This window comes from Anas acuta, chromosome 2 (assembly GCF_963932015.1).
Source record: "Anas acuta chromosome 2, bAnaAcu1.1, whole genome shotgun sequence".
In the NCBI taxonomy this organism is placed as follows: Eukaryota; Metazoa; Chordata; class Aves; order Anseriformes; family Anatidae; genus Anas; species Anas acuta.
In genome coordinates this window covers 80,621,569-80,693,657 of record NC_088980.1, presented here as the reverse complement: position 1 = coordinate 80,693,657, position 72,089 = coordinate 80,621,569, and the positions used below count along the sequence as shown (strand labels likewise).

General features: G+C 39.3%; 1 long non-coding RNA gene across 1 annotated transcript; it reads right to left on the bottom strand.

The window, feature by feature from the left end:
- Positions 1–39,769: 39,769 nt before the first annotated feature.
- On the bottom strand, positions 39,770–56,115 carry LOC137850673 (uncharacterized). The gene is made up of 3 exons (XR_011092734.1): positions 55,645–56,115; positions 50,037–50,128; positions 39,770–41,810 (listed from the first exon to the last, which is right to left on the bottom strand). It is a non-coding gene; the product is annotated as an uncharacterized lncRNA (long non-coding RNA).
- Between the last annotated feature and the right edge of the window lie 15,974 nt (positions 56,116–72,089).

Sequence of the window (72,089 nt, the reverse complement as noted above, 5' to 3'; positions counted from 1 at the left end):
GGAACTGCATGTACAAAGTAAAGTTTGCACACCCCAATCAATTGGCTTGCAGCAGAAAATAGAAACTGCTATTCATAATGGCTGAGCCTATAGCTCTGAGCAAAGACTACTAGTGTGTGAATATTACTAATGACATTAAGTGTCTTTATCGTATCTTGTAAAGTGTTATCAATCAAACTACAGGTGTTAAGCAGGTAAAGGCTGTAGCTTGAGGCAATAGATAAGAACTTTTCCCTTGGATCTTAAGCACTGTTCCCTACCAGAGCTTTCCTTAGAGAAAGTGTCAGAGTCTCAAAAGGAAAAAAAAAGAAGAAAAAAAAAAAAGGAAAGAATTTTTTTTAGGGCTTGGGGCAGAAGAATGAGGGGATTTTGTAGATAGTTTTAGGGCAAGCATTATAAACCTCTCAGAATGACTTTCAATGCCAATCTCCTTCCCAATCACAACCAGATGTTGCTTGTATTTACATAAGAATCTGCTTTTTTAAAAAAAAATAAAAAAATAAAAAAATAAAAAAATTCTGGTGTTAATAACAAGTATGTCTTGTGAACTTGTGAAATATATGGAAAGACAGTCAAGAATATGTGAGCCATGGGAGCTTGTCATACACGAGAGGCATCCAGAATAATATGTGCAGCAACATTACACTGAGATGTCTTAGCTGAACTAGGACCTAACGCACATCACTTGGCTTGCTCTGGTCCCGTGCATAACACAACACAGCTAGTGTTATGAATATTTAATACACAGAAGGTAAAGAAATCAATTGCAATGCTATAACTGAAAGCCACTACAAAATTCTACTATTATTGCTGTGGTGTAAATTACATATGTCATTGATTCCTCTATCCTCTTTTATAAGTAAGGTGACTTGGTGGGTTGGGGCCTCAGCCTTTAATCTGCTTTTGGATCCTGCTTGACTTTCAGAGTGAAAATTAATCTGGTAGCCTTATTCTAAGCTTCCATTTAGGTGTGTTATTAAGCCACCAGCCTGCTCAGAGCTCCTGCGAAAGTGGGGTCTGCAGAACAGTGCTGATGTACCTCCACAGAGTGGCACAATGAAACCCTTAGAGCTGGGCCCACTTTCTCTCTTAAAAATGTGTGTGTTTCTTTCTGCAAGACCAGAAACAGCTGCACACATACCAAGGAAAAAGATCATACCAATGCCCAGCTGTAGTTTAAACCACAAGTTTGAATTTTTGAAAGATGAAAATTTGTAATTCGTAGTAAACATCATTGTTATTGTTATTATTGTTAACCACAATTTTTTAAGTAGCTTTCTTTATACATTCTCCTTACTCCAAGAAAGAAAAGAAAAGAAATTACCAAAAGGAAAAGCCTAAGAGGCATAGGTCTAAAGCAGCCTAAAACAGGTGGAAAAGTAAAAGCCCTTTTCACTTCCATAGTCAGTCAAAGGCTTCAACTCATTTTTAAGATGGGCACAAGTTTTGATAGTTGTGTTACTGGCTGGGAAGAAGGGCAGAGATGTATGAAAGGAACTTGCTTAAGGCTTGTACCAGAAAGCAAAGACCGGAAAATTGGCTCCATATCTCCAGTTCTCAGTCCTTGCTACCAAACCTAAATTCTGAAACCATGGAAAATGCAAGTCAAAGCCAGTTGTGAAATTTGCTCTGCCAGAAAAAGGCTCTGCAAAATTTTCTACTTATAAACTGATATCAGAACTACCTACATCCTAAAACAAACCATTGCAGATGAAACAAATTAAACTTCCTCACACACAGGTACATCTTTAAATGAGTTGATTTTGTCAGCGTTTGAGCTAGCACCTGAGCATCCTGATGGTTCAGTTAAGATATTTTTAATATCTTTTATCACAGTGAAACTCTACTGTAGCCTCTCAGCTGTCATGAAGACTCACACACTATGTATATACAAATCCAATAGCATAACCCTATTCATAAAGACAATGACCCTGTAAAGGTGAGAATTGCTTTGTGCCCAAACTGGTGGTGTGTCAAAATTCATACCCTTACTCTGAGCCTTTTAGATGCTGGAGACAACAGCCTTGGAATTGTGAGCTCAGGTTATAGCTACCTCTGTGGTCCAGATATGGATGAGCTAGCTGTCTAGATGCCTAGCCACAGCATTAACAAATATGTAAGTTAAATTACCCCACTTACTACTCTAATCTAATAGTAGGAGATCAGCCCCTGATCAGCCCCAATCCCACTTACTAAGAACGACTAATTTGAGTAATTGAAGTGATCTTACTTAACATTTGCCTTAAATGATCTGGCAGTCTGATTCAGATAAGGTTTCAAACAGTCTCTGTCCTTTTGATCTCAAATTAGCTTCAAAATTAACACAGGCTTGGCTCAGATGCAGTCCAAAATCCCTTAAGTATATCCTTCACTGTAACCACGTTCAAGCCCTCTTCCTGATTCCACCAACTTAACTAAATCTCATCTCAACCTCATGCATCTCTATTGCAAAGAGGTGCTAGGGATGGTCTGAACAGTAGGGTAATGCTGGAGAGTTGAGCTGAGCAGCAACACAGCACTTTCAGAAACTCCTGTTGCTAAAAAGTACGGGCAGGGAGGAAGGAGGGAGATCTCTCTGCCTCTTTCTTTTAAGTGCTGTGATTTGATGGAATCTTTCTTATCTCTCTGATATATAAAAAAAACTGCCTGTGAGCAATAAGATCAAGAGACAACATATCCTTTCAGCACAATTGACACTAAATTAATTTATATAAGACACGGTTAAAAAAAAATATTTCTACAAATGAAGCTCAAAGCGAGTCAATGCCTTTAAGGAGTTTTCCTTCTGCCTTATGTTGACTTCACAGCACTGCTTCAGAGAGAAGAGCTGCTAACATTAGAAGGCACACTACACATGACATACCATTTCTTTTATCATAAAAAGCCTTCTTTAGCTGTAAGTACTTGCTTTTAACAACTATTCCTTTGTGCTTCCATTTACCAGGTCCAGTAAAGTTACCTCAGAACAACTCTAAAGACGGTATTTTCAATGGTGACTTAGAACCCTAACTACCAGATGTGGAGGTTTATCTCACTGGTTTTCTAAATAGCATTCCCCCTAAGTATGCAGACAGATGCGTGGTAGGATATTTCAAGTTACTTCTACAACTCATACCAAAAAAAAAACAAAAAACAAAAAACAAAAAACAGAAAACCACACACACCTTTCTCAGGCACCTTATTTACAACCTGATGTAACAGTATACCTTTGAAAATTGCTTTCTAAAGATATTTTGGCTCACATTTCTCTGCTCATGCTTAGGTGTTTCAGTGTTAATTCCCAGTTTTAAAAGCAAGGGAGCTAAGCTCAGGCTTTTCAAAGCACATAGGTGCAAATAGCTGTTGAAGTGCACCCAGGCACCTGAGGCCTATTGAAAGTAGCATCTATAATTTGCAGCTCTCTCTTTATCATTTACCCTTTACTTCTGTTGAAAGCAAAGATTCAAAAATCTTGTTGTATGTAGTGAAGTAACTTCAGAAGGTGAGACTGAGGTGCTTAACTCCCTTAGAAATGCTCTACTTCGTTAACCTCAGGTCTACAGAAGTGTTTGTATGTTACCTAAAACCACAAAGCCTGATTCTGATTAGGCTGTGTGTACCACTACTGGGTTATTATTCTAAGATAGCATCATGGAAAAACTTCAGTTATAACTTAATTGATTTAAACACTGTCATTACTTTTGAAGGGAAGCATTTTATCCAAGCAAAGGATCACCCCAAATGGCTATATTTGTACTGCAGAATACACAGGGCTCTAGGGTTCAGCTAAGGTCTGCAGTCAAAGTTATTGTATTAACACTTGGGTTACACTGCTGCCTACAGGCCCACATTTAAAGTTAGGGTGTAATGCTAGCTTGTGTTTAAACAAGGCTCCCATCCCAAACCTTATAAAATAAGCAAGATAAGAAAGGTATGGGAGAAGGTGCCTAGCTGAACCCATTTCAACTTTCACGGTTATGTTTGTAATTAAATGTATCTCTTCCACTGCTGTGAAGCCACTACAGAAGGGGCTGTTTTCTCAGTAGAACTGCATGTGGATAAGCAAGTTAAAAGGAAGAAAAGGATGAAGGTTGGGCCTGTGCTCGGGGTACTATGGAAGAAGGCACAGAAATACTACAAATGGTAGCCCTGCACATAAAAGGTATCTGTTGAACTTTGCTAAGGTGTTTGTAGCAACCTGTGACTTCCACTTTTGAAAAAGTGCAAATTTTCTAAAGCAAACACATACATATTTTGAAATTCTCACAAATGTAGGTTGTACACAGAAGATATGAACTTTCTTTTCCTAATTTGTGGTCTACAGATCCCTTACAAATAGCCCAAAGACACCAAGGTCTTCTCATGTTGTAGCTCACTATATTAAGAAAAAAACAGCATGGCACATGCCACACATATCAGCCAAATAAAAATATAATTATTGGGAATGCTGGGATAGAGAGCGGATAGTTTTCCACTTCAGTTCATATTCACAGGTGTTTGTTTTTTTTTTTTTGGTAACTGCCTCTAATTGCCACAAACATATTTTGGATTTTAAAATATTTTTCGAGTACTGGAAGAAGAGATTTCAGCTTAATATCTGTAGAGGAGCAAGGCACTTCTATAGGCACTCCTTCTCCTCCTTACGCGAATGATTTTGACAATCCAGGATACCAATGACGTCAGCTAAAGCTAATGGCAGCTAAAATGTTGTTCCTTGGTATGCAACAGACCTTTTTTTTTTTTGTTTCCCAGAAAGGAGACCCCCTGATTTGAGCTATTAGCAAACTGCCATCATATAAGATCATATAAATTAATAGAAATGTTAGCATTTAGTTTTCAACATCCTCCGCACCCTGGAGGCTAGATAAGGTATTAGTCATCTCTAATTAACGTCGTCTAATGCTAGGCAGTTTCCAGTGACTGCCACTATACAATTGCTTATGTAATGATTGGTCAATTTGTTGCAATATATCATCAGGATTACTGAATTATTGGTCATAATTACAATTGCAGAGTCAATAGCAGTGTCACAGCAAGGGTAAGTAAACACCACAAAATTATGAGGGATGGGGATACCTTTCTAACAGCTATAGCATGTTAGTAGCACAGAGACCACCCACAGTAACAGCTAAGCATGATGATAAATTCCTACTTTGAGAAGGTGGAAATGGGTATTTTCTCCTTAATGAACTGTAGTCAACTTGGTGACATCCCCTTAAAGCACCTCGCAGGTTTCCACCCACCAGCTGTGGAGCATGTGTTTTGCTTGGTTTAAGCTAGTTAAAAACCATCCACCTTGTCAGATTCGATATTACAGACACCGTTGGGAAACCATTCACACTTCATTCACTCCAATTCCTGGTTTCTGAATTGGTCTGATCAGGAGCCCACCTTCCACAGCCTGTCAGAAGGATGCATATGCTTCATTCTCCAAAGCACAGATCCTCAAACAGTGACTAGACATTTGACTTCAGGTATCGTTGACAGGTTGTGTGACATCTTGGAGAATACACACCTCGCATATTCCTGAGAACAGCACCACAAGGTCCTCTATGGAAGAAGAGTTTGATAGAAGTGACTACTGCTCTGCATTATACTTTTCAAAGAACAGAGTGTTTTCTCATAATAGTAATGGGAAAAAAAAAAAAAAGTCTCTATATCAAGTTTAATACTTTCAAGGAATCAAAACAAAAACTGTTTCAGATAAGATATTTCAGGTTTCACTCTAAGTTCAAGGTGTTGGGAAACGGCCAGAGAGTTCAGTGAGTGGAAACATGACCAGCAAAGTCCAGCATATACTGAAAGAACCAAAGTCTAATCAGGGGAGTTGCTGAGGTTTTTATATTATCTAGCTAATGCCCAACCACAGCCTCATAGGTTGAAAACGTGACTTCATCTCTTTAAACCAAGAAACAAATCATTAAAATTCAGTCAGCACAACTAAAGTTACTCTCATTTAACAAAACAAGAGATAAATATATATATATACATATATATCCACATCAGAGACATTTATAGAAACTGCACACTTGACTACCTATCTTCCTCCATTGGTTTCAAATGAAACAGGCACGGAGGCTTTCTTTGACACAGCCTAACCCTGTTCAACCAGCTGTGGGTTTCAATCAAGTCACTCTTTTAGAGGAATTTGAAGTCAAACATTTCTAATTATTGTTATTATTATCATTTCAGAGCTGCCACAAAAGCCAAAAATCTGGGTAGGCCTCAGCAGTCATGGTGCTGAAGCCAGCTGGGCCTGATGCAGCAGCCACCCAGAGCCAACAGAGTCACGGGCCTGCCGGCCTGCAGTCTGCTCTGACAGACCTTGCTCAGGCTGCCTTGGTGGGAAAGAAAAAGTGTGCTCACACCTCAGCTAGAGTGAAAGTGACAGGTAATTTCTGAGGAACAGAACTGTGGCTGTAGCCCCGCACCCTTTCTTGGAAATCTGGCACAGCCATTTCTGGGAGAGACGGTCTTGATCTGAGCTGGCTGGGTGACAGTGGAATAAGTTGATTTCAATACTTTGTAGGTATTCCAGTTTTGTCTATGGTCTTGAAATGAAAACAAAAGCTTTTCAGCTGGAAGGGTGTTGAAACATCTATTTTTGGGTTAGATGGATCAAGTTTTCAGTCAGGCTTTCAGATCAGACATGACCAGAGACCTCATCCTGGGGTACTGAAAACCCCCATTCATCAACACCAGCCTCTCTGCAAAATGTTTTGGCGGCCAAGGAGCGGCATATTTCAGTTAAAATATATTTAATCAAACATGTTCTGACCAATTCCAATCTTGAGATTATGTCACCAGTTTGTGGAAAGATCAGTATTAAAGAAACCTCATAAAAATAGAGGACTGGAAAAGAAGTAGAGGAGCTACCAGTCAGTCAAAAGACATTTTTCAGCAAAATTAAATATAGGTGCAGGCATATTCTGTTTCATCACATACTGTTCCTTCTAGAGGCGAAGCACTTAAAGTCATTTCTCTATTTTGGAATAAGACTGTAAGACAAACATTTTATCTTCATCTTGGGAAAAGAAAGTTACATTCATGTCCATCAAGACAAAAGCAGTGCAAAACAGAAAATATTAGAATTTAAATAGTGTTTCTTCTTCAGCTGTGTGCAAACTAATTTTTATTTTATTTTTTTTTTTTCCCTACAGGTTGTAACTGAGTATCAGTGCCTTGATGGAAAAGTTCCTAGTAATCTGGAAAACACAAACCCATGTATACACACACATATATAGTATGTAGGACCTGTACATATGTAGGTAGGACCTATACATATGTATGTTTGTGTGTACACACACACAGACACACCCCACATCTGGAGTTCCATTCCCACCTCCTTAATAACCACGGTTACAGTAATCAATTTTCCTAGAAGGAAGAGGACAGGGCTAATCTCAGCAGTCTCTAATCACCACTATTTGTACAAGGTAATTTTACATTTCATTTGCACTAGAGATGACAATCAAGTTAGAACTTTTCCTCATAAGAATTTTTCCAGAAGAAAGAATGTTTTAAACGTTGAAAGATTTTCCCAAAGAAAGGTTCAGGGAATAAATGGGAACTTATTTATCTTTTTCAATATCTTTTCAAGTTGGAAAATAGGGAAAAAATTAGGAATGTGTCTCCTCACACTATTGTGTTATCATGCTACAATGAGGTCTGTATTGAATTCTTTCTCATAAAAGAAAAAATGAAAAAAAAAATCAGAGAGAGCATAGTGTTTAAAAGCCAATCCCCTATTCAGCGGAAACATTACTGTTTTCCATTTTAAGAATCTTACCTCCTTCTTAGAGGAAGGTGAATTGAAATGTGATGCACATTTTCCACTGAATTTGAAACAATATTTTTAAAACACCCTTCTTTCCATGAGATTTTATAATTTGTTCCTTTATTTATTTTGAAACAAATTTCAGCCTATTCTACTTTGCATTTTGGATTCTCTCAAAATTGAAATTCAAAACTTCAAAGCAAGCCATCTCCACAGCCATTACTTTTGCATGATTTTGATCAAAGCCATGGAAATTCCTGGTTCCACCCCGGAATAATGAACCAGTCCAGGTTTCATTTGAAATCCAGCTCTGAGGAGTTGACTTACCTATCTGGTTTGCAAGAATCCCGCTGTCTTCACCTGACCCGAGAGCATCTCCTCAGAACAAAGCTCTCCTCCAACTGGGGGATGTCCATGCAACATAGTCCCCATCCCCACTATGTGGGGGGGCACCAAGGTTTTGCTGTCAGTGTGTAGTTTACCAATCTCCTCCAAGTTCAGAAAGCTCCTTCTTTCCGTGTCTTGAAGATCAAGGATTTTTAGCAATTCACTCACTAGCTGTGTTTGCCTGAAGAGACCCTCCCACTGCTCTTTTATCCTCTGAAGGCAGGCCAATTTTCAGCTACAGCCTGATGGTTGCCTGGGTTAACCTCTGCCTTGTTTCATGAGGCTTAGAAGCCCCAATACACCATTCCAATAGCGTGTCTGATCACACTCCCCTGGCAAATAAACAGAAAATTAGAATTAGCTTCTTTAGGAAAGTGCCAGCATGAAGCTGCTGTCATCTTCTGGGGGGAATACGCAGCAGGCAGGCATGCAGGTAACCCTTCTTTTATATTTAGAGATCGATTGCAATGGGGACACAGAAAAGACAGCTCTGCAAAAGCACTGTAACAGCACTATTTCAATATGTCTGCGAGGCAAGGCCATGGCATTGTGTAAATGCAATGTTTACTCCTACAGGGACTTTGAGATGATCATCTCAATAGCACTTTTTAGCCCTTAGATACTGTGTGTATGACACTAGGGTGGCTATTCAAGCTGAAGGCCACCCCTAGTTTTCTCCACATACTTCATATTCAGGTATTCTAGATTTGAATCTCCATTTTTCAGTTCAAGGCCTTTTGTCCTGTAGGTCATCCTATTATCTGTAAGAATTTTTCCATCACACTGGAAGCCTTTTCCTCTTCTCTCGTTAACAGTGACCGCATGTTGAAGCCCTATCTAATGGCACAGGCAACAAGACATGACTTACTTCAACTTATTTTTCACTGTCTGTACTTTAGTAAGGGGGGTGGGAGGTATCTGTAAGCAGGTCCAGGTTCAAATGCAAACTTCACTGCAAAGGAAAAGTCAGGTCTCGTGGTTGGTTTAGACTGCAGTCAACATTTAAATTATCCCTGGTGGGAGTGGTATCAACGCAGAGCAGCCCTCCAGGCAGCTCTAGCTGACTCTGGGGATCTAATCCATCCTCTAGACATCCAGAATTCCTGGGGCACTTTAACCTTCCTTAACCTGGATGTTGCCAAAATGAGTGGAATTTTAAAAATACATTTTTTACTTCATTGTTTTAAGTGCTTTCTTTCTTTTTCTTTCATTTTATTATTATTATTTTTTTTTTTAAATTGAAAAACTATAGAGCTCAGTATTCATCGTGAAATTCCATCTCCTTAGGACTCCATTCTCTCCTACGCATTTCACTGATTTCCCCCAAATCCTAAACATACATTTAACCATCTCCTGCTAAGGTCAATGGGATTTACTTGAATCCTCATTCCCCATGAAACACAGAGAAACCCAGCTCCCCTGTGCTTATAGCACCTAAGCTTCTCAGATTCATTCCACAGCGTGGCCTGGGAGAGAAATTGTTTCAAGGTGTGCACAGCAACTGCTGGTGTCAGTGAAGTAAAACCACCAAGGAGCTGCTGCCAAGGGAAAGAAAAAAAAAAAAATAAAAATCCCTGGGGCAAAAAGGAACACACAGGATGAGAAAAGGGAGCGGGCTGGAGGTGCAGGGTGCCCCTCAGATGCAGCCCTCCTTTCAAAATCACAGAGCTCACCACGGGCACAGGGTTTGGCTGAGTTCTGTACCTGCCTGCACGTATCTGTCTGAGACCTCACAAAGGTCTTTTAAAAACAGCAGCTCTTACGTTACTTCCTGCGTTTAATTACCCAATGGTGTGTCAAGTGAGGGCATCCAAAACTGCTCACTGTTTAGAAATGAGGGAGCCAGTGCAGAAGCACCAGAAAATGTCCTCCTGAAGACACCTGCATGGCTGGGAGAGGGAGGGGAAAGAGGCAAAGGTGTGTCACATTCACAACTTGAAACACACCGAAATGTTTTCTCACCCACATTGATTTGTTGATATCCATTTACGGTGCAAGAAATTGGATTTACAGACCTGGAGGCAACAATGTTAAAATCTATACAACCACTCCATGGAGCCAAATCTTCTTGGAATGCACTGCAACAGATTCGAAAATGAGGGAAGCAAGGCACAGGAGGGAAAGCGTGAAATGGAGGGAAAGAGCTAAGGGAAAGGCCTGCAGCCTGTTAGTCCTTCCCTTGATCCTGAGTCTTAAATTTTCTATTGTACATGCTGTCTGCCCAGAACAGTTTTTTCCGATTGACACGGCAAGTATACAAGTACACAGCTCTCACAAAGCAGCATGATACATTAATATGAATCAAGTCCGAATCCAACTGTTAGAGCTTTAAAAAATAAAGCAATAAAATGACTAGATAAGCAAACTTATTTTTCTTCACTTGTTTTGGGGTCACATATATATGAAACTTTCTCTCCTGTAACATCTGTCATGGTCTGCAGCAGAAGCATCCTCCACACAACCTCAGTGATAAAACAGTTTTGTCCTTTCTAACAACGCCACAGCTTTGAGTGGGTGCCTAAAACAGGTGTTTTGTCTCTTAATTCACCTTTTTTTTCTTTTTTTTTTCCCCCCCCCACTATGCTTTGAAAACACATTACACCTTCCGAAGTCTGGAACTGATTATCAGAATAGGATATTCCTTAACAGAAGCTTTTACAATTCCTTTCAGGATACAGCAGACAACAAATGACAATCCCTTATCCATTTTATTTCACAGATTTTTTCAAACTATTTTAATGGAGGTTTTGCCCCAGAAAAACGGTTGGATCCAAACCTCAATTTTATACAACAAAGCTCACCAAAAGACAGAACAAATGTCATTAAGGCAGTGGTTGGTTTACACACTAAGCATATTTTCCAACTAAGTTCTGTTTGATCTAATAATGCGGTGCTTTGTTTCAAAGCAAGTTCTACTACTACTCCTCAAAAAACATTCCCCTATGTCACAGTGAGAGCATATTTCTCAAATATTAATTCACAGCATTTATTTTGAGGACATGTTTATAGAGGCTGTAAGGAAGTTCAGATAAAGTTGATGCATTGTGGCAGTACGTGAAATGAATTGTTTTAATAGGGAAGAAGTTTAAGATAATCTCTCAGATCTGTTTCCTTTACTGGTTAAAACCCTTTTGGTCGTGTCTGTGAAAGTAATGCTGGCCACTTTTGTTTATTTCTCTTTAATTGAAAGTTTTTAACCCTGAAAGTGAAGCTGAAAATAAAGATGCTAGTTTGAGGGGCATCATGCTCCCCCAGTGTGTGGCCTTGTTTCCAGTTGCAGATGTCTTAGTATGTAAGTGAAGAGATTATTTTTGCCTTTCTCCCCTGAGTTTGTGGTCCATTTGTCGTAACTACCATCTGCAGAAAGGAGCTTGGCTTTGCTGAGTGCCAATTCTAGGTATACTAGGGAGCTGCACAAAAAGGGGATGTAAATACAGCTAGCTGTAAAATTTGAAAAGTTGGTAGAAACAGGACAGACTCTGACAAGCAAAGGGGAAATCCTCAGATGTGTCTTACTGTAGGACAGGAAACTGGACATGAAGAAGTTACACAACTCAAATGCAATACTACCTTCTTGAACCGTAGTATAACAATTAGGATTTTGCTGGTGAAGTCCAAGTGGAGGTCTGAAATCCAGAGGCTCCTCTCAACAATTTCTGTGATCCTGTGGCCTTACTCAGTTAAGAAAATATTTCTCATTCCTGGCAGATTACCAAAGTTATCTTTCTCCTCTGATACTGTTTTTTTTTTCCTTTTTATTTTTTTTCCTTTTTTTATTTTTTATTATTATGTTTTTTTTTTTCCCCACCAACAAAGAGGGCTAGACAATCAGACATACACTTACTTAAGGAATTTCTCATATATTTGAAGAAAAAAAAAGAGGGGGGAGTGCTAAACAGACAAAACCAAGTCACTATTGTTCCTTTCTCCAACAGACTAGAAAACAGGGACTTTTTCCAGCAGTCTTGGGTATGTTTGTCTAGATCTCACCTCTCTCCAGTCCAGGGCAGAGAACCAAAGACCCTGTGTCCCATGCAAATGTTCTGTGAAGCAGGACTGAGGACTCTGAGCAGAAGCTTGAGTAATGCAGCCTCATTGCATCTGGAGTCTGAGTAGTGCTTTGCTTTGCTGGGCAGCTATACCAGCAGGCCTGGAGCTCATCCAAATACTTCTAGGTCAGCCTTGAAGTGGACACCTAACTAATATGCCCTACCTTCAGCTCTACAGAAAGGCACTGGCAACAGGTGCCCATCTGTCCTTGGCATCTGTCCTCTGTCATCACTCAGCAGGTACACCAGGTCACCCTCTGATTAGTGAGAGATTCATGTGTTGTCCAAGGCCACTTAGACCACGTGGGGGCCAGTGACGAAGCACCTACCTTTCCCCAGAGACTGTTTCCTATCTCAGACATAGGAAAGTATTACTTGTTCAGCTACAGGTAAACAAATCTGACCCAATGGCTTTCTGCTAATTTTTCTGTACCAGGCAGCCGCTGCCAGACCAGCCACAATCAACACCCAATCAACCACAAAGCCTACAACTCATGATGCAGTTGAGCATAACAAAAGCATTTCAACACTGGATTAGTTATATCCATCTGGCTCTCAAGGAACCTTTGCAGACTTCAATAGTCTCTTAAAGGTTTAGGGTAACACTTAACAAGCAAGCAAGCAAGCAAGCAAACAAACAACAACAAAAAACAAACAACAACAAAACACCCATGACTCCATTTCCCATTATCTGCAAGAAGACTTGCCTAAAACACAGGATCAAGCCACGCTGACTGCAAGGGAGCATGCTCATTTCTGCATTGCCTGGTAATCAGGTGATTTTTACTGAGGTGCTCAACGTGCCTAACACTGGCCACTCACCAATGAAAATGTTAGCTAGTAGCTTCTTTTTGTACTGCCTCTGAAAATGTTGTACATTTGAAAATTTGGTGAGGGGTAGAACTGGCCTGCCTGATACATTTCTGAATGTTGAAATGTAATTCATAGTTACTGCTGAGATATAATCCAAATAATTTTTCTCAAGACCACAGTCATGGCCAGTTCTGCAATTGAATTAATTTTAATGTAAGTGAAAAATATCTTGGTATTAAGATATGACACAGAACCAGATGTACTTCTTTGCCAAACAAAAGGACAGCTTATGTCCCCAAATATGAGACTGACTTTTCTGATTTTTTTTTTTTATTTATTTTCCCCAGAAAGCACTATAAACAGAAAGCGGGGCAGGCAGATTTTCCATCCAAGTGGACACTTTTTGCGAAGGTTTAACTTCCTTGTTTAAATTACCTCAGTGGCTGAGTGGCAGGAGGGTGGAGCACCTTAATAATTTGCTTTTCTCTTTTACCACTGAATTAAATATTTAAAATATCTGAGGGTGTTGGGAGAGCGGTCGCTCTTATTGCATTCCTTTGCAGGCGGCGTTGCTTTTGCAAGACACCTGTCTGCATGAAACTCTGTAAACGCTTCTTAACAGGTCCCCAGGTAGCAGAAAGAACACAGCTGCTAAAGAGCGTTAATGGCAAGACAGCTGCTTGGCTGACAGAATTGGAACTGGCGCGATGCATGTGCTGGGACTGTAAACAGGAATGAATTTTCCTAAAAGCTTTATAAGTAAAAATGTTTATTTTTGGAATATTAGCAAAATAAAAGGAGTTACAATGTTCCTTTAATTTTAAGTCAAAACATAACGACATGCAGCTTTTAAGAAGGTTTATTTTATAGAAAAATCTTAAATTGAAACAAGGTGGCTTAGAAACAACTTCAGAAATACCAGGGATTTCTTCTATATGTATATATAAAACACACTTGGGCATTTTTTTGCCCTTAATGCATAGTAAAATTGGTCATGAAATCCTTCTTTCCATAAACCACACATCAGGTATTGGGGAACACTTCTCTGGCTGCCAAATCTGCCATTGATGGAAAATGCTTTGTGTGTGGTGCAAAGAGATATTACAAAGTGGGTGCAACAGGTTATTGTTCACATACTAAGATGGTGAAATAGAGGTCTTCTGTTTCAAGGACAGGCACTGAAATGAACACTCTTGCTTCCTAGACTTCGCTCAGCCACATCCTTCTCCTCTGAGCCAGAGAAACTCATTCAATGCCAAAAAAGTGCCCTATTTTGGTGGACACAACCTAGGCACAGACTCACCACTGCAATTATGAACCCATCTGGACAGCCAGCATTAGATTGTTTGCAAACAACTGACATCCCTGTGGACTCTCGTGGACCTCTTGCTCAGGTCAGTGTTGCCTTCTGGGCTTTAGCTTTCACATGTGTAAGATGGAGATAGCACTATTTACAAAGTTTACATCGCCAGCTGCTGCAGTGATTTAGGAATGTTTAGAAAGTCTTCAATCTCCTTTGAAGGAAGACAGAGCATAATTTGTGTTGGTAAAGAGCCCTATTTGCTTTGGAAAGTTCATTTCAGGACAGCAGAACTTAAACCCCTAGCAAGTGCTACGAGGGGAGTAGCAACACAGCACTCTAATCTTTACGATGTGAGCAGTACGCACCTTGTCCTCTTGAAATGCCATCACTTCTTTGTTAGGATCAACAAAGACCTTTAAAAACCTACAGAGACTTCATCATATTTCTTAAACTCACTAAAAGGCATTTTCCAACATCCCTACTACACAGCCACAAAACTGTTGGTGTGCTGCATGAAGGGATGGAGACAGGGGGTCTGTTACCTCTACATAGCTGTTTACAGCTTCTCATCTGGGGCTCAGTTTAGAGTTATTAATTGCCTTTTTCACAGCTGGCACCAGAAGCCTCACATGTTGACTCAAAGCATGATGTGATAATTAGGCAGGGTGAGGAATCTTTATAGGTTTTGCTCTTTGGTACTATTTTGTCTTTGATCTTCTCTGCTCTCCTTTCCAGGAGCATTATAGCACGCCAGCAGGAGCTGGGGGTGGGCCTTTCATCAACCTGGGGGGAAAACTTCCTCCCGTGCCCCACAGCAATCTGCTCTCAGTCCTAAACTTCCCATTTAGTTAACTTCTATGTGCTAGCTGGAGCGCCTGTGAGGTGCCTGTAGTCAGAAGAGTACATATGGTGCACCTTCCACCAAAGCACAGATCAAATCAACACATTAAAAGAGAAGCAGGAACAGAGTTCAATAACAAAGTGCACAGGCTTTTACTAATGCCTTCTCTACATTAACTTGGTTGAAAACTTGTATTTTGCTTTGCAGGTTAGGAAGGGTGAAGGCACATTGACCATAAAACGTTCTGCAAAAACCAATGGACCTTTCTCACTTGGGCTTCAAAGCTCCCCTTACTGCAAACTTATAAAGACATTTAACTTACTTGTTTTGCTGTTATTTGTTGGATATTCACAAACAGAAGGTGTGGAAATAATTATAATTATTAAGGAATAAGTCCTAGAGCATTTATAGTTTTCTGAATAAATCGTTTTCCCAAATGCTCATTCTTGGGCTATTATCTCTTATCATTTTTTACATATCTGGCCTATTTGTTGCACCCTACCCCTCTCCAGATCTGGGCTGACATGTAACACAGAGGCAGCAGGCAGGTCTGAATTTCACAAATTGTCACCCTGCCACTCTGCAAGGCTTTTAGAAACACAGCATAGCAAAAAGAAGAAAAGTATCTGCCCTCAGAGGCGTAACTGGTGAGAGTTTGGCAATTCGCACAGAATAAATGAATGAGAGAAGAGTTTGTGTACCTATTTGCTTTTTCTCCCCTGCAAGGGAAACAGAGATTGATGTTAATTAGGAAACAGAGCACACGGTACAATTACCTGTTACGTTGGGATGTGTGCTGAACTACGTCCTAGAGCTGCTTTGAAAATGTCACTAGAAATTGACATGGCAAAGATGCCTGTGAGACAGGTATGTAACTACAGACACGACAACGAAGTTGCTACCAAAGCATGTATACATTAAGAAAACAACAACTGTATGATATGCTACACATAACGAGTAACTTTCCAAGATGATATCCTCACAATCTCATCTGGTCCTTCCAAACTGGTGAAAGTGCAAGTGTATCAGCCTGTTAAAAGGTTTAGCATGTTGCCGTGACTGTTTAAACTGTGCTAATATAGAGGTATTGCACATCTTCTGGGCAAATGAACAGAAATTTCCTTAGGAGACTTCATGTGGGTGCTCAGGAACTGAAGTGGGAACAGGAGCAGCTATCTGGCTGTTACATCTTATCTGATGGCTAACATGTTGCTGCTCTTACCCCAGAGGTAGTTCAAAGGAGTAATCCCCTCTAAGGATATTAGACCTCCCTTTCACACACACAGCAGGCTGAGCTGTGGCATTTTTTGCCCTCTCATACCTCTCTGCCTTCCCCTACTTCCAACTTCTGTGCTGTGCTCCTGGCAGCACCTGGCCAAGGCTGACATTAAGGAGCAAGGACACAAACCAGCAGCTCACAGGTTGCTGTTAAACAGCCATAGCAATGCACTACAGAGGTGGAAAAGGACAAAGAAAAAGAAAAAACACCCTCTATTTTTTATTATTTTTATTATTTTTTTTTTTCTGGACTGGACCAAAGAGGTGGCCCAATTCTGAGAAAGGAAGAAGGCAACACAGTCCTCTGCCACGTAAGCACTGGACTGTAACAAGTCAATCCTTGTTTTTTCATGGCTTAAGCTTCAGTAAGAATTTTTAAAATCTGCATTCCTAAGGTTGCTTCTTACAGAGTCTCTTCCACATAGACTGGAAGCAGCCATGGGAGTGAGACAAGCAATAAACTGAGCTATATATGACCTACCTCTGCTCTGCGATGACCACTTACATCATCGATTCCTGATTCATTCCTGATGAAGTTAAAGATGCTATTCTAAAGCACGCCTCAGACCTAACTGAAATACCAGGCACAGCTTCCTGGCTCACCATGGTAAGCTTTCTTTATGGCATCTCCAAGTTAGTTCTACTCCACAAGTACCATCAGTCATTGGACTGATTTTTGTGCCTTCAGCAGGTGGAGGTTAAACCATTCCTTTTGTTACTAAGGCTTTTTTCTTTACACTTAAGTTTTCCAGGAGGGGTCTGTTTGGGCTTCAGTCAGACTTATGTTATGAGCACCCAGATGGAACCAGACCTACAAATAAAAGGCTCATCTCTTCCACGTCCAAATTTAAGCACCTAATGATCACTGAACTTCGAGTGCTATACATATGAAAGACATAAGACAATATATTGGTGGGAAAATGGCACACCCAGAAGCTCCATTGGAGCTGAATCTCTTTGAGTTTATACTAAATTGGAATGATACAGCAAGTTGTTTATTTTGAGTCTGAGATCCCAGATGTTAGGAAAAAATATAAACAGAGCATCTTCTTGTTTCTGACAACAGTGGGTTCTGAAGCTGTTGACAGGTTTTTACAGTCTTTAGTTAATCCAGACAGAAAGAAGAAAAAGTGAAATCCCATTACAAAAATTTGAAGCCTGCTATATTCCAGGGAAAAAATGAAATGTGATAGATAGCAGCTCCTCAACAGAGACTACAAACAGAAATAATAATAAAATTGGATATTTGCAAATGAACTTAGGCTGCAGAACTTTGCAGTCTTTGTGAAGGGAAAAATGTTGAATGAGAGACACACACACAAGAGAGGCAAAGAGCTCCAAGGCAGACCACTGGAGCACAAACAGACCTTGACAAAATACTCAGGATCACCCAAATGAAGAAACCCACTGGATTTACCTGAGAAAATCCAAAAGATGATCCAAAATGACAAAATACTGGTGGCAATGAGACAGTTTAATTTGGAACCCAGCAACAGATGACCCATATAACTCATGGCATTATGACAGCTAATGCTTACCACGATAATGCCCAACGAGTCTGGACAGATACAGTACTTCAAGTGACATTACTTCCTTAAAATGCATTTGGGTTGATTTCAAAACACAAAAGTTACATCAGAATACATGAAGGCTTAAATTGCCAAGGTCTACAATAGGCATTAGGTCAACAGACGCAGCATTTTCTGACTATGGGAAAACCAGTGGAAGAATACGATTAGAGGCTACAAAGATGGTGAAAGGCCTGGAGGGGAAGATGTACAAGGAACGGCTGAGGGCACTGGGCCTGTTCAGCCTGGAGAAGAGGAGGCTGAGGGGAGACCTCATCGCAGTCTACAACTTCCTCGTAAGGGGGTGTCAAGAGGCAGGAGACCTTTTCTCCATTAACACCAGTGACAGGACCCGCAGGAACGGGGTTAAGCTGAGGCAGGGGAAATTTAGGCTTGACATCAGGAGGGGGTTCTTCACAGAGAGAGTGGTTGCACACTGGAACAGGCTCCCCAGGGAAGTGGTCACTGCACCGAGCCTGTCTGAATTTAAGAAGAGATTGGACTGTGCACTTAGTCACATGGTCTGAACTTTTGGGTAGACTTGTGTGGTGTCAAGAGTTGGACTTGATGATCCTTAAGGGTCCCTTCCAACTCTGGATATTCTATGATTCTATGATTCTATGATAGAGCCTCACGGTAATGGGAAAAAGAAAAAACGTGCTATATCTAGACTGACAATAACAAGAAAAACTTCGTGTAAGGGGAGAAAGCATCTATGGCAAAAAGGACAACACAGAAAAGGGTACTTCAGTTGAGATCCAACCCCAAAAGACAAAAAAGGAACACAAAGATAATCCAGAATAACAAACTATATATTGAGAAAATTGTGGCTTATTGATCTGGTGGAGCAGGAACAGTGTAAAAAGATGGAGCAATGGAAGAATTAAAGATGGCTCAGAACTCCCTATATATCAGAAAGCATAACATTTGAATCACCCAAGAAAGTTGCTTTTTTCAGTTTCTGAGAGCAAAATCCAGTCAAAACTGACAACTGATGCCTTGAAACATTAACAGCTCCAGCAGTGAGAGAAGACAGCTGTAATTCTTAGCTGTTGATAGAAAAGGGTTGAAATCTTTACTGACAGGAGTCTGTATTAGCTTGTTTAACTATCGTCTCTTCTCTGTTTGTGCCAAAAAGGACCTGGCAAACATTTTGAAAAAAGTGCAGTAATATTTATTTTTTTCCCATCTACCAAATATATGATCTGCAAAACAAATTTAACTGAGGCTCATGCTGCAGGCATACATATTTCAGCCTTCAAGGAAAGTCTAGGACAGAACACTAAATTTGATAAAGTCAATCTGATTTTAAAAGCTCTGTCGAAGCAGAATACAGACCGTGAAATCTTTTCTTGCTAGAACAACTGCTTGGGATGTGACCCCACTGAGAGAGCATAACAATCTATAGTTTGTTTTACAGCTACTTGGTTGCTATTTCTCCACTGAGAGAAAAAAAAGAAAAGAAAAGAAAAAAATCCTGAGAACAGTGAACAGTGTCTTAAACCCTTAAGCTACACAGAGACTTAAGGGCTGAGCTGGGACTCTGAAGCTCTTATCAGCATTAGGCACAGCCAGTTGGGATGCAGTAAAATGTAGTTCTTTTATGTATGCACTAGGTGATCCCTGAATGCCATGCTGCTCCCTCTGAATCAATGCTTTATTATCCAACTCCAGTGGCTTCCTACCGACTGAAGCAGTATTAAGCGTAGCACAGGACTTTATTAATGAACTTGTACATCCACTTGAGTTTAACATACCCTAAGCTTGTATTGCTATTGGAATCATAAATGAATCAAAACTTTGAACATCAGGATTATTGCTACTGCCTGGTCTATACTTTCTGTCTTATACCCTGAAGGCCAAAGTCTTGTGATGCTGTTTCTGCTCAAGATTACACTACTGACCCAAAGCATGTCCTTGGGAAGTCCTTTTGGTATACTTCAGGTTCAACATTTGTAAACCTCAGAAAATGCACTGAGCTCCAAAGATAAACCATGTGAAACTACTATCTGTCAAAAATCAGCAAAGAAATTGCTTTGAAATATCTTCAGGTATAAAGTCCATCAAATGCAAAAAGTGGCTGCCTACAATAAGTTTGGGATCAGGCCTTGGGAGAAAGCTATGTTACTACTGACTGAATAGTGCAAATAAAGTTTTTAAAACTGTTTCCTAATGTATCACTACACTAAGATGCCATAATTTTGAAACCAAACTGTGGGACAAGAAAGCTGTTTCTTGCCCAGTTCTAGCCATTGTAATGTCAGACACCCAGCTTCACAAGCACAGGAGTACGACTTCTGACTCTTAACCTGCTGTGGTCAGAGAGGGTATGAGTATTCACCTTGGAAAACTGAAGATGAGTGTTGAGCTCCTTTGGAATGGCACAGGTAAGCTGGAGCTAAGTGCTTGTTCTCATAAAGTTAAAGAATCTGCTTGCAAGTTAAAGAAAAAAAGGAAAGCAGAAAATTCAGAAATTGTGAACCCATAACTGCTTTCTGAATCGATTCCTTTTTTTAAGAATTTGAATAGGACAAAGGAAGGAAAGTTACATACTGCTGCGTGTAACAAAGCAAGCAGGAAATATGGCTTAGCAGTCAAAAGAACACACGATAAAGCTCGCCCAAGTTCACACACAAGAACAATATTTATCTCCTCTTCCCACCGCTATTAGAAAAACAGAGTCCCATATAGTGTCTCCATGAGCAAAGTGCTCATATAGGAAGGGATCAGAAAAAGTAAGACAGGAAACAAAAATCTGAAGAAGTGGAGGCAGAAGAATGTGGTACCACAAATCAAGGAGAGAACAATGTGAACCTGACATGAAAAAGGAAAGGAGATCTACTTTGTGGTAGCTAAATAGAGTGGGGTACAAGCCTCAAAATCAAAATGAATGTTTCAAACACCTACACTGAACTATCAGCTCAGCAGTTATAAAGACAGAGGTTAGGCTATACTCTTACTGTTTAAGTGAAATATATGTGTATCTAATACACGGCAGTCTCTGAGCCCCAGTTTTACCGAGAAGATGCTCTCTTGTGTTGCTGGAGATGCAACATGAGAGGGTTGCATATAACGAAGGTGGAGATTTCAAACAGCCTCAAAGTTTAAAAACATCTAGGGGACAGCATCTGGTTTGGACCCAACTATAATAAGCAAAGATGAACCGAAGTTGCATTGAAGGAGTAATCAGCCTGAATCTATATCACAGATTATTTGAAACCACATTACTTTTTCAAGTAAGAAGTCTGCCTATCCTATGCCTATTGTACCAGTTACTGTACCTTTGTAATTAGGTTTCTGTCCCTTTTTATATATATATATATACACAACATATACATACATACATACACACATATATATATAATCCCTGCACTTCCTGGCTTTAACTGGCTGAAGAAATGCTGAAATAGCATGAAAAAGTAGTCCTTTCAAAATGTCTCCAATGCAGCCAAATGCTGTCTGTACCAGAAATCTTTCAAGAAAATTTGTTCTTATCTTATTTCCAGCTGGACTATATCCAATTCCAAAAGTATTTGTTGATGGTGTGAGAGAAGTGTCTGGATATGGATAGTTATTTGAATTGAGCTTCTGGATTTTGGATTCTGGATAAAACCAATACTAGAACAACCAGAGGTAAGTAGTAAGAAGCCACACTGAGGACAGTAAGACAAGGGGAGCGGTGAGTTGAGATAGCTCCCTCTCCTGAGGAAAGGCCGCCCAGTTTACCTGGTCCTGCTGTTAGTGCTATTACTGTTTCACAGGTGCTTCCCTGCACTTCCCAGACTTATTCTTCTGTCACCTCCATTATTCTCACTGCCAAAGGCAGCAGCTCATAACTACAGCCTCCCCTACCCACTTTCTAGGTGTTTCATCGACACACACCTTTCTCTTTTCTTCTTGTTTTGAAAAAAAAATAAATTAAAATTTAACACCTGCTCAGATCTCCTCTGAATCCCTCAAAATGTCTTGTAAAATTCTCCTGTCATGACACCTAAAAAAAAAAAAATTAGAAGAGGCTGCTGGGGTACCAATACACCACCTAAGCAATGCCGATGCACAACCTAAATACTGATCAGTGTAGCTGTAGTGTTTTCCCATGTTCCCTCATATCTTGGTAGGTACCTATTTGGCAAGCCTTAAGGAGGCTGTCTTTTCACTCTGTTTATACAACAATGAGTTTCTTATCTGTGGCTAGGACTCCTTGATCCTATCATCACACAAATAACAACAGGTAATGATTCAAAAGAAGTGCCAAGCAAAACATGCAGTTGAGTTGTTTGAATTACTTTCACAATGTTGGAAAAATAAAATAAAATCATTATTTGATAGGAACAGAAATGACTGAATCATGTGTTGTTTGTTGTTGTTGTTTTCTTAAGTGCTGTGTTTTTCCAAGGTTTTTGTCAACAGTCATTGTCAGTTCTAATTCCCCAAACAGCCAAAAATCTCAGTGGAAATCCTGGCTCCACTGAAATCAAGTGCCAAATTTCCATTGGCCTCCACAGGCCTGGAATTCACCCGGTCACAACCTAGAGGAAGAATATTTGTAGTAGCAAGCCAAATAAATATATCCATGTTTTTCTATGAAAAAAAAAAAAAAAAATCAAATCTAGACCCTTTTTTCCTGGCACAACTAGCCAGGAGTTACACACAGCGATATAATATGAGATATGGCAGTGCTTAGAACAGGAAATGACTGCGGACACATTGTCAGGACAGTGCTATGCTATGCCAATGACTGAAGCAGAGAAAACTCCTAAGAACTTCTTAAAATGTTCCAGGAAATAAAATAAAATGAAATAAAAAAAACAAACCCAGAAATAAAACTGAATGCACAATGAAAATACCACAGTTGAAATTGCTGTGAGATTAAGATGAGACAAAGAGATAGTAAACTGTATTGAAAGAAAAACAGCATTGCATATTGGTTGCTGATAAGGTGACAGATGTTGCCCTTTGCAAGAGAGTGAAAGCATCCTGAGAGAGCTTTTCAAGAACTACATCGAGTAGCAACACAACCGAGTACCTAAGGAAGTAACTACCCTCCCAAATGCATGTCTTGATACAGAAATTGGCGATGGAATGGAACCAATTCTTTACATATTCAAAAAGCGACTTTCCTTTTCAATAGAATTAACATTAGCTGAAGCATATTGTGTGTACTCAACAGATCACACAAAACAGAAAATGACTTTTTCATGGATTATCAACAACTCATGTCTAAACAGGTGCAACTCATCCCTAAAGACTAGGATGCCTATGCAGAAATACTAGGAGCGAAACATCACTGTCAATCAAAGGACATTAAAAATGCTTTCTACGTCAAATGTCTATGATACTTTCAAATATTTAATAATTTTGCTTAAGGGAACACTTACTCATTGCATTAAGTCAGCATATTATATAGCAGCGAGTATAATTATTCAGTGAAGGAAGAAACAGCCCAGAAACAGAAAAAATTTGTGTGTAAAATGAGTGACTTGTTGTCTCGATGCGCCTAGAGGCACACTGTAATAGACACACCAGTTCAGTATTTTGGGGAGGTGACTGATCACTTTCTTTCCTGCTAACTGATCACTTAATGAAAATATTTATCTCATTCATTTTTTCAAAATTATAAAATTAGTCTATTTTCCCCTCACTGAAAATACAGACTTTTTGCAGTAGTTCTGGAGTAATACAGACAAAATCTACAGCTTTCAGGTGAATAATTTAATAATAAAATTTGAGAGAATTGCTACTGGAACACCAAGTTGCAAAGGAAATGGTGAATTCCCACAATGATTTGAAGTCATTACTGGAACATGAAATACATTTTTGGAACATGATCCACTGCAATACACAGTTTATTTGGCATAATAAATGATATTTTTATGCGAGCATAAGAACATCATCAAAATCAAGCATTTCTTCAAAAGCTTAACTGGCAAAGCTCCAAATTGCATTGAAATTGATGATCATCTATAACATATCAGTCATGTCCTGCTAGTAAAATGTTTCTACACTGCAGTACATGTTGCACGACTCAAAATTACATGCACTCCAATGTACTGCATAATCAATTTCAATGTTTTAATAGTTCCTTACTTGTTGTAGATGAGGTACCACTAAATAGTTTCCATATATATACTTCTAACTCTTAAAATCATTCTTTAATGCATTTGATGTGAACATCCAGCAGGGGGTTTTGCTGTCAGGAACTGGATCTTTGGGCACAGATTCAATGGCCAGAGGCAAGTTGTAAATGCATTCAGACCAGTCCTGTGAGGGAAACAAATGCTATACAGGTATACTCCACTCACCCATATCAGCCCACATCAGCACAAAATAGACTTGAGATGCAAGTGGATCTGCCACATATATGGACCAGAATAATGTGTTTTGTTTTGTTTTTTACTATCTTTTCACTGAATTTTGTTCCATTTCTCTGTGACTCATACACTTAGATCTTCAGACTTGCTTGAACCCCAGAAGATGCAAGTTTTCTTGCTATCCAAAGAGTGAACTCTATTTTATTTTTTTTGAATTATATTTTGAAACACATATTTTTTCTCAAAATATTTTGTAGTAATACAAAAGAGTTTGTGAAAAAAGGTCACTTCCGACTCACAGATGCAGGACAATAGCTGCACTGAACTATTGTGATTAGAGAGCTTCTCTTTGTCTCCTTTCTTACTCGTGTTAACACTCCCCTGCAGCTCTACCTCACAGTCCCCAGCTCTCCAAATTGTGTAAGACGAAGATGGCTGGAGCAGTATTTTCACGTTATAGATGGATGTGCATTGTCCATTCTATGCCAAGTTTTTATACTTGTAATAATATTTTAATTTTCCCACTATACTCTTTCTTTGTCCTCTCTTTAACTAGGCCAAAGGGGGCGGTTTGTGTGTGTTTGGAGCAGGGAAAAAGGGGGACAACCACAATATGGACTTTTAAACATCTTAATATTATTAAAAATAATAAAAAATAAATGGAAGAATGAAATAAGAGCTCATGGAAACAATTTCCCTTTTCTCCTTCCTTTTTATCTTCACAACACAGTTTTCCTTGATTCAAACCACTGTTATATGACAAACTTATCTGACATCCTGGCAGTGACAAAGGTTATAAAGAGGTAGATCCAATGACAAAGATAGCTCTGCTATTATCTGTGATAAACAAGCAGTTTTATTTGCACATTGGGTGTTTTGCCTTCCTTTATTTTAATAAAGGGAAGAGAAGCAAAAATAAATCATACAAACAAAAATGCCATTTTGCTACTATGTGCCTTAGTCATATCAGAGAGAAATGCTCCTCTGGCAATGAATTTCTCAGGGTTACTTCAGACCAGTCCAGGCAGAAAGATGACCTTAGACAGTAAATGCAATTTGTTTTTATTAAATGTACCTGCTGCTCATTTTCTAACTACAAATTTAATGTTATACATTAGCTATAGTGATATCTAGGAGGGCTATAATCAAGAATTAGTTCCACATCCAGGAATTTTAAGCATGTGCTCCCATCGTCTAGATTACTATTCCACAGTGCATGGAATGGGGGGTTACTTCATCATCTAAAGCAACAAAGCTGAACTGAGCTCTCACAGCAATGACATGTATTATATTCATTGAGCATGCAACAACAGCACGGCTCTTAATGAAGCAAAGAAAGATGAAAGAATACATTTGAACAGAAAGACCAAGCCAACAGAGGCAGAAGTGAGATAATTCCACAAGAATAAACCTCACAATATTGATATAGTTCAGCACTTTCTGCATTTGGTATAAAACTGGAACAGTTCTAGGGCAGAAGGAAGTTACTTGAGGAATCATGCCAGTTATGTGGTAGAAATGGGACATATGTCAAAACAGCTTTGTTGGAGCAAACAATGCACATTGTACAAGTGTGTAAAGGCAGATGTGACTTTGCAGGTCTAGAAAGCACAACAAAGGAGCACACAATAGTGGGTACAATGATTAGAAGCCAGATGTCTCACAGGCATGAACCTTTGTTTTGGTTGAGGGAAAGAAGTATTTTCAGTTTGAAGGGCCCCAGTATACAACATCATGGGCACTCAGCCACAGAAATAAGCTATTTCAGTGAGTAGAATAGCAGGGGAAAACATAAATGAAGTATGAGCTAATGGAGAATAACTGAATTCCAAAAAAAAATCCAGTCTAAAAAGCCTTAATAGTCTGACATTGGAAGAGACATTCTGTTAGAAGCTGTTTCAAGTCCTTTCTTCTTCACTATTTGCTTAGGTGTTTTGCCCTCACTTTAGATGGTTTCTTTACCTCTATTATTCCTTTGGGAACAATGAAAGCATATCCCTGGCAATTTATTTTCTTTATTTTTTTATTTTTTTTTCTGCAGGATAAATAGATGAGTAAAACTGTTCCTTTAGGCAACCCTTTGCATGTGCTTTCTTAGATACTGTGCACTAGAAATTGTCTTTACAACAGAGGCAAATTCCTAAGAGACAAGAAAATAAAGATCCACTTATGTTACCACACTTCACACTGAAGTCCCCTAGCCCCATGTATACCATCAACATGTTTATAAACATCACACTATTTTAATTTACTTGCTGGGTATTTAAGCTTACATATCAGCAAAAGAGAAGAAAGTTGTAAGACACAGCAATTTGGAACCCTTCCCACACAGCAAGCGCAGCATCAGAGTGAAGTCCGATCATGTATGAAGCCTGTGTTACAAAGTGTAAAAGAAATTATTTTAAAATAACACACTGTTCTTGAACAGAGCTCAGGAAGTGTGTTAAAAATATACCCAGAAGTTTTCTCATTGGGTCTGCAGAATTAGAAATCAGGAGTCATTTTCAACAGGGACCATGCCGTGACTGCATACACAGAATGCAACAAGATAATACATGAACACATGAATCTTGAACATGCAAGATAATGAAAAAAAAAAAAAAAAAAAAGCCCAGCAAACAGAGAACTGCTGACCAAACAGTGTTTTGAGAACTTTTTTTTTTTAATATCAAATACAATAATGATAGGCAGGATAAAAATATATGAAGAGAAAATAGTTAATGTCTTAGAGGCATCAATATTTTATTAAGACCTAGATTAGATAACAGCTTGTTCACAGTTCGTTTGTTAGCAGAACTTGTTTTGCCCCCAGCATCACCACGGATAAGCTATGGCAGAATGAGCATCAAGACCTTGTAAAGAACCTAGTTACCCAACTATTTTATTGTTCCACTTAAAGCAATACTTGTCTTTTTCTTTTTTTCTTTTTCTTTTTTTAAGCTCTTTGGTAAAAATATCACACAACAGACAAGTCTAAGATAGGACTTTAAAGGTTTTTTTGTTTGTTTGTTTTTTGAAATCTTTTGATTTTAGGAGTCAGAATTACCTGGCAGCACATTCTAATTTTTAATCAGATTCAAGATCATTTCTTACTTGCAGAATACACTGGGAAAATACAAGAAGAGTACGAGTGGAAAAAGAAATACAAGACCTCTGTTGAATACGTTGAATGGGAACCCTATAGCTAGCAGAAATGAATACCAAAGTCCCAATTACAGCTATTTATTTTTCCTAGGCACAATAGAAATTCACCTCATCCACAGACAAGAAGAGAGAAAAAAACAGATACTCATTTTCCAAATAAGAGGGGGAAAGTAGCCCAAACCCCTCACTTTTTCACCTCATTCTACGGTCTACAGAGATACGAATGTCACTGTGTCATCTTGTCAATACTGCTGTCGGTGTGTACACAAACACATCTGTCTTCTTTCATTTATTCAGTCATCAAAATTCCAAGTCTGCAAGCTAGTCATAATTATGACTTCCAAAAGAGGCAGGCACCTGCCATTTACTCTACCTTTTTCAATTACATCTAATTGAAGACTTGAGCTCAAATAGAGGAAAGGAGACAAGAGTTCTTCAAACTGTCTAAACATTTTCTGTTGAATAGGGGGAATAAAAAAAGACATCTACCACAGCTCAAAATAAGCCTTCCAACATGTTTGGAATAATAAATAACTGGGATATGAGATACATTTCCTTCCTTTAAACACCCCACACTATGGAGTTGCTTTCTGCATGGATGAGTGCTCACAGCCAGAAGAAAAGTCACCCCACCTTCCAGGTCACTGCTGAAGCTAAACTATGAGTGAATTTCTTGGGTATGAGAAGCTGTCTTGGGTGCTCCAATAATTTCCTCCTTTGAAGAACAACCAAATGACAGAAGGCAACATGTCAGAAATAGGGGGGAAGCAAAGAAAGGGGATGAAGTGCTCTTGAAGAAACCAAGCTTACCTGTGATCATACAGATGAGATGGACTGACCATAGATTATCTTCTCGGAGTACAGCTGTAAAATCCTTGGCAACAGCAACCTGATAGGCACGGAGATAGAGTAACCTTCAAGGAACTAAAGGAGCTGGGGGGGACAGCTGGCTCCGCTTATATAATTAGGCCTAACAGAGAGGTTGATTTTAGCCCGTGTGATCTGCATTAAGAGTAAGTCCCTTTCCGAAAGCATTTTTGAGAGGATGCTTAAGGTACTCACGTGCGTGCATGTGTGTTGGGATTTTCCCTTTCCTCAGGCAGTGCTGTGAAAGTTTCTATCAAGAGATAGTACGATGGTATCATTTGGAGAGAAGATAGGAAGAGTTACAGAAAGGAATCCTTGTGCCAAATGATGCAATGGGAGAAGCTGACCTCATTGGTTCAGTCCCTAAAAATCATAGGCAAGAAAAAACACCTGATGTATTGTTAGCAAATTAGACTTATTATGCTAAAAAGAAAACAGCCAAGTGAAAAATATCTCACATCCATCAACAGAAAAACCACTGGTAACTTGAATAACACAGACACAGGGAAAACAGAGTAGCTAAAAATATAATAAACCATCATCACATTCATGATACATCCACAAAGGTGCACCAGTCCTGATCCTTCAGTTTCCTTATAATCAAAGTTAAGATGATAGTTGTGATCTGAATAAATGATATTACTAGACCAGCACTTCCTAGCCCTATTACTAGCTTCCTACATGCAGAGGGAACCCGTAGTTTTTATAGGTCTAATTTTAAGATAATGGATGATGAGTGCTATTTAAGCATTGAGAATTTTGTTTGTACATAAAAATCTAAGCTGGAGGAATAAAACATAAATGTTATAATGGAATTGTCCTAATGGAGTTGTCCTTACTGTTTGAAAGCCTAAAGGTTTTAATGCTTTCAACTAAAACAATTGAGAAGTCAGCTATTTTTCATCATTTATTCTGGCAACTGGAAAATACAAACAACTGCACCAAAGTTGTACAGCAGAAGTAGGTGAGATTCTCTTTTGCTGCCTTTCTGCACATTTTATGGTTTCTACAGGGAAATGTGAGCTGATCACCAGTTTACCAAAGTGATTTCTCCAGATTTCCCTGGACAGAAGCATTCCTCAAATGTATTTATGGAGAACACGATAGCCTGGGTGCTTCCTTATCAGGGACCATACTCTCCTACCAAAATCAGCCTATAGCTACCTAAGCTATATGCATCTGCTCTGTTTTTATTCTGTTTCAAGGGGTGAGAAATTACGGAAGATAACAGTTCATTTTATTTCCTAGTCAGATGCTATAGCAGAAGATATATTTGACAGGTCACAAGAGCATAGCAGGAAAACAAGACATATTCCGTGGGTTGTAATAAATATGTACTCTTTGTGCTATCACGTGTCCTTCCTTGTAATACATAAAGACAAGAAGAGCTTGATCTGTCAGTTTACATCACTTATTTTATTATTATTATTATTATTATTATTATTATTATTATTATTATTATTATTATTAGCACAATGTTTCTGGCACTAGTTTATTTTTCCTATTGTTTCCATTTTTTATTAGTATTTTCAGTCAGTTCTTATGCAGATGACATTGCCTCTCAGACAAGAGGGCTGAAACACAATTCATTACTCCCAGATATTATATGTTTTCCTGCAAGGATACATGTTGACGCTGATAGGGGGTGCTAGATCTGATGATGCGAAACATGCAGAACTTCAAGTATGCAAAGAATCACATTGAATTCCTTGGAATTACTTACATGCTTAACCAGAAACAGGTGTGATAATCTTTGCAAGACCAAGGTCTTAGTTTTTAAAATAAAATAGTAGGTCAGATTAATTTCAGAGATCACCCCACTGGCCAAAAAAATAAAAATAAAAATAAAAATAAAAAAATGCAAAACTGGGGAGCAGAGTGGAGTGACTTGAAAGATTCATTCGTCTTATTATCTTCACTGTTTTCTCATTTATTCATTCAGAAATCCACCTGGGAAACGAGTGTGATTTCACTAAATCTGCTTCACAATTTGTGTGCAGTTGTAAGGGGATATAAAGACACAATATGCATGTACATTATTCTTTTATTTACCTTGGTAGCATCATTCTCCCTTTCTGTTGTGGTTTTTAAGCCTGACATTAACAATACAGGCTTCAATTCAATGCTCTTTCACTGACATGAGCAGAAAGCCTTGTTATTTGACAGCATGGATTAACCAGGTTCATGATGACTTCTGAGTTCAGAGAGAGATTGAGAAACTATACTCAAGTCTTTCTTTCTCCACCAAAGGTCTGAGCACTAATTAAGATTTGGAGGGGAAAGCAAAAACAAAACAGGCCTAACTGGGCTTAGGTAGATGACAAGTGATGCAGGTGAGGAAACCAACACAAAGTGGCATATCGCTAGTCTACTGGCTTGGAAACATGGAATTACTGTGGTAGGTTCAGGGCTCTGTAAGTGTACTCCTCTCACAACACTGAATACAGATTTCAGAATTGTATGAACAAATACAGAATTACTAAATAAAGAAAATTCTTATGTTTGCAATGAGGGTACACTATGGGTAAATTACCTCTTAGGACTGTGTAAAACCACCACAGACTGACTGTGTCCCTTATTAGACCTTGTTTCATCCGTGCACAGCCAATGTAGTGCCTAACACTGAGTGGTATTGAAAAACAGAAATCTCTTTATATCTTTTGTGTCAATATATTAAACACGTTGCTACCTAGTGCACCTTATCCTAAACTAGCATTCCCTGCTTTGCTGTTCCTTTTATTTCATAGTCAGTGTTATTTCAATGGCCATGTAGTTTCTTGTTCACATGCTTCAAATAATGAAGATAAAGAACAACATTTGTGATTTGTCTTCTGTATTGCTGTGGGTTTTTTTGTTGTTTTTTTTTTTTTTTTTTTTTTCATTGCTTATTCCCAAGAGAGCTACCCTGTTCATTCCTTTTATACATATGTGATTGATAGCTCCAATTTTCTTACTCAACGTAACACAATTAACAGGGCTTTTTTTTTAAAAGGCCCAACAGCCTCACAGACTTTCTAAAACAGGGAAGCTGTGGGTGAGACTACATTTACTACAGTGCAAACAGAATAAATAAAAGGTAGGCAGGGTATATTGAACTTGAGCTTCCAAAGTGTGCTTTTACTCCCAGATCTGAACAAAGCCCTTTCATACACGTGAAGGGGTGAAAGGATAGCAGTGTACATTTCTCTCAGGAGCTCCAGGCTGCTACTCAGCTCAGTGGAGACTCCTGATGAGGGCTGCCCTCAGGCAGAGCTGGGACAACTGCTTCTCCCAGACACAAGAGCCTGATTTCACAAGCAGCCTGAAGATGCTCCTTCCAACTGAAAACCGATGTGAGCCCATCCTAATAGAAGGACATGGCAGGGCAACCCCAGCGCAAGCACCCTGCAAGACAGGCAGAACTGCTCTGACGATGCTGATCTGCAATGCCACCAAGCTCTGACAAGCAAGCACTGGTGGTACAGAGGTAGTTTAAGAAGTTACCTAACATAGCTATGTCCAACTGTATAATGCTGCTTAGGAATACTGTGTTGGCTCTGCACGGCATTGTGTTCTGTTGACATAATCCTAGCTTTTCTTGCTAGATGGATTGCCTCTTCCTTGTCCTCCCCCCTTTACTCTGTCCTCACATTGCTTCAGACCTAATTTGTCTCATGAGCATTTGTTTCAAGGGTTGCATGAATCAGGGTGACACAAACTTTCCCAAGCCAGTGTTGACATTTGAAGTGTGGTGAGATGGTGCAACACGCAAGAGAAAAGACTTCAGATATTCACTCCAGCAAAAAGGCAGGTTTGTTTTTTCTAGAAATGTTTCATTTGTTCTAGCAGGTGTGTCTGATACCTTTTGCATAATGATAAACCCACACACATTCTTCATGCAAATAGTGACCCAACAGTTGCTTTTAGCCGTTTCAAGTAGTAAGTGCATGTAACAACCTGCACTTACATATACACACGTGTTTACAGAGTATTCATACCGTGCAAAGTAAACAGAGCCCATTGTGCTAAGGGAGGGACGCAAAGCACTGCTGCAGCAGAGGTGCCATACCGTGGCCAGCATGGTCCAAGTCAGTTAAAAATTGTCAGAAAAGCTCTTCAGAGATATGGGAATAATACAACAAACCTTATCTATCTTCTCATGTCTGCAACCAGACAATATTTTTTCTCTCACGTGTGTTATTTGAAATGCCTCACATATCCCAACTATTCCTGTTCCTCAGAGGCTGTGGGAGCAGTGCACAGGGGCTACTCGAAATGTAAAACATGAACAGCTGTGAGCAGGAGCACATCACCACCACCTCGCTGAAGGAACGAGCACAGTAGCCATGGTATGACTGCTGAGATTCACAGATTTGTACCCTACCTTCTGAAGGGCTGTAGATAGTCCTCATTTGGGTAACTGTGTATGCTCCATATAATTGCCCTTGCAAACTCAGGCTTGGCCAGCAGAGAGCTTCTCAAGTCCTCTATCACATCCTCTGCTAGCTCCTTAAATCTTCCAGTGCTGTGCCTCAAAGGTCTGCAGAGCACTCCTTGCTCCAGCCCTCACTATTAACCAGATCAGATTATTACTAATAGATTCATTTTTGTTGTTAGCGTTTTCATTTCACAACTGAGCCTAATCTTGATAGACTGTTAAATAGTTTCTCACGAGAAAAAATAAATAAGACCATTTGTCAAAATGGTTGCTCTGGCTAATGTCTGTGAACTATCTTGTTGAAGATCCTTCAAGGGAAGGGAAGAGAAGAAATGGGAAAGGGATTCCTGTCTATGTGGCAATGTCTGTACATACCTAAATCTATTTTCTTAACACAGAATTACAACTCTAGCATGCAACTCTGCTACTGTAATGGTACATTCATACAGTTAGCATACCTGAACTTTCTACCCAGAGCCAGTCAGTCAAATCAGTATCGTTGTTTGATGTAGGACTTTCACAACACTGCAGCACCTGACAACAAGCTCGGAGGGGGTGATTTATAACAGATGAGTGGAAGTTGTTGGTCTGCCTCTCTGTTATACTTGCTGCTGTGAGCACTCTCAGGCATCTCTGTTGAGTTTAGTTTAACTTCACCCTTCTGATCTTGCACCAAAATGGACTGAAGTGCTGACACCACCCACCAATGAGTGTTAACTGAAGCTGTAACCACTTACAGACCAAGTTTCCTGATTTACTTTTCAGATGTAGTGGCTCACCTGCATGTTTTTAATGCTTTCAGGACTGTCAGTGACACAGCTTTAAGCCATGCAAGCCACCTACAGGAGCAGTTCACATTTCCAGGTGTGACCGTGCATTGAAACATAATGGGAGTGCCCAATCAGCAGAAATACATTTGCAGAAGCTGGTGGCCCTGCACAGAGACATGGCACCATTGGTGAATGCCCAGCCTGGCAGCAGCAGCCCTGCTCCTCTCTCACACAGTGCTCATTTATTCATGTCATTTCACCTGACGTGAGCAACGTGGTGACTTCTGGACCCAGGAGCCAGTGTGAACATGGGCAACAGTCTATAATGGGAGTATTTCAAGAGGCTGTAAAGGAAAGGCAGGTATGCTCCCCATCAGGATTGAGATACTCTCCTTTGGGAGTTTTACTTTGAATTCAGTGGGGTCAGGATTTCATCCTGTAATATATCTACCACTCTAAAACAAGCAAAGCGACACAGACATTGAGAGCCAGATGACTAATTGTGGTTCACGCAGAGAGTTTCTGCTGCAGTTTCTGCTGTTTCTCTACTGTAGGACAATAAATATTTTATGCCTATTTGGGTATAACTACAACATGCCGTAAGAAGTAGACCAAATAAAGCCAGAAATTTCAAATAGGTTTTGATGCTGCTTGGGAGAGATTTTGATCTCCACATCTTCTAATATGTCAAATGTCTGATGAGCCCCATCTTTCCCCGTGAGTAGTTTCATTCACTTCATATTTTTCAATTTTAGAAAGAGCACTAGAATCTGTCTCAATGTGACTAAGAAAATACCTAATAATTGTCATCAAGCTTATCTGATTGGCATTTTAGCTCGAGTTCCTACTAATAAAAAACTATTTGAGACTTTAACAGAAATGTAAATGTTGAAGTTTCACAGGTCATTGAGTTTTATAATATTGAGTCATTGGACTATTATACATTGATCTAGCAAATAGCAAACGGTGTGACTTGCCAAAGAGCATTACACAAATATTGACTAGGAATTGATGACAGTCGGCTACTCTCCAAGGGCTGCAAAAGTTAACAGGAAATTTTTACCCAGGGCAACTGCAAGCTTCTGCCTTAAGACAGGTTTTTTTTTTTGGTTCCTTTTTGTTACCGTCTTTTCTAGTCTCCTATGCTAAATCTAGGCAATATACTTCCATTTACGTCAATTTGCTAGCTTATCTCTCAGTCATTTCTTAGCTCCAGCCATCTCTATTGCTCTCTTTAATTAAAAATATAAATTAAACAAGCAGGAATGCAAATATATGCAGTGTACTACTCCATTTTGAACTATGATTTGTATACAGTGCAATACATTTTATCTTGAACAAAGAATATTTAATTACAAGCTTCTAGCATGGCTACTCTTGATTTTACTTCTCCACCAAAGTCATGAGTTTGATCCCAGTGTTCTTTTGCAGAGGACAGCATTTCAGTTCAGAAAGGAGAAAAACACATTGCCCTCACACAGCCCCTCTCAGAGCACCTCCTAGAGTAAAAGCCTTTTTTTCTAGCTTAAGGTTGTCCACATATATCACACACTAGGGTTTCTACCGAACAGAAAGTGCTGTTGAAAAGACCCTATGTTAAATCTGACTTTTTTCTAGGACATAGGATACTCTTACAGGGGTTTCAAACCATGTACCCCAGTCAGACCCTGTTATGGTCTGAGGTAGGAGCACACTCCATTTTTCTCCAAGCACAGCTGGAGGAGGTTACCCCTGGTTTATCCACCTGGCTCAGAACCAGAGACCTCACCCACATCTACAGGGGAATGGGCTTCAATTTCCCCCCTCACCACAAAAGAATTTGAATTAATTCTCTTGAAGAGCCTGTAAGGCAGTTTGGGATTAATGTCCTCTATTCCTGTGGAAGCTTCCACACTACTTGGAATAATCAGATATTTTCTTGGCCAGGGAGAGTGTGTAGTCTCTTAGACGTTCTGCTGGAGGGAAGAAAACAGAGTGTCAGTCCTTGTTCTGCTGCCTATTTCACACTTCTGTGCCGTATGTTTAATAAAACAGAAACTGACATCAGTGTCTCTCCTTCTTCCTTTTAATCTCCTTCTTCCTTTTTAATCCGATGGATGCTGCATTAGTCCCTGAAAATCAGCTCAATTTCTGCAGGAGAACAGCAAGCCAAGTCGTACCTCTGCCAACAGAACGAGATACATCTTCACCATTGCCTGCTGCAGAGGAGGACCAACCGAGCTCAGTCCCCAGGCTGCTCGTGAGACTAAAAGAGGGCCACGCTGGGGCCATCCTGCCTCTCTTCCCAGCCACTGTTACACCATCAGCTAAATAAAAGGAACACCTCCATGGTCAGCTATGTTGACATGCCTTGAGAGGCTTTCATTCACCACCTAGCACTCAGAGTCAGAGATATTGCAAGCAAATACCTGTCAACACCAGAGCTGTGAATATTGCAACGCTGTCCTTTGTGTAAAATGCAAAAAGCTTTTATTTGGATTTGCATTCTCATCATTATTTTCCATCCTTCAGTATAGCTCTAAGCCACAAGCTCGAAGGGGATTATGTTCTGCTTCTGGTTTAGGAGCAGAAGTGTCTCACGAACAGCTTTTGCAGTTTTCTGCCAGCAGAGGATACCCAGGACCAAACCTTGCCATAGGCTTGAGTGCAGATTCTGCTTTGAGGATACAAGCACTCACTTCCACCATCTGTTTATGAGGAGCACTCAACATCTGACACCCCATTTCAGTCACCTTTACGATTCAGAGGAAAATACATAAAGCTGCTTTGAAAATCTACCATTTTTGTCCAGGCTCACAATGTTTTCCAGCAGCTGGAGCTTTAGCTTTTAGTTTTAAGAAGGCTGAAATGGAACTCCTGCACCTCACCAAGAACATTTATCTTGACACAAACTCATGATGGATAGATCAATAGCTTCTTGAATCCTCATATCCTTTTCAAATTACTGCCCCTGATATATACCTGAGTAGGCCATCTTATCTGATAACTTAAACAAGCAACCTGTCTACACTTTAATTGTTATTGAGGATTAATGTTGTTTATAAAATGAAATCAATACAATCTCTATTGCTTATTAACTGAAACATTCTGGGCTCTGCTCTGTTTGCTTTGCTTTTCAATTAGTTTCTATTATTTTCCCTATTAGCTTTTAACAAATAGCTGTAGAAATAAACTTAATGGTTGTGAAACTGTTATCAGAGTCAACAAAGCCCCTTAATGGAAAGTCTTGTATATTTAAATGTAAAAAAGAATCCACTGTTTAATCATTTGACATTATGAGATAAGTTTATTACTATACATCTGTTCTGTGCTGGGCCTCGACTTTTTTTTTTCAAGCTGAGCAGTTAAGAGTTCTTGAGGGTTCTCAAAAGTTCAGGTGTCAGAACTGTTAAGCTGCTCGTTGCATGTAAGATGAATAAACTCCACAGTCTAATAGTCTCTGGTAAAAAAACAGAAAAACTGAGAGTGGGTAGAAAACAATGGATTTGCCAAGAACCTAATAACCGTTGTCCAATTACATTGTAAAAGTGTACTCAGTGCTGTGCAGCCGTTTAGTATCTGAAACATCTTCCAGACACTATCCATGCTTTCTCTGTGATCCCGATTTACACCAGTCACACTGACTGCTGCAATTGCAAGGGCTTGTTCTTCCCTATCAGAATGAAAGGAAAGCAAGCACTGTCAAAGTTTCTCAGCTCTAGCTGCACTCTTTAGCCTGAGCTAAGATCCAGGAGGTGAGTGGATGATTGTGAAGGACAATGGCTGTGTGGCAGGGAGGGATAGTTTTGAGGGCAGCAATCTAGGCAACAAATCTCAAGGTATAACACGGTAGCAGTGTTTCATGCTCTGGTCAGAATCAAGAGGGTACAAATACGTTTTCTCAGTCTTTTCTTTTTTATTCTTCAAAGGAAGAAGACTTTCCTTCCATATTACCATTTAGAAGAAGGACCTGTTAACTGACCTTGCAGCAGAAACCTTCTGTCTGTGGAAATACAGTTCTGCCATCCATGCTGAAAGCTACACCTTTACATGCCTTTTCTATGCCGTATCATGACCCAACGCTACTCAAGGCCAGAGATCTTGGCAAATCTAACCCTCTTCGTGCATTGTTTGTGCGCTCTTGGTAGTTTATCTGGACTTGGTCATTAAGCAAGCAAATTTCCACAGACAGTTATATAGCTGAGTGGTTGTACACTGCCTGCTGCTGCTCAAACCACAGGCACTAAAAACAGTGGCACGATTCCTGCATGTCTGTGCAAAATGATTCTGATTTGGCAGCACCACCTCCACTCTGCCTTCACTGACGTAAGCAGAGAACTGATAAAAATGCAAGGCACTGTTAAACAGGCCCACGAAACACAGGGACTTATGGATGCAAGCTCATAATCCCTGCACAGACAGGGAGGACAGTCCAGTCCCTTTACCGTTTTGCTCCTGTCTGTGTATTCAGAATGACACTTAAGTAAATAGGTCTAAAAGTCACTGCCAACAGCACAAGAGCTGGCTAGCAGAGCCCATCTCGGGACAGCTCTGCACTCTTGGTTTGAAATAATTCAGTTGACTGAAACGTTCCTAGCCCTCACACAGCAGATACATTCCAGGGTAGGGCGAGGCAAAAGGTTATGAAACTTGCTCAGGTGTCATTTATTTCATGAAAGTTTGCTGGTTATTATAATCAAATGTCAATTGTCTGTAATTGCTGTATGCAATGGAAAATCCCTACTTAGGACATGTTCTGCCACTAGCTGTTAAAGTACACTAACCCTCAACAATGAAGCAATATTTTAAAAATAGTTTTGACATGTAAGCAGGTCCAGGAGTGTAATTAACACATGTTTATTTTGATTATTTTTTTTTCTTATGGCTTTTGCTGTAAGGAAACCACCCTATGTTTCAAAAGAAAGGTTCAATGTAGAATTAAAGAATTCTTCCTACTCATTGTAATTCATTGTAGTAATCTAAGTACTAATTAATAACACTTTTCTGCTTTGATGGCCTCTGTCTTGCCTTAGCTTCACAAACGTGGATGATTCTTGCAGTAATCTCACAAGACATGACTGTGTTGGTGGCTTATGGGGTAAGGATCAGATCACAGAGCACAACTGGAGCTCACCTCAGATGCAGTCATAAGACAATATTCTCTGAGAGGGAGCTAGCAGTAAGAGTTGCAAAATGGGTTGAAAATTGTTTTAATCTAGAGGGATTATTGTTCTATTTGAGAACAGAGAAATAAAAATTGGTGTAATAACTTTGACCAGGTGTTGGGCTGGGTGTGGCAAGGAACATCGCTTTATTTTTTTTTTTCTTTAAAATGAAATGAATTAAAGGATTAGACACCGATGAAGTGGAAACTTAGAAAAACTTCCATTATCCAACACCTTTTTAGTCTACCAGGCCACGGAAAATAAAACTGTAATGACAGTTTATATTTTTGAGCTGAGGATAAAGAAATTCAGATCAGAATCTAACCCCTGGGTCAGTTCATACACGGACTTGCTGTCACTTGCAGCCTAAAGTTGTGTCTGGCTTTCAGAAAAGATGCTAGGGTTCAAATAGTCACTCTGGGCTTGATGCAGAAATTGTACTGTGCAGTTCTATGCCTTGTTCTATGTATATGGGAAAACATGATCCATATCTAGCCTTAAAATCTTTGGCTCCGTGGAAAGAAAAGACATTAATAGTGTTTCAGTAGTCAAGCAATCAGGATAGTTTACGATGAGGTGTACTTTAAAAATTAAGAGGGCAGAGGAAAGAGATGGAAGAATTTCAGTAAGGATTTCATTAGCATGCCAAGACAGTCTAATGTTCCTCATCAGTGCCTGTATGCTATTTGTGTTACATTTTTGTTACAGCTGGCCCACTGTAGATGAAAATATAAGTGAAAGTGGGCAAAGGTTCCCTGAGCCTTTACCTGAAGAAGTCTTACATTCTTACTGAAATTATCACTACTCATTTTAACCGGCAAGCATAAGATAAATATCCAGATTTTGTGCAGGTATATAGAAAAGCTGAATTAAGTTGATCTGTATTATTCATTCCAGTGATCACATCAGCACTTTTAAGTATATATATTTTCACTTTCCAAATTGAGAAGTGATGTAAATACGAGACCCAGTGGGACTTTTTTTTTTCCCCAACCACCGAATGCATGTTTACACGTGTATATACAATGAAGAATGGGAATTATGGAACAAACCTGAATAAAGGCACTGTTAAAGAAAATGCATGTTAGTATGCACCTACATAAAGACATAATTATGCATGCTGGTCATTTTGAGAAACCACATTCTGCAAAATGACTTAATTTTGGTTATTTGGATTATTAGCACAAAAGGACTTAAAATTACATGTATTGGTATAGCGACACACTTCTTATTTACTTATGGAACTGTGCAACAATACAAACAATATTCCTAGAGCTCACGTTTTCACAGCTTTAACTATTATGATTTTAGCTGCTATATTACAGCTCTCCTCTCACCATCTGCATCTATTCACCCCTTTGGACTCCTGTGACTTCATTTTAAACAACCCTGACCTTCATTAAATGGCTTGGTTAAGGCTGATTTAGAGGCACAACTTATTAATATGCACGCCTGTAGGAAAATTGGAGAAATGGTCTGCAAAAACAGTATTCAATTTAGTAGAGACAAGAACAAAGTATTATGGTTTTGGCACAAATATGCAACTCTACAGTCATAGGATGGAGAATAATTGGTTAGCAGTTCTTCAAAAAAGGATTGCGGAGTTATAATAAACTGCAGGCTGAACTTGAAATAACAGTGCTGGAGCTCTGAGCAAGATTAACCACAGACTGAAATGTTCAGAGAGAAGACATTTCAGGAAAGCACCTTGTAATGATATATTTTATAAGCAGAACATGAAAGTGGTTGAAGTTCCATACCCAGTTTGCAAATGGCAGATCATTTTCAGAGGCTAATAATGGCTACATTTAATAGTTACTGTAAATATATAGGGATAACATGAGCATTCAAGAGAATATACACCTAAGGGGGAAGAGAGAGAGAGAGACTAAGTGACTGCAAATGCTTGGCATGCTACCAAGTTTACAGGCGAAATGCCCCCAGATATTGCCATAGGAACACCTGTATTGGCTTGCACATAAACCAGAGGATCTGACCCTGGTCAGTGTCCTTGTGGGGCAGATGCTGCTCTGTGATCAGTTTGCTCCATCTGCACAAACACCGAGTGCTTGCTGCGGGCACACAACTCTAGGAGGAGAGGTACAGAGCACAGCAACTGCAGAGAACATAAGTAGCACAAAATTCCTTCAGATATCTAGAAAAGAAGCAAGAGAGTGTAATATGTGCTTTATGGGCTTCTTCTGAATAGTTTATATTCTTAAAATTGTTATTTTATATAATATATTTTTATTTTATAAAATTGTTATTTTATATTATATATTATTATTTTATATTACGTGTATATCATAACTTTCTTCATAGAAAGAAGCCCAAAGAAGCCAACAATATTTAGGAAAGTTGTCCCATGTTTAGACTGATAACTCAAATTTCACTTGTTCCTTCTGCGTCCAACTTTGCTCAAACAAAGTTGTCAGTATTGTCTTATTTGCATTTAATTTCTGTCCTAATCTCATAAAGAAAGAAAAGTAAAATAGGATGCTACAGTGCATGCTCATAGACACCCAGATCAGATGTATTCAGTCAGCATCCATCTCTCTGAAATATCAGAAATGTCTGCTAAGAGTTAACCAACAAATTGCATAAAATGCCGGTATGCATAATTAAAAGCTCTAATGAATGCTTGGCAAAACAGCGGCCATTTCTCGCAAAAAGTTATAAATAGAAGGAATACTGAGAAAAAAAAAAAAAAAAAAAAAAAGCCTGGCTGGAGGGTCTTTTCAAATGCCTAATTTTTACATGAAGCTTTATTTATTTATTTGAAACAGTAGGATACAAAATATACCTCGCAAAGCTGATTAAACTTCACAACAGGTCACATACCCAGCTGAAGGGGTTTTATTTTTTTGCCTCCCAGACCAGTTCGTATGAACACTGCTTTGCAATAACCACTCTGGAAGTGATCTAGCTATACCTGGGAGCCAAAGCTCCCTGCAGCAAGAATGGAAACAGCAATATCCTCTCCCAGCAGACCTGAGGATCGCCTGGTGAAATGCCAGTTTTCTGGTGGAAAGTCCCCATGTTTTCCTGGATCGGTCTGTGCCTCCAACCCGTTTCTCTCTCTTCCTGCCCTCTGGCTCAGCAACCCACCTTCTCCTCAGTCCTCCCTCCACCAAGCCGCTGGCATCAACACTGCTCCAGAGCCTGTGGGGAAAGCATTTTTGGCTGAGCTCTCGGAGACTTGGTACCGAGCCATGGAGAAAGTGGCTCTGGAGTAAAGTCATAGGCAGTGACTACGTGAGGCTGAGCCCTGTTGTGGCACCTCCAGACCTACCCTGAAGCAATTTAGTTTTGCCCTGTGAAGAGACCCATGGAAACCAGGGTGGCTTCTTCTCTCATACTCTCACCCGCCTTCCCAATTGCTGTGACTGAGCACACAGTCTGAATGAATCCTCAGAGAGGAAGGATGCGATTTATGACCTAGCAGAGGAAATCATCTGTATATTACACAGATCGCCAGCACTAGCCTGGAAGGAACATTATAAGAGCTAAGACACCAAATACACAACAACGAACACAGGGAAGCTACGAAGGACTTTGACAACATCAAAAGTAAATGAAGTGAGAGAGGACAACAAACTACACAGGCAAGAGGATGTGGCTCTGAGGAAAATAATGATAAAGAAAACAGAGATAGCCCTGTACAGTTTTATGGTATACACACTGATACGTGACCTCATGGAACAGACAACAAACAGTCCAGGCATGAGACAACATTGCTCGAGCATTACATTTATCTGGAAATTGCTGTCTGGGGGGAAAAAAAAAAAAATGGACAAAAAGGAGCCAACCTGATCTAGGTCTTCCTGACACACAATTTAAACAACTGACTACAAAATTTTGTACCGGAACCTACGTAGCTCCAAACTCAGCCAAAGTACATACAAACATAGGCTTATTTTCAAGTTCTTCTTTGCTCTCTCTGGGACTTATCATATAGCCAAGGTCACGCACGTGTTTCTGTTCTGCGCTGGGACGCAGCCTGAACCACCAAGGAAAGACAAGGAAGTTTTCTGGAGAACATGTATGAAACCATTACTGTGACTGAAGAAATTCTTTCCACCCCCTGGATTTCTTTTCCAATGCCTCCAGCTAAATTAAAAGCAGAGAGCAGACAAATTTTCATCGACTCTTTCAGCACATTATAATTAGGGCCTATTTCATCATGTTAAACATCCTTTAGTCAAATAAATGATGATTTGATCTGCAGCATCAACAACAACAGCGAGCTGATGATATATAGCAATCCACGTGCACTTTGCTTCTAGCTAGTACTGTGCATATCCACATGGCCAGAGCCACGGCTGTGCCCAAAGGGCTCGGGCTGCCACCCCAGCACCTAGAGTGCCTGCTGGCTGGGTCACCATGCTTCCTGCAGTTTTTACTCATTAATGTTCTCACACTTCTGTACCGAGTAATTCCCACATAAATCCTGAGTCCTGACAATGGATTACAGTAACCTCTCCTTAACTTTTTTTTTTTTTTTTAACTTCTATTTGATACTCTAATAGTGTTTACTTAGTAAGCTATTAAAGGTACATTATTTCCAGTTTGCTGACACAGTATGCAACCTACAGATACCAAGACCATGGCTAATAACATTCCTCAACTCTTAAGTCCCTCTGTTTTGTATGCTTTTTAAATAAACTTGGACAGATGAATCTTTGCTGACTTTGTGTAGGGAACTATTAATGCACAAAAAAAAAAAAAAAAAAAAAAAAAAAAGCACACTGGTGCAATCACTAGCTTGATAGACTATTCATGTAAAACCTGATCCTATGAAGGGATTGTAGAACACACTCCTGATCACAGTTCACATAGGGAACTCCTGCAGGATGTGAGCTATCTTGGATTTTCACACTTTTAAGTTCCTCCACCATACTGCAGGTCTATGATGGAGAAAAGAGTAATGCCATATTAATAGAGAAAAGCAAGTATTACAGCTATAGTTAAGAAAAGTGAAAGGAGGAATTTGATGGCCATTACAGACCTGTAAGGCTGACTGCTGTTGTATGCAAACACACGGAAGCAGACAGAAAATAACATAAGATGTACCTTGGGTTGATTAAAAAGGTGCCACAGGAGACTGACTCCTAATCTTTCTCTGAGCAATGATTTTCTTCTCTTCCTTAAATGTGGCAGGTTTGTGTCAAGTCTTCTAAAGCATCTGATATAACGGCACATAGGAGCTTACATTTTTAAGCTGGAGAAGATATGGATTATCAGAAACTATAAAGCAACGAAGCAGCTGGCAAAAAGGGGATGTAACAGTATACAGTGCTGAAAGGAAAAATTGAGCAGCAGCATCAACCTAAAGGAAATTTGAGAATATAAAGAGGGAAATATTTATGTATAATTTATATAGGGAAAACTAGACAGCCTTGAAAACTAGCATAAAAGTAGAGGGAATAATATTTAGTAGCCCAAAGCAGAAGAATCTCCATTTGGCAGCTAACAAAGGTTTCTGCTGGAAAACCAGACCATTGGAAGGGGAGAAAAAAATATAAAGGAAATTTTGTTGACTCTGATACTATGCTGTGAGGCAGGGGACTGGCATGAAGCATCCCTCACCACCCCTGTGGTACCCCCCTCACCTGCCGCTCTCTTCTGGCCTGTGCACTTTGATTCCCACCCCAAAGAAACAAATGGAGGGCACTGCAGGAGTGAAAGCATGCACACCTGTGTGTCTCTGGACATAAAAGTAGGTGTATTTGGATAAAACAGCTGAGAAGTACTTCAGCATCTCCTTATGTTTGCACATGCAGAATGGCTGTGGGCTGTCTGCATGAACGCCCCTGTGCACCACTGCTAGTACATGAACATGACTTCCTAGTCAATCACAAGTGGATATTGTCTTCACAGTAATTTGCAGCTGCTCCAGCTGGAAATGACATACATGAAAGTCTATTGTACCAGAGATCAATGTTAATTGGAAACACCCCAGATTTTCAACTCTACACTATAAGGAATGCTCTTAGCACCATTTTCAAGGAGCTGCTGCAGCTATCCACCAAGACACCCTGCTTCAGGGAGACTCAGCAGGCTTTCAGCCCAATTACTCATAAGCTGGTTACTCAAAACACTGGGGCTTGTGCATGCATTTCAGTGGATGGTTTTGGACCAGCTCTAACACTGAACTTCAGTCCTCAGGGTTCTCTGCATAAGGAGTTGTCGCACAAAGTGAAATTGCTGAAGTACTTGCTGCCACACAAGTTCCCTGGGTGTACAGCTGTGAGGTGTTGTACAAGCACTGCTGGCATGTGCATTTGGCTCTGCAAATCCAGAAAATTTACGAGGTTCATCTAAACATAGATAGCTCTAATTGCTTGCCAAGTCCTAGAAAAGATATACTGGCTAGAACAGTGCAATCCTGTGTGGAAAGAGGGCTACTCCTTTTCATCCACTGAGAAAGCAAGTACATCTTCAGTTAATACAAGAATCACTAAACATGACAAGAAAAACTACATAACTAAGAGACAATGTGACTGCATAAAATTTCCTCATCTATTTCTTCCCAAGCTTATGTCTGATAGGCATCTACAGATTGGCCACATGCCAGAATGGGCTACATTGTGAAAGATATGCATATTTTACATACATTGCATTGCTACATACAGAAAACAAGTTTCCTGCCCTGACTACTAGAGTCCAGGATATTTTTTTTTCTAAAAATTCAATAAAGTTAAGATGTATCTTTTTCCATATTGGGGGGTTTATCGTATTCCATATTGAGTGAATATCAACAATTTTTATGGATTGAAAAGCCAAAGTGGAGGTGTGTGGGGGGAAATAAAAGCAAAAATTGAACACTCTACCCCCACCCCAATTGAAGTCAATCAATATATTTTTATTTTCTCATCTCAGGTATGATTTATTTTGTTATTGTTGGTCTATATAGGTAGGAGTTTAGTTTAAATTTACAACAAAATAATTTCCTGAAAATATTCTAATGGGTAATTTTGACAACCTCAGAACTTTTCCAAAATATTCTTTAAATAAGAAACAAATGTAAACTGAAGATTTCTCAAAAGTTATTCTGGTTTTGACAAACCAGAGCTTGTCTGTTCCCCTCTCCCCGCAAGGAAGAGGCAGTTTGCTGAAGAAATTCCAGCCCACATTATCAATTATGCAAGTCCTGTGATTTTGCAATAACCAGCTCAGTAGCCTGCATCTAGGTGGAGAATAACTAGTGACATACAATCTTGACCTAATGAGCTTGTCTCCATAGGAAACTATACATCCAACTACACATGTAAACATCGCTTCAGTCTATTAATACCATCTGTGAGATTTCATTGGACGAACTGAATAAATTGCTGTCATTATCTTTTTGCCTGAAACCCTTTTCTAAAAACAAAACAAAATTACTGAATAAAACATGTCCAATTAGATTTTTTTCTCTCCTAATCTGTCTCACTGTGATTAAACTAATGCTTGCCCACAAAGGCTAGCCTTAGGCTCCATTGTACAGTCACCCCTTCCATGTTTCAACATGTCGTTGAGTGTTGTGTTGTTGTTTTTTTAAGTTAGAAAAAAAGCAAAATATTGAATTAGATGAAGTTACCAGGGTTACTGTTTCTTGGCTACTGTTGATATGAAAAAAAAAAAAAAAAAAAAGATGCATCATAATTTGTTAGGGTAAAACTATTAACAGTAACAGAGGGAAGAAGCTGTGGATGTGCCAATCTAATCCTTTCTCCGTGTGTGTTAGACTTTATTACTGATTTTCTGTGCTGGGCTTGCCCTGAGAGTCATAAGGGTTTAACTAATGGTTCCACCCAAGTTACAAAGAAAAGGTCAGCTAAAAATGCCAGACCCATCTTCTAGTAGGATTGCACATAGAACATTTCTCAGAAAATTAGTATATCAAAAAAATCTAGCTGATGGTCAGCACCAGAAAGGCTTCTTCAAAAATCAAAACTATGGAAGAACTTCTGGGTGTCCTTGGACATCTCACTATTTTTCTGCTTCTTCTTTTTCTTTCCCCTATCCTATTCCCCTTCATGCCTTTTAATCCCACTCCCTTCACTTGCTCCTTCCCAGTCTTTTGTTTAATATATATTGTCCTGTCACCTGAACTCCTAGATAAACCCTTTCTTTTTAATAATTTCTGCCTTTCAATACCCTGTACAGGGATTTTTTTTTTTTTTTCCTGTAAAAATGAACAATTCTGGTTATTTACTAATCCTGGAATTTATCAAAATTTATCTGAATGGTAGGTGGGCAGTGCCTGAAGTCATATTTGTTAGCATGGTATTGTTCTGAAGACAGAAAACTAGACATCATTCTGGTATTAAATATTTTTGGCATATTCAGAGACACTTTGGAGAAGAGGCAGAAAGGGTTAGGTTGAAAGGATTACATGGACTGGATGCCCCACTTTATCACAACTGAATATTTGGCGAATATGACCAGCAAGTACTCCTGGTCAGGAATTCACTAAAACTAGCCATTGATAGTTCATTTTTTAATATTTTCCGATTACCTCTGACAGCTCTGGTGTACCACACTTGAAAACTTCAGTGGCTTGAAGGATTGAAGCTTGCTATGCGAAAATCTTTCCTTGGCAGAAATCAGGTCAGTCTTCAGCATCATACAGTATAATGAAACAGTATAATGAAACAGTATTTTGCAAAAGTGTATATATATTTTTTTAATGCTAAACTGTTATATCTGCATAGATCATGTTATTGAACATGTACAGGGCAGAGCCTAAGGCCAACTTGGATTGGGAATATTTCGTGTCTACTAGAACTAGATGACAGAATTATAATCCTGTTCATTAACAGTCAAAAACAGAGCTCTGAGCCATTTCTGCCTCTCACACTGGGCAAATGTAATCTGTCTTTTATCTCAATCATCTGCTGGAGAGCTGCATTTTGCATGCATTTCTATCAATACAGACACAGAAACTTAAAACCTATGGGTGTCTTCGAATCCTTAAATAAATGGTAACTTATTAAAGGTGCTTAACAAGATTAATGCACTTGACTGCACCAGGAATTGCAGATATTAACCTGCTGTTAGATTTTTATTTCTCTCCACTAACTACTTACAGCTGATTCTGAACACTATGCTAAGTTGTTGTTATTTTTTTTTTTTCTGTCTTTGAAAATGCTTCTTCAGTGCTGTTACATTAAACTTCTGCCACTGCTCACATCTCTCACAACTTTTAGCGATGTCTGTGCTAACTGCTTTTTCTTACATAGTTCTACTAAAAAGCAAGATTAGGATTTTTGTGCACCTCTTGTTCATGGTGCCATTTATTCTCACAGAACAGACTCTCACCAGAATGGAAATAAAACATAGATCTTTCCTTTTGCAGTGTGCTTCATTCTGACTCTCACAAAAGCTGATATGTGTATGTTATACCTATTCTCATGTTATCATGCTACCTCTTTAATAACAGGGGTAGGAAATAATTCTGTCCGTGTTCTATACAAACCATTGCAAAAATCACATAGTAGAAGAGATTATATATAGTCCAGGTCAATATTCATTTTGTATTCATTCTGTGCATGCCACTTTCACCATGGATGTGTTGTGAGCTTGTTATTTGACTACACTGTTTTATAAAGGCTATATGATAAGAAACCCTAGACCTTTTAGACAGTCTGCTGAAAGTCCTAGAGATTTGAGAATGTGCTTTAAGCTAAAAGCACAAAATAAATGCCCTTGAATGTGCTAGTCAGACAGATTGTTATAGGGGCAAAATTAGCCATGGCTGTCACTTTAACAGCCTGGTACAACATAAATAGCCCAATGATATGAAGCAGTGCTACCTGGCAGCTGTACATGCCCTCCCTCTACAGTGTAGACAGTGACAGAGCTCTCTGCTGCACAGGTAAACACTTGTTTGGCCAATAGGTCACAATCTGTTTAGATATATCCCTCAGGAAAGAAAGAACTTGCAGAGAAGAGAAACCATTGAATAACTAATCATGCTGTGCCAGTTTCCAACTCATATTTCCACTTGCACAAAGCCAAGAAACACCAATGTCTCAAGGAAAGAGTGAAAGGGGATCCTGCAGAAGGGTTAGGGAAGATAACCAAGCAGTCCGTGGGAGTGAAAAATCTTGCTGGCCACTTGCACACACTCAGGACCACTTCAAAGAAGCAAGCAGGTCTTCAGCTGTTACCACAGAGTTTAGTGGAAAGACATTTGATCATGTTATTTGCTGTTCCTTAAAGGAGGAGGGAAAGGATGAATGTATGAACGTGAATACTCTGGCCACAGTCATGCTGGTCTTCTTAGTTGCTGAGGAATATGTAACGATAAGATGTCCTACATCTTCATATGTGTAAGTGTTTTAAGCAAGCATTCACCCTGTTGGTAACAAGAGCTACCATCACATCCTTCTAACTCCAGTGCAGCCCACCAGACCTCCTTCTGTATCTGGTTCTCAGTGTGGCTACTTTTATTGTAAAAGAGATCTGGGGAGAGGGAACTTCCTTAATTTTTTGGCAAATAATTTTGTAATAATGCCTCAGTAATTAAGGACAGAATTCAGTTAATAGCTGTAGCAAGCATTTTAATTTATTCAATCTGCTTTTAAACGTCAACAGTTTGAAGTACTGTTGGGCAACAGATTCCGTAACCCCCAGACATAATTAACCTGCAATCAGGATAAGACAACTTAAGTAACATACCAAGGTGTATCTTAATATAGAATTAGAAACATAAAGAAAAGAGAAGAAAAAAATAAAACAAACCACTTTGGCCAGCAATGGCCACTGTAGACCTCAAGATGAAAAAACTTCAAAACAAATGCAAACCATCCAGTTCCACTAAGGCTTTGTTCTTTGATAGTTAGCTTTCACTAGGCAGAATATATTTGAAGGGACACTTAGGCTCAGCATGAGCTTAAAAGCAGGAGCCAGATACCACAATTTTGCAAGTGGGATTTTGAAACCAAAAATCAGCAACAGGCAGAAATGGCCCTTAGCAGGCAAAAGAGTTTCTTCCTCCTTTTACTTTTCCACCCAGCATAAAAACAAATCAAAACAAACAACAACAAAAAAAAAGTCACAGAGTTGTGCAGGTGATCTTCAGTTGCTATATGAAGGAGGAGGAGTCTGGAGGAGAGGAGGAAAGAAGCAATAACTTTCACAGGTCTTTCATGCATAATCATCTTGTTAGCCCCAATGCTGGTGTGATAATGCCTCTTTCAGCATTTTGTCATGCAAGATGTCTAGAGTCCTCTGAAACTCTGAGAGCTAAGTCATTCATACCTGAAGGGCACTCCACTGTATCTACCCAGATTTAAACATAGACTTCTTTTACTTCCAAGGGAGAATAATAAATTGATTTGTTGAATTATTAGTTTGATTCTGACTCAAAGGGGAGAAACACTTTTCAGCAATACCTACCTCTTTCTGTCAAGCCTCATATCTCCATAACTATTTAAGTGTCCCAATACAGGATCAGTCATCAGACATTTCTGTGCAGGGAGATCAGATTCCTAAAGAATAATTCAATAAGACAAGAAGCAGGAGAAAAAAAAATAAATCACAGTTTGTAATAAATATCTTAAAAATAAGATGTTTCTGTGCATGTGGAGCAGTGTATCTGAAAGATTTCAAATTCAGAAACCAGAGAATCGGAAGAAGAAATTTTCCAAGATGACATAAAGATCTGGCAAATTTACCTATGCTCTACTGTCTCCTGAAATTACATGTGGAATTTTCCATTTAAAAGGGGGAAGAAATTTCTTTTTTTTCTTTTTTTTTTGTTCTCTCCTGTTTATGCTGCTATTATAAGGAAATTTCACACTTTCAGCCCTATAAAATACCTGGTATTTTCTTTCAGTCAGAAATGTGTGACATTTTCATAGAATTTAATTCGTCACAATACTTAATTACTACAACACATAGCTGTTGAACAGAGCCAGCTGGAAACCACCAAAACTGGCCTGAATTGGTGTTCATTTTTATTATAACAACCTATGCTCATTCCTTTTGATGCATCCAATTTCAACTTTCCAATTGGAAGATTTCAAAAGAAAAAATAATTTTATTGGAAAATTTTACATATCGGTAATGCCTTATTTCAATGATTAAAAATAGCAATGAACATTTAGCAAATGATTATACCATTAAGTGACACATAGTGCTGGACCCTGGAATAAAAGTACATATGAATCTTAATTCTGTTTAGGCAACTCTTTTCTAATGAAGTCTACTGGTACAAAGCCCTTTTTTGGAGGTTGCTGCTCATGTCCTTCAGGAGAGCTGAATGGGTTGGGTTAGATGTAATGATGTTCCAGTAGCTGCAATACAACTGTGTGAGCACACAGATGCCAAGACACCTTCTACACTTTTAAGACTTCTGATGCCTACAGCTTGATGAGTTAGAGACTAGAATGGAAGATCAAATTCAGATTTTATACACAACTCTGTAGCTAAGCATTGTTTTAGTCCAAAAGTCTTTGTTCAACCACAAATCAGAGAACAGCCTGCAGGAAACCTTAGGTGACACTTTATTTCATGCTTGAGTTTAGATTAGAAAATCAAAAGTTCCCTTCTAGCCTTTCTATACACAGTAATCTGTGAATCCTGGGCTCGTCCAATTCAGCAAGCTTTGCTCACCATTTCCTGCTGAATAAATCTTCAAAAATCGATTTGCAAACCACTCCTACTAATTCCTCTTTTAACACCTGCAGAAGAGAGCCCAGGTGTAGAAATTAATGTTTTCACATAGATGGGTTATTTTACAAGGAGCTGACTAGGAAACGGGCAGTTGTAGATCTAGTTTATAACAACATTGTGCCCAAGTCTGTACACTGTTAGGGACAGGAATTGCCAGTTTAAGTTTGGATTTTTTTCAGGAATTTCCCTGGAATAGTTATCCACCTTTCAAGGTTTGAATTTTCATAGTTGGCTTGTGATAATCACTGGCAGAATTTTCTGACATTTCAGCAAAATTGCATGGAGAACTCTTGAAAACATTTGATAAGCTGGAGAGAGAGGTGGTAAGAAGCAGCCTAAGGAAGCAAGACAATGTTTCATGAAAATGCAATGTAATTTGGAAATTGAAGAACAGCAAGAAAATGAATGAAAAGGACCATTTATCTAATGATGATATATACCACCACACCCACTTGTTCTCGCTCTGCTCTCTTCCAGTCTTTCACTCTCCTCTTATAAACAAGAAAGCAAAAACAATATCATCCTCTATAACACCTTTCATCATAGTCCTAAGTATTTTATTAAATAGATAAGTTTATAGGTCTTTGTTATTTCCTTTTTAATATTTCCAAATTAGACCATTACACCATAACATTTCCAAATTAGGCCATTATAGGTGTTTGTTATTTCCATTTTGCAGACAGACTCCACACTCTATTTCCATATCTGCTACTTTGAACTCATTTCTACATGGTCTGAGTCTCTTTGATATGAAGTTTTCTTGCCAAAGCTTGTCCTCCTTTAGACATGTACCTCTATTTGTGGGCATTAGAAATTACTTCATCATCCCTGAATGCAGGACACTAAGCCTGTATAGTCAAAAGAACTATGTTGTTTCCTACAGTAAATTATTCCCAGATTGCTGGCTTAGTCTCCCAGTCCTCTAAAACAGAGATTTATGCAGCCAACATGCTAAAATCATAATGATTTTACAATAATTGTCATTTCAACTAAGTTATTCTGAAAGAGACACTCCTACCCTAAAGCAAAAAAAAATGGCAGTACCAAAGATGATAGACAGAAGATTTCCTTCAACCCCAGACTTCAGCTCATCATTCAGAAGGATCTTTCCTGGTACTGCAGAAGTTTTGTGCTATAACATAAAAAAACATTGTTTAAAAAGAACTTTATTCTCATCTCTTCACTTCTACAAACCCTGAATAAGATGATTTCTAGAAGAATTAGCTAAGATTTGAACCCACTAAGATCTGAGCACCACTATCAAGTGAATAACATAAGATTCACTTGCACATAGATGCATTTTGCATATAAGATGGATGCAGATTTGCAGGACCAGCTCATGCCATGCAAGAAAGACCAGTAGTGATCAGCCCTTGCCTTTCTCTTTCTGCTTCCTGTGTATTTTCCAAGGCTAATTGTCAAGGCTGGTCTCATTTTCTTAATAATACAGAGTTATTACAGCAGCCAAAAGGATCCTTCAGCAATGAGCTGCTTATGCGTGCCGTTGCCTTTATTTTAAAAACAAGCCAAGAAGGGAAGGGAACTGAGAAATAGAGAATTCTTTAATGGGAAGACATCTGAATCTGAAGCAAAAAAAAATCTACAGAAAATCATTACTTTTACTTTAAGGTGATAAAATGCTCAGTACCGTAGATCACATGCTTCTCACTTCTCTGTGCCTGCTCCTATGCTCTGAAATATCAATAAAATCAGATAAAATTGATTAAAAATTAGAAAGAATTGTATTCACAGTTAAACAACAGTCATAACCACAAGAAAACTTTAAAACACTTTGGCATGCTAGCCTGTGCCAGTTACATAGGAGAATAACTTACCTCCACAGGACTGGAGCAATGGCTCCTTTTATTTTCAGTTTATGTGGGAACTGCTGGGGAATTATTTTTCTCAGAGGTTCATTCATAGCAACCTTGGGGCAGGGGGAGCACAATCTGAAGAAATGTCGGTAAAGAAGGTCTGACTCTGTTTCACTGTCTAGCTTATGGTTTCCATACATTGCCCAAGGACTACACGGCTGTGGAGGATAAACTCTTTTCCATAGTTCAATTCACTGCTGGACATCTCAGCCATGACCACTAGATTAAAAACACTGTTAAATATAACCAGGCTGTAAATGCCCATCTACCCCATCACAGCAAAACTCAAGGGGTCAGTCTACCCCCAAGAGGCTAGAGATATTACTCAGATGTAAGTAGCATGCTGAACTGCAGGTTTAAATCAGGGTATCTGGGAAGAAATCTGAACAGCTCCCCGTGTTGTATAAATTGTTCATTTCAAGAGCAGAGAATTAAGTTGTTTTTAACCTGGAAAATTAGTATTTGTGATACCATCTTACACAGAAGCTATACAGTAGCCTAACCCAACATTAGTTACAGAAAGCCAGCCTTACAGAGCAGACTTTCAGAAGAGCCTATCAGATGCTTTTGGCAACTATTTGCCAACCATGGACAGCATCATTAAATTCAATCAAGCAGCCTCACAGGTGCAGCCAGGTAGGAGACACCTACTGGGATTTGTACCGCATATGCCTCCAGTGAAGTGCAGGGCTTGGATTCCCTGGTTTTTGATTAAACAACTTTTCATAAGGACATATACACACACCACTAGATGCATAAATAAATAAATAAAATAATAACTAATAATTAATACAAAAAATGAGTTGTTGATTTTGCTGTTATTGTTGTTTCATTTTTAAGAAAGGTCATCTGATGGGCTTGCTTTCCCCAATGAATTCATGTTTTGCAGATGTGCTGGCTTTGGTAGGCCTAGAAAAGCAGAATTGGATGGAAACCCCAATTAAGCAGGAGACCATGGAACCGTTACTCACTGCCTGATAGAACAGGCATAGCTGCCTCTGAAAGCGCTCACCTAGCCATATAAGCATTTTACATTTGCTTCTTAATGTAAAGAATAAAACCTTTTCCCTACTTTTAGCCTTTTCCCATGGCCAACATCAGTGTTCCGTAATAACTCATCTCTGAGTAACAAAGTAAACAACATTACAAAATAAATTCTGAAGCCAAATATCTGATAAAGATGATTAATGCCTCATGAAATATCCAAGTCATATTTGCAATAATTGCAATATTTGAGATGGATAACAGCAGAGAATTATAGGATTTGCTGTAAAGTTCAGTTATCTACAGGAAGTTCATGTGAATGTCACATTACCTTCTAACTCGCTGGTACCTGCCAGACATACTCCTTAACAGCTAGTTATTTGTTTTCTGGATTCTAAAAGAAGGAAAAGTTTGAGTTTTGAAATAGATTTTCGACAAAACACCTTCAAATACGACCTTGCTCTTGAATTAAACTATATCAGCCTAGAAATAACTGCAGAAATATATGAATCTACCTCCGATGAAGAGGATTTTCAGGGAAATACTATTGAATTGTTACACAGAACAAAACTTCCCAGTGCTTGTTCAAGACAAAGTTTGCAAGCAAGTATACAGCTCTTTTCCACTGAAAAATGACATGTTTCTTATTCAGAGTAATTCGCATAGGTATATTCTGCAGTATATTTCCCAACACAATAAAAACTTAAATGTTTCACAAATGTCTTGGGAGAAAAAATGCTGAAAAATACCATGCTATAGCACCTCAACCATTTTCATAATATACTCTGCAGAATACAAGAAGGCCTAGGGATAATTTCCTTCTTTCCCCCTGTGATTGGACAAACAAGTTCTCCTCTAACATAATCAGACTGTCTCAGCAGCTAGCCAACGCACAGTAAGATAACACTTGATATACAGAGAATAGGGAAGAAAAGTTACTATTGTTGGCAACCACTTACCCCAGAGTTCTCAAATTTACTCATGTAAAATTATCTGTTACATCATCTTGTTAATAATGACTGAATGCTTTGTAAGGATTGTAACAAGTTAAATTCACTACTGGAGTTGTTCTGACTGGACACAACTTAACTGTTTTGTTTTGCTTTCACGATGCCTTAAGGTCCTTTTATAATCAGTCACTTCTCTGATGCTAATGAAAAGCCTTGCCGCAAATACTCCAACTTAATTATTTTTCTATGACCACTCCTATACCCCCCAGCCCCAAATTGCACCAACACGAACACTGGTGGCAAACAAGCACAAACAGGGCACAGAAAAGGTCAAAGAAAATTTGTTTTCAACTTTAAAGGAGTTTCCCTGTTAAACTCTTTCCAACACCTGCTGAGCTCTTATAGCCCCCAGAATTTTCTGGTTCTCCTGAAAACTTCCCATTTCACATGGAATAGCAGGAAAGTAATATCTGGAAGAAAACTGGCAATGAGGAAGAGCCCTGTCTAGCCATTCACACCTACCTTGCAAAACTCCAGGCTCCCTTGAATAGTCACTGTGTGATGTGGGAGGAACACAGGCAGACTTTTCCCTCCATTTCTAGTGTCAACAAGGAGAAACAGAGAAAAGCTCTGCAGGTCTAACCAAGCACAGCTGGCTGGGTAGAGGATACAGCCTACCCACTGCATATTAATCTGTAAAAGTTAGTCCTTTATAGGAGGCTGTACAGCTTTCTTTTTCTTAAGATGTACTATGTTATCAGGAACTACTTGCAGATTATCACCAAAAAGCCTTGCCTTTTTGTGCATCTAGGCTTTTATCTGGACCTTCTTCACCCACCAGCAGATCCAGTAATTACCAGAGACACACTTGAGCCCTTTCTGGGTGATTACAAAATCCCAGAGCAGGTGGTGCATGCTTTGCTTCAAGGGCTGAAGACAAAGTGCTGAGCACATTTGCCAGGACTTCTCTCCATGGTCACCACAATCCACAGCACCACAGCAGGAGGAACTGACAGAAGTAGAAGGCGTAGTTTTTATCTGTCCCTCTGGTGTTCATTTTATTGCTTCTCCAAAAGATCCCTGAAAAAATTCCCCTTCCTCCTCTGGTAGCACAGAGGGCAGTTGGTCTGAAATCAGCTTAGTCATGATCACCAGAGCAATTACAAAGTGCTTGTTTAATTGAAGGGAACCCTTTGTTATCCACACCCAATCTGATATTCTATTACCCTGCTCTGTAACTACATAGATTTATGGAGATACTTGTCAACAATGACAATTTTGCTAACAAATTCTAGGACAAAGGAACGTTAGCAAACAAACAAGAAAAAAAAAAAAAAGAGAAAAGAAAAAAAAAAAGACAAAGAAAAAGAAAAAAAAATGAGGAACTTTGGAAATGATCATCTTTCTTTTATTTACAAGGAAAAAATAAGCTCATGAGAGTCAGGAATAAATGGAAATCAGCCTCCAGCCTTTACAAATGAATAATCATGTGTAGAAAACATAGTGTTTTTGTTAAAAATAAAGATGTAATTTGCAATTAACTAGAGAGCAAGAACTATTTCTTCTAGAGCCAATCTAATGAGGTTTTTAAAACTGGCATATTCTGATCTCATCTGTTTCCCTATGGGCAGAGAAGCCAATCTTGAGCTTTCCTGTTACAGATCAAAGTGACGGCTACAAATGTTAGTAAAACAAAGTCTCCCCTAATGTCAGGCAAAACAGGATAAAAGGCAAACAAGCAAGAAATTGAGCACATGGATATGGGACTACATGGGAGGGTATTTCTTCTATTCCAAGAAAGATGGAATCACATCTACTAAATCCTGAATTTCAATAAATACAACATTATTATGTTAGAGTACTGGTTACCATGTATGCATCAGCCCTCCAGAGGATCCAGTTTTTATTTTCCCTTACCTTTCAAGGACAGTTGTTCATATATTTATTTGCATTGCCATATTGCGGAGATGCAGGCTGTGATCAGAGGCCCATTGTGTAAGGTGCTGTACACACAGTTTATCAAAACAGCCTTGGCTTCAGAGAGCCTTCAGTCTAAACAGGGAAATTCTAGAAGTCCCAAGGGGAAACAAATGCCTGTAAGGCTTCCAAAAGAGAACTAGAAAGTCTTTGGAAAGCATGTTTGGGTGGCATTTTATACTAAACTGAAATTTTGATGTTTTTGTTTCAGTGATATATTTATCCGGGTTTATGTCATTAAGAGCCTCCCCTGTTACATTATATCAATTATATCAAAACAGCTTCAGAGAAAAAATTTAGAGTAAAATTTATATGAGACTCAGGGTTGCACCCTTAGTAAATCTTTGCTTACTCAGAATCCTTTTTTAGTCAGAAATTTTGCTGTTTAATTAATCCTCACAATTCATCCTTAAGCATAAAGCACCAGAAATATCTTGGCTATCCCATATCTGCAAACATTGCAAAATCTAACTTCTATCACCAGAATATTTTTAAAATTAAGGTCCAAAATATCTTGAGAAGGATGCTTTGAATAGATATTCAAAGAAAATTATGTCCATCTATGGCTCACGTAATAAAAGAAAACAACAACAACAAAAATATGTGTTTTATTACATATATTCATTTGCATCCATTCAGAGACAAATAGCTATATATAAGGCACAATGAAAAGTAACCTTCTAAACATAAATATGCATGAGAGAGAGGAGTGCAGGTATTTAAAGCAGAAAAGGAATAAATGGTGAACAGCACAAGGGATTCAAGGAGGTCTACATGTCTGGGAATGTTACTACTTGAGAATGTAGTTCTACATCTCTCTTCTAGAAAACATAAGGACCTAGAGGGGAACACAAAAGGGGTGGGGGTGTGGTGGACGACACACTAAGAGGATGCTTATATTCACATTTATAAAGAATCAACAGATTGTCCTAGGGAAGGGACTTTTGTCTTTGAACCTCTTCTCTCTTTACTCAGGAAAGGCATGTTCCCTTTGGTCTTTGCATGAAATTCTAGATTCCCCAGAAATCAGTAGAAAAGAGAGATTGATAGGCAGAAAACATGCTTACTCTTGGGCTGTGTGATTGGTGGAGTTGCGCCTCTTAACATAATTTCTGCTAAAGTTACTACAGATCTGCATTGCAGTTCAGCCTGACAGGTTGACAAGAAGCGGAGATTTTCTTAAGATGTACTACTTTTGCTGAAGCACAAGGTAGAAGGAGGAGGGAAGAAAAGAAAAGCAAGTCACAATGCAACTATTACTTAGACTAAGCAACACCCCTTAACCTTCCATTGTTAATATAAGTAATACACATATTCCTATTAAAAATACTGCTGCTAGATCAGTGAACGAAAATCAGACACGGAGATGTGTTGAATTGTTGGGAATTATAGAAAAATAAATTAAAGAACTATCAGGTAGTACTTAGAAGATGCAAATTAAATGGTAGCCATTTTCCACTTACGTAGCTGTTATTTTCCGATCCTATATTTTAACAGTTGAACACATTAAAATTTCTTCACTGAAGTGAGATTACAAATTTCGGTGTTGTTTTTCTTTTAAGTGAAAAATGGCATTAGATACTTTTGCACAGGTAGCTGTGAATAACACCACAAGTAATTTATTTTTTTTCATACTCTATCTTTTGAGTTGCCAACAATGTTAATCTCTGCTAGACCTGGATGAGCTAATTTTGTAAAAAGCAGAACATGCCGGATTTAGTAGAGAGATTTCTGTTCTGATGCTTTCAAATCTCCTGTTCATATTCCTATCAATCACTGAAGTGAGTCATCCTTTTACTGGAAGAAATTTCATTTAATCTTGGTGAGAAAAACCTTGTATAAGAAAAGCTAGTTAAGCTGTATGGCAGCCTGACACTTTCAGTGGCAGACAGAAGACCCTATATCCTTTACTCAGCAAATGACCTTAACATGTAAGTGACCTTAACATGTAAGTGGAGAGTGAGGAGAGAAGACAGCCCAAAGACATTTGAAGGCAACTACAAGTCAAAGACCTAATTGTAAGGAGACTGGCAAGTGAAACGTGAACAACTTCACAACTGATGACTTCTGGTTGCTTTCCATTTCCAAGAAAAGGGGAGACTGCAGAGCTACTGGATAAAATTTGCTAAAGCATTGTCATGTACATGGTTTTTTTATATATATAAATTTTACTAACAACAAATTCCTAGACTGTAAGAGGTTTATCTAACACTGATGTAAAATTCCTTTAAATCAATTGCTGAGCAAGTACTTACACAGTAGATGATTCATTTTGCTTTCACCTTTGCCAACCATCTCTGAAGAGGGGCCAAAGAAAACCTTTTCTGGCATATAGAGATTCTTGTCTTATTTTGAGCCTAAAACCAAAGAGATTTGATCAATTTATTCATTGATGGTGCTGAAGGAATGATTTCCAAGAACTTTAAATTTATTTCAATATTTTTGAAGAGTTTTAGAAGAAAGAATAAACAAGAAAAAAACAGAAAAGAAGAAAAACAGGAGAAATGTTAAGGGGTGTGAGGCAAGGCAAAGACAGAAGTGGAGAACAAAGTTTTCCCTTTTTTTTTTTTTTTTTTTTTTTTTTTTTTAATAGGCCTAAAGTGAAGCCTTGGTGCCACCGAATTCCAGTGATGCTGCAACAGCAGCTTGGATTCAGACTGGATTCAGCTCTTCAGTCATGTTGCTGCTCATACAGTGCTCAGCTTGGAAGGCTCCAAGGAAAGTCCTGAGCTGTTCAGATTTCTCTCAGATGGTGCACAAAAGTGAAAAAAATCAAATAATATTTTCTAGATACAGCAACCACAGGGGAAACACTCATATAGGAAGGTTTCTCTAAATTCTTGTTGTGATTGAAGTTATTCTTAAACTAGAAGGTATTGTTTTTGTTTTGTTTTGGGTGGTGCTTTTTTTTTTTTTTTTTTTTTTTTTTGGTTGGTTGGTTCTGTTATTGTTTTTAACTTGAACTCTGAATAGCAAATTGAGTCTTAAATTTCATACTGATTCCTTAAGCCATTTCCATTCAAGTGGGACTAGTGGTTTGTCTACAGTTTTGCTCTGGAGCAACAAATTCCTGAATTTTTAACAAACACTGGAAAAGCAACTGGCATTTTAACAAAGCACTGAGGAGATGAAAACATGGAATTTCCTAGCTGAAGTCTCTATTACTTCACCACTATTCATCTGAACATGTTATTTCTCCCTGTAGCATTAACTGGAACTACTGTATAATCTACAGAGCAGACAGAGAGGTTCCTATACTTTGGATCAGGTATTTTAATCTGGGATATTCTTTCTCTCTAGTGGAGGTTTAAGACTTAGAAGAATGTACAAGCTTTGTTATGACACACACAGGAATAAACTTCAATGTTAAATTCACTAAATTAAATCTGTTATTGCCAAGGACCGCAATGAAGAGAGAGATTTATTCAGTATGGTCTCCACTAGGGCCAAGAACTAAGGTCATGGTTTATGCTTGTTTCTTATGTAATGAGCATCAAATGAAAGATGCAAAAGGATTCAATTTTTAAGACAGAGTTAAAATGAGCTATTTAATATACTAAAAGCTAGTGCGTACTGTATTGCAAAGTCCACAATGTTCCAGAATGTCAATTGCTGCCTATGCCATTAAAGAAATTAAATGGATTGAGTTTCAAAAATAACCTGTAAGCTATTCAGAAATAATTTCTGCAGCCCCTCAAGATGAACTGTCTATTATAGCTGCATGGCAGGCAATGTTAGTATTAAACTCTCCCTTGGTTGCATGCTGGATGAGAACATGCACCTTGATCCTTCCAGCATAAGTCTGAGGATCTCATGAGCATAAGCCACTAAGTGAAGCTCTGCACTTCCTCCAGCTTCACACACAGACCAATAATACCACAATTTTTCCTTCTCCAAGTACCCACAAATCAGGTCAGCTGCAAAACTGTTCTAAGTTTATGCAAAAGATGTATGAATATTGCAGACAAGTTAAGACTACTCACAGCTTCTAGTCTGCATGGAAATAAACTATTATCTGCCCAGCTACAGATGATGGCAAAAATTTCCCACCTGCACATTTCCTGCATATTTTCTTCTTGTTTTGGTATTTCTTAGCCTATTATGTGGTAATCAATTACCACCACCAGGGAGATAAAACAGCTTAGGCAGCTCTCTCCTGGCAAGTATGGGAGAATTGCAGGGATAATTAATTAATGTTATAGTATGTTAATGTAAAATTTTGCTTTACAGTTGGAACTTTTTCATAGTATTGTATAATTATACAAAAACTTCATCTCTGGTTCAGGAAGTCTCACAACCACACATCACAGGAGGCTGGAAGAACATCACTGCTTGCTTGCCCTACCCATACACTCTTCCTTAGGTATCCACATTTAACCCCTTCGGGGAGAGGATTCAAGGCAAGAAAAACCTTTAGTCTGGCTTGGTACACCTGATATTGTTCTTTGGTATAAGCAAGCACAACTTCAGACAGACATTTATACATGTACGCTATTTTATTTCTTCTCCCAAGTCCTGTTAGATTGCTCTTCCATTAGATGCACAACATGAAAGTGGAATCAAGGCTAGAGGAAGTGCCTGTGAACAGGATATGCATGTCCACAGCCAGGATCTAGCTTTTAGTAACTGGTGAATTCAGCCCCAGAAAAAAAATGACAGTATGGATATGGTGACAAAAATTATCGTAAGACCCAACTATGAGGTTAATGCCAAAAGAATCTGAAATAGTGTTGGTAGGAAGGAAAACTGGATGCTGTCTGCGGTTTGTGATTTATTTTTTTAATTCTTTATTGACTCATAAAAGTTTCAGACACTTTAAAATAACAATCAACCAAGAAATAAATGTGTTATTCACTCTGTTCTTTCAACTTCAGGATAAATTGGTGTCTGGAAGGAGTCAGATCTTTAAAGAAGTACCCAGTGTCTCCAGTGGGTCACCTTTTCTTCTCCATCAGCTACCATTGTTAGTCTACCTATTGGCTGGGAGTCTGTACTTTTTTACAGGTACCAGTTCCTTCAATCTCTGCAATTTCACATCAACAAATACTTGCCTAGCATCTACTTAAGAATAAAAAATTAAAACAAAACAAAACTAAAGGATCAGAATTTTTTTTTCTGATTTTAAGAGAAAGGATGGTATCTTTCTAATTAATATTTTTTGTTTCAGTAAAAACTTTAGCAAATTAATCACCTCTATATAAAATAAAGGCTAAATAAGGAACAGAGATTTGGAAATACAAAGCTACAGACCTGTGTCTGACAACCAGTTAACACTGGTGCTTATCACGACACCAGTCTTAAAGTACGTTTTTCCCATAGTCCTGCCACTCATAAAATCTCTCTTCCATGTTGATTGCAAGTGCCTAATAAAAGAAGAGTTTGTGATGGTATCTTTTCCTATGACAAACTAGTTTTCTGCTCTGTGCATTTTAGAAAACTTGTAGGAGCTGATTACCTTTGAAAATTCTACTCCTCCATCAATTTTAGCTAAAAGTTAACAATGAGTTCAGAAGTTCCTCAAAGGTTCCTTCAGATGGACAGGCACACACAAGTCCACAAGCACACAGGCAGTAGTTTTGGCTCATTCCTTTAGGAAACCTAAAACAAGAAGAAATCTCAAGAAGATAGGCCAAGTCTCCTCTTCCAAATTGGCTATTGGAGAAAAGTTGCCACGAGGTTTACGTAACCCAGCCACGTAATGGCATTTGACCTACTGCGTGGCTGAGCACCAGCTCTACCGCCAGCAGCAGCAACACCCAGGAAATCAGCAGGTAGGAGGAGACAGGGAACAAAAGGAAAGGGGGAAGGAAAAAAAAAAAAAAAGAAATAAAAAAGCTTTGCTAGCTGATCTGGTTGATTGATGTGATTAATTGCCACCCACACAGGTAGGTGTTGCTACTGTTTATTTAGCACTCTGCCAGCAACAAGTGGTTGAGATTCTTTCTGGTTGCTCCACAGACTTTGTCTACCTGGAAGTCAAAACCAGTTGTATCTTATGCATCACCACCAACTAAACAAAACATCAGGAACATAAGATAAACAGTCCTAAAGAGCTGGATAGCAGGGACACTACGTGCACTTCTGACCTGCCAGGGAGCTGTGTGCAGGGGGAGACAGCCACCTCGCTTTATAAAACTCGTTCTCTGCTAAAATATCTCCTTCCTCAGAAAGATGCTAGTGTAACACTGAGTAAAAAGACTCTTAGCTATATATGCTCCTGGCACCTTGCGTGTTTGAAGATCTAAATCCACCTCCCTCATGTGTTGTTATGGTTGGCAAAGGCAAAGTGAGGGGAGAAGGCAAAAGGGAAAAAAAAATGACTGTTCCACTGAGGAAGGAAGCTTAAATTAACACAAAAGATGCTTGGAGCAGAAGCTGCTTTAATACTGGTTTTTGGTTCTGTACTTACATAGCCTGCCTGGACTGAATTTGGTAGGAACTGCTGCACTTACAAGGGATGGTTAAAATGTACATTATATATTCAGACTTAGAATACATACATACATGCATTTTCATCCGCAAATACATCTTCCTAAAAATCCTTTCCAGTTTTAGTCACTGCTGAGAAGTATATTTTGAATACATCTATGCAAGTGTGCAAAGGTTGAATGACTGCTCACTTTTACCCACTGGCACATGAAAAGGTAAGTTACCACTCCCCTGTCAATCAAAGCAGTTAGCATTTCAGGTGTTATTAATCTTTCTAGAGATCCAATTTATTTGCACTGTTTTTCACCTATTAAATAAAACAACAGAGTCAAGTCAAACATTTTCTAGGATTTCATTTTCAGTCTAGCTTGCAACATTTTTTCATCACATCAGGACTTCCCACTAAGCCTAGCATCATGCATCTCCTTCAGTAACATGCATGGCTCCGAGCCTGTTCTCAAGAAGCAACATGTACACCATCACTCTGCTAAAGAAAACAGAAAAAAATCGGGACTCTGGGAAAACATGCTTTTGGTCAATGGTCTATGCCTTAGAACAGAGAAGACGTGGGAGAAAAATAGGTAAGTTGATAACAAGCCAATTAAAAAAGAAAAGCCATGGAGGAAGCTTTAAGCAGTTTGTGTCATGCTGCTTTGGTGCTTTATCTCAGCCAGGGAACATATTGAGTGTGGCTTTCCCAGCTGAAAATAGGTGTCCATTGTTTTCACTTTTGGTCAGAAGCCAATTAGTTGTCAAACAGGCTCATCACAAAATTGTTAGTGTGCATGGCAAAGCAAAAATACTCCATTTATATGCTCCCTTTTTCGGAAACAAATTAAAGTGCAAGTATTTCCAGGTAGAATGGGGTGGGAGGGTATATTCTTGTTCACAGGGCAATCAAGATGCAAACCTTCCTGCTAAGCTGATGAGAAAAATGGGTGAGGGTTTATAGATGATTAGTCTGTAACACCCAGAATAGGTGTTACACAGAATGTTTTAAATTCTACAGGACAACTCCTACATAATTATATCACCTCTTGATTGGATGAGTAGCACCTGGGATTGAAAATATACAGTTAGTTGCCGAGATTTTTCTTTTTGTTCTGAATGATACTTGCAAAGCAAGGTAAGAAATCTGAATCATCGCAGGTGCATGAAGCCAAAGTTGCACTGTACCAGAAAAAATAATCCTGTGCTAGCACTAACCAGTAACAACAAATCTGAGACGTATCACATGCCTGTTTCCGCCTATTAGCGTTGCAGCATTCCTTTACTGTGTAATTAGCACTTCTTACCTGTCTTAGCCAACATCTCTCTGCGTAATATGTGGCATTAAAACTAATCATCCAGACATAGCAAATGCCATATTTCCAGTTCTGAGATATACAAAGCCCAACCTCTGCATGCTTCAGACTGTGTTTCTGGACCTTGCTTCATACCAGCCAAAACAACCATCAGCAAAACAGTTTTTAGTATGAATACTCACAGCACCTATAAGCCTAATGAGCAGCTGTTTGGGCAGGGGTTTCTAGGCTGCCCTTAGAGTCCAGCTGAGCAAGCTCTGGTGTGGCCACGTCCAGGTTGCCAAGACCCATCCTGCCTGGGGCCTCCAAGACTGGCCATTGCATGTATGCAGTATTGTGAGGGATGATGAAAAGCTGGTGCATGGCTGGATCTTTCTCAATATTACCTAAATTCTTGCCTCATTTTCATTGTCTAGCTGCAACAAAGCTAGCCATTAGTATCAAAGAAAAAAGCTACTTATGGCTCAGGAGCTCTGGGCTACCTGTGTGAATAGATCTCCAAAAGGTTGGCAGAGAACATTGTGATCTACCAGCTCACAAATGGAGTTATGAAAAATATGGTCATGTAATTTGCCCATGATGAATAGATAAATTCATGGCTTCATTAAACCTAGACCTGATCATTGCACTCCAATGTCATATATATTACACTGCAGATAAACTTGTATTACACGTCACATCAACTTTTGTTCCTAGCAAGACTTTGATTTTCCAAGACTGCTATGTCCACACAGTGCTACACCTGCCCCACTAAACCCTTGGCAGGCCCATACTCTCCCTGTTCACTGAGTTGGTGTGCCTGACAATCAGGAAGCGTGCCCTGGGTAAGGCAAATCTGCTTTAGATTCTGTAGACAGCCACCAGGAGTTCCTGAACCAGTCCCGTCCACCAAGTCAAGAAAACCTCCCCGTGAACGCCGATGGGATGAAGTACAAGCACATCAAGGGCACTCACCCTGCCGTATCTACCGTGCATGAAATGAGGATGAAGGACATACTGCCTCTTGGCCTGTCTTGGCTGGAGAAACCCAAACCAAATTATGTTTTCCTCATATACATCTCTTTTATGTTTACCACAAGCATATGTGACACATACGTTTACATTCTCTTTACAGTGGTACGTACCATGTCTAATGCCCCGTTCCCACCACGTGCACAGCTGAATGCGTGTAATACACAAGGCATGCCAAGCAAGTTTATTTTCAACTACTTGAGAGGATGTTTCTCCCTGAGGCACAGTTTCTGTTTAGCTTGTTTAGATGCCACAAATCCAAACCCTTGGAAAAAAAAAATAAAAGAGAGAGAGAAAAGATATAGCTGAAGAACATAAACAAAGCACTGTGAAAGACTGCCCCTGGGAGGGAGCAGATGCATTACAATCTTAAAAATTAAAAATCCTGCACACACTTTGCCAGTTCCTTTCATGATGAAAGCAAATTTCATTAAAGTGACAGCAGTAGATTTCCTGCAACTGCACCGATGTCTTCCTGCAAAGCAAAGCCAATAAATATGTATATATTTAAAGGCTAACAGAATTGACATGTCGATAGAGCATTAAGAAAGGCATCGGGAGCCTCTGTCTCCCTTTCCACAAACATTCTTGTGTCAAGGCTTCCTTCCTGCAGCAGGCTCACCTTCACTAATATCCTCCTGCCTTTGCTTTTCTCCCGACAGCAGGTCAGAGGAAGGGACAGTCTCCTCTAGTGTGGTGGGTTACTTGCTCTCATGTACCAAAATAGTAACTTGTTCAACTGACACAAAAGAAAGAAAACATCCTTGCATCCTGTCCTGCTGCCAGCTTTCAAAAGGTAATTAAACATCCCCCCTTTTCAAAGCGCAGAGTTCTCCAGGACCATGGTGTTTGAGCTCTGATGTTGTCAAACAACAGGGGGTTGCTTAAGCTTTGAATGACCTTTCCAAAGACCTACAAGCAATTTAATGGAAGCCCTCTTTAGTGGAGACAAAAACGACCGATTATCTGCTTCCTGTTGTCTAGATTGCTTGGGGTAATGGAGAACTTTGATTCTCATGGTCCTGAGGGCAAAAATGAACTGCTCCAGGCACATTAAGGAGATCAGTATCCATCCATAATTCCAGTACAAAACAGTTTTGCTATACAAAATTTATCTGGATTGTGTAAATTTTAGTTTGTCTTTCCCCACCCCATTCTGTTCTCTTTGCCAGTTGTTTCTAACATGCAACAAATTGTACTAACTGCAAAGATCCAATCCCACCCCCAGATTAGGAAGTCATGCTCTCTAGGAGTCCCCAGACTGACTGTCCATGGCAGCCAGTTTCTGATACAGTTCAGCACACCATGTTCCAGCTGCACCTGGAACCACCACGGTTCCCTATCTGTACATGGGACGGTGCAGAGATGAAGGTAAAATGGGAGTTTAGTAGGTCAATGCTACGCTGGGTGAGAGCTCCTTACATCAGGACAATTCCCTTGTTCCTTTCCAATCCACAGAAAATGTTAAAAAAAAAAAAAAATAAATAAATAGCAGCACTAAGGAGCAGAATTCAGCTCAAAATTCATTCTATGAGTTGTGCTTGTTTTCCTTCAAACAGAGAAAATAGGAGTCCAAAAACAAATACTGGGTCAAATTCTTTGGGCTGCAATGCAGTAAACAACCCACTCACTCCATGGGAGATTTGCTCGATTAAGAACCATTAAGTCTAGCTCTGTTTCATGACTTTATTGTTTGCTGAAAAGTCCCTGGAAGACAGCCTCCCAGAGAGCCAAGCCTCTGCAGCCAATGTGAGATCAACAAGTTATACTTTTGCTATTCCTGGACTCGCTCAGTCAGGAGGACCCTTTAACCCACAAAGTGGAAATGAGGCTCTTCTTGTGCCATCCAGCATTCAGCCACTTTGTCTCAAATAGGAGGGGAGAAGTAAAGCAGGCTGATTTTCAGCTGGAGAGAGCCCTATAGCAGGCAGGCTAAGGGGCCAGCTGGCTCCAAGCACAGCTCTGGCTTCTGCATTTTGTCTTTGCCTCAGTGAGATCATTCTTTGCACTGCCTTCTCCTCCCTCAAGTTTTCCTCTGCTTAGCCTATGTAAAATAAGACAATTACTGGCAGGAAGCTTGACTCTCAACTTTCTTCCCCTCTTCCCCAGATATCTGAGGGGCAATGATGTTCTGGGAAAAAAACAGGATGGTTGTTACACAAGACTCCTCTTTGCTCCCGCTGTGAGGTGAGTGAGAAGACATGGGGATACCAAAGCTTCTGGGGGATGAAACAGTCATGCTAAGCAAGGCAACTTATCCAAGCCTTTCCAAGACCTCAGTGGCATGGCAAGGATTACCTCGTGTTTTTCAGGCCAGGTAATAAAGGGGGTTACTTAAGGCAGCAGACTACTTGCTGTTGCCTATGCCAGAGCCCAGAAAAGCCACGCTTCTGCTGTGGGCAAGGGAGAGTGGGGGACAGAAAGGTACAAAATACCATTGTCCAGGGCTGATAGGTGAAATAACAGCTTTCCTGAGACAGCTGTTCCTTTCCCCCAGCTTTCTCGTCATGCAAAAGAAGGAGAGGCAGCCAGCCCAGGTTTTCTTCAGGGCACTTCCCCAGCTTGGTGGCAGGAGCAGACAGGCATTAGCTCTTTTACCTTGGGCCAGCAAATTTAATTTTGTCAGCACCACCAAAAAGATGTCTGAACTGGCCGTGCTCAAACACAGGTCAGGGTCATCCCTTGGAAGCTTCAAGAATATCATAGCAACCATAATGGCCACAACAAATTAAAGCAATGCGTCAAACACTTGCTGGCATTTCTGGAAAGTACCTTCAGATTATGCTTCCAGCAAAATGCATCCTTACAGAAAACACACAAATTCTGCAGTAGTACAGGGGGAGGGGATGTTGGGTCAGGGCTTTTTTTTTGTTTCTTTCTTTCTTTGTTTGTTTTGACACCAGTTGCTGTAAATTTGGAAAGGAAAATAATGAGATAATCTAAAAATTTCTAAAGTAAATACACGTTTTTGATTATCACGTCAAAGCACATAGTAAAGCAGAGGGACAGTTCATAAGTTACCTGAGAACATCTAAGTGTAGCACCAGTTCTGCAAGTGATTTATGACTGCATCAATGATATATTGATGTGGCCCCAAATGGAGCTGCCATCAGAACCCATGTCACTCTGAGGTAGCCCCACCAAGCACACCCAGGTAGCTTCATATCAGTCTCAGGATAAATAGAGAATGCAGGGTCAATTCCATTCCCTGGAAAACCCTCTGCTTTGTATCATGACTGCAGGGGACAGGTTTTTTTCCTACTTTGCTGGAAGAAGGGAAGGTTGCCTGGCTTTTTATTATGCCTCCCAGACTCACTATCTCCTATGACTATGGGCAGCACTACCCTAGTTGCCACAAAGCCCAAAAACATCGCAGCTAAAGACATCCCAATATACATGGACTCTTCTGGATCGGAGTATGAACCTCTGCATCATGCATGTATTTGCCTGGCTTCTTTCTTCCTGCTGTGCTAGCATCCTAGATTCCATTGGCCGAAAAGCATGCAGAAGGCCACAAAGATGAGGTATTGAGAACAGCTAAGGCAGCAAAAAAATCCTGGTGTATTTTTTATCTGATTATCATGGGGAAACAACAAGATGGAAGCTACCACAAATCTCTTCTATCACCCTTAAGTAGGGTGGCAGCACACATTTTCTCATGTGAAATGAAAAAAGAACTAGAATAATTTTTTCTAACCTCAAAATGAAGCTATCTAGATCGAGTACTTACTGGATTTCAAATTTCTTACATTTGTTAGACACTTCTGAAACATTTGGTTTGTCCTTCCATAGAGATTGAGGTAATGTAAATCATATCAAAAACCTTGAGATGCACAAATACACATGAAATCAACTGAGCTGAGCCTATTTGTACAACACTGATTTGGCACAGGGTAAAAGTATAACTCTATATAAAGGACTAACTACTTTCTCCTTGTGTGTGAAGCTCATAGAAGTTATCCATACATCATTTGGGTTAATCAATAGCCCTAATGCTGTTCAGACAGTAGCTCCAAGAAGTTGATTTCTTTTCCATCCAGTTTTCATCAATTTCATCCATTGGCTTAGTTTATAATTCTCCTTTATATCTCTGAAATCTCTGCCTACCAGCTCATCTTGATTTGTTATTGTGGGACTTCATTTTTAATTTATCATTGTGCAAAGTAATCCATTAAACAAAGCCAGAAGCTGGCAGGCAGACTGTTTTCTTTGAGGGTCTGGGGAAGGAAAAAAGGGAATTAGCTATGGAAGGAATTAGCTATGGGAAATGTCAGATTCTTAACCATTCCCACTTCTTGTACTGCTTTTGATTGAAACTATCTTTTAGTGTTCATGAGAAAAGCTCTATCACTATTGTCTTGATTGTGTATCAGTCTACAGTACAAGATGAATTAGCTTAATATACTCCTGAAAACTAGACCTACTTTTCTCTACCCTGACCTATTTTTAATAGCTATAACAGGAGGAGTTCAAAGAAAAGCTGCTCTGCCTGGAGCTGCACCTTCCCAACACGATTGCATCACCAACAGCCACAAGAACCCAACAGTCCAAGCAGCAAACCCTCATATGAACTGTGAAATACATTCTCACGCTCAGATTCATAAGCAACAATGTTAGCGGGCCAGACTCTGTAGATGAGCTAAGTGATAAACAACCCCTTCCTTTCCCTATTGAGAACAAGAGAGTCAGATTTCCCACCACAGCTACTTGAAGGCAATGAGCCCACTTGCTTACAGGTGTGAAAGTGATTGGACAAGAGAAATAAATAACCCTAATTAAATGAATCTGACTGCTAAGCTGGCTTGCTCATTCAAACACCTCTCAGCTATACAGCTAAAATCTTTCTCTTCTTTTTCATTTGCCATTGTGGGTGCCCTGCTTTTGGAGGTCAACATCTGGAGCTGGTCAGGTGCATGAACCTTATCCTACAATGAGAGCACTCTGTCTTGTTCAGGTGTGAAAGGAGAGAATGTGGCAAGCACATATGAGGAAAAGACAAGTACAATCATCACAATTGAGCAAAGGAATGTCTGAGCTTCAAAGGCAAATAATTTAGGGGATGGCACAGACCAACACTTCAGCCCATGCAAGTCACCCAAGCACCAACAAAACTAGTTGTCTGCATCAGATCACCCCTCACGAAGAATGGCTGCACAATCTGGCACATATCCAGACAGCCAAATGCAGGTCTGAAATAACTAGCTAATGTTATTATTGAAATTAATTGCTTCTGAGTTGCTACACCTTGTATATTTTAATATAAGCAGGTGGAGAACTTCTTCACTTTTAGAACATGGAGTTCTCTCCCCTCCAGTACATCCACTCAAAGCACAGCTATTAAAACTCTAAGCTCAAGAAGGACAGATTCAAAGCAACTTTCAAATGTCATGGGTTAAACCCACAGGCAAAATTGCCTGCAGGGACAGTCATGTGAGAGCCCAATAAAGTCCACACCACGAGACAATTCAGGCAGGCATCCAGACAATGAGTGGGACATCTCTAACTGCAAAGTATGCAGCAACAAGTGTTGTTTGTGAAAAGCATGTTCTGTAACAAGATTCCAAACAGTGATATTGTGTTTGGGTCAAGTAAGAGAGTCCATTTTTACCGGTCAAATGAGTTCCCTTTGTAAAACTTCTCCTGAGGCATTTGCTTCCTTCCAAAGGCTCAGCAGTTTTTTAATATATTTTCTTCCTTGAAGATGTATTTTTGTTCTTAAGTTTTGCTGAAGAACTGGGCTATGTCAAAGTGATGAGAGTCAACAGCACCACTCCCACCTTTTCCAAGATTGCTTTTGGTGTTATTTTGATGCCTCAGGAGTCTCATTTCAGCCTTATAATAACCCACTTACATGTGAACAACTCGTAGTTGTCACTGAGTGATGTTTCATATCTCCAGGCTTCCCATACCAAGAAAGCTTGAGGCTTATTCTCTGTTTATGTTTCTCTGATGTGGGGCAGCGGTGCTTTCCTGCACACTGCTTAAAACTTTCCTTCCTGATAAATTGAATTTGGCAGGCCTTTGCAGTTGTCTACACGTTGTACCACAGTAAAGTTTTATATGCAAATGACTTTGTGATTTGAGGTGAGAGTTGGCTTTATCACAGACTATTATATCTGCAAGTCCTGCCACCCCAGGAACCTCCCTGTGCAATAGATGTTGCAGTTATTCTGCAGTATCAAGAAGCACAACTTGCAAGGACAAACATCCCTGCAGCTCCCCTCAGCACAAGGGAAGGGAAGGGGC